At 34.6% G+C, this 72,089-nt stretch overlaps 4 protein-coding genes and 2 non-coding genes across 7 annotated transcripts in view; 2 read left to right on the top strand and 4 right to left on the bottom strand.

Moving 5' to 3' along the window:
- Positions 1–17,123: 17,123 nt before the first annotated feature.
- On the bottom strand, positions 17,124–17,204 carry TRNAL-CAG (transfer RNA leucine (anticodon CAG)). The gene has a single exon. It is a non-coding gene; the product is annotated as a tRNA-Leu (tRNA).
- Positions 17,205–17,240: 36 nt separating this feature from the next.
- Positions 17,241–17,313, bottom strand: TRNAA-UGC (transfer RNA alanine (anticodon UGC)). Its single transcript has one exon. It is a non-coding gene; the product is annotated as a tRNA-Ala (tRNA).
- Positions 17,314–33,662: 16,349 nt separating this feature from the next.
- LOC112295685 (protein transport protein SEC13 homolog B) lies at positions 33,663–35,885 on the bottom strand. The gene is made up of 3 exons (XM_024547535.3): positions 35,422–35,885; positions 34,374–34,808; positions 33,663–34,058 (listed from the first exon to the last, which is right to left on the bottom strand). Exons 1-3 carry the CDS (start codon positions 35,743–35,745, stop codon positions 33,885–33,887), a joined length of 933 nt encoding a protein of 310 aa, XP_024403303.1. The 5' UTR covers positions 35,746–35,885; the 3' UTR covers positions 33,663–33,884.
- A 13,392-nt stretch (positions 35,886–49,277) lies between these two features.
- LOC112272650 (leucine-rich repeat receptor protein kinase HPCA1) lies at positions 49,278–58,484 on the top strand. Of its 2 annotated transcripts, XM_024500622.3 has the most exons (20): positions 49,278–50,023; positions 50,704–50,830; positions 51,234–51,305; positions 51,577–51,651; positions 51,905–51,976; positions 52,377–52,544; positions 52,803–52,874; positions 53,138–53,209; positions 53,445–53,534; positions 53,842–53,910; positions 54,205–54,282; positions 54,462–54,533; positions 54,678–54,818; positions 54,980–55,518; positions 55,964–56,116; positions 56,230–56,363; positions 56,561–56,783; positions 57,188–57,426; positions 57,589–58,085; positions 58,250–58,484. In XM_024500622.3, exons 1-20 carry the CDS (start codon positions 49,924–49,926, stop codon positions 58,332–58,334), a joined length of 3,078 nt encoding a protein of 1,025 aa, XP_024356390.1. In that variant the 5' UTR covers positions 49,278–49,923; the 3' UTR covers positions 58,335–58,484. The 2 variants fall into 2 exon arrangements, with proteins under 2 accessions (XP_024356390.1, XP_024356391.1); XM_024500623.3 differs by lacking the exon at positions 53,842–53,910.
- A 1,635-nt stretch (positions 58,485–60,119) lies between these two features.
- On the bottom strand, positions 60,120–63,939 carry LOC112272651 (histidinol-phosphate aminotransferase 1, chloroplastic). Its single transcript, XM_024500624.3, has 10 exons — positions 63,770–63,939; positions 63,356–63,570; positions 62,895–62,978; positions 62,535–62,689; positions 62,154–62,251; positions 61,865–61,973; positions 61,382–61,539; positions 60,935–61,077; positions 60,613–60,753; positions 60,120–60,291 (listed from the first exon to the last, which is right to left on the bottom strand). Exons 1-10 carry the CDS (start codon positions 63,801–63,803, stop codon positions 60,157–60,159), a joined length of 1,272 nt encoding a protein of 423 aa, XP_024356392.1. The 5' UTR covers positions 63,804–63,939; the 3' UTR covers positions 60,120–60,156.
- Positions 63,940–69,848: 5,909 nt separating this feature from the next.
- LOC112272810 (phosphoribosylamine--glycine ligase) overlaps positions 69,849–72,089 on the top strand; it is a 2,390-nt gene continuing 149 nt past the window's right edge. Inside the window, exon 1 of the mRNA XM_024500937.3 lies at positions 69,849–72,089. This exon is cut by the window's right edge and continues 149 nt beyond it. Within this exon, the coding sequence (XP_024356705.1) occupies positions 70,268–71,917 (1,650 nt within the window). The 5' untranslated portion in view covers positions 69,849–70,267 and the 3' untranslated portion in view covers positions 71,918–72,089.

The raw sequence follows: 72,089 nt of genomic DNA, 5'->3' as shown, positions 1-72,089 counted from the left end.
GAACACCAAAATACTTGATAAGGTGTTATAAAAAACTTATATATCCTTATGAGGAATTTTTCCCGAAGTTCAACAGCTCATAACTTACGATCTAACCGTCTAAACAACTCCAAATTTTACATGGAGTACTGATATATCTTTAGAAACTACCACATCAAAATTCAACCGTAAATTCGTCTTGGATCTTGTGATATCTTGAAAACCCTAACTGTAGCTTCAAACCCTAGCTTTTTTACACCCGTGTACAACTTCCTTCATATCTAACAAAGTAATTATTCAAATACTATGAAACTTTGATCTAAAGCTTTTTAACCCAATTACACACACTTGTGGAAATTTTGAGCCAAAAATTCGTCTAGAAACTTAAGATATGGCTTCATCCATAACTAGCAACAAAACGATATACTTACTGCCTTCAAATTACAAGTGCTGTCTTCAACGCCTCATAACTCCTTCACCCAATCTTAGAATTCACTATACAGTAATTAGAATGTGTAGCCGAAAAAATGCTCCCTCCAAACCCAGTCGCCGATCTTCCGTTGCTCTCCGTATTCGTATGTGATGCCCAAAAGAAGTGACAGTAGGTACGAAATTGACATCTTATCTTTGAACATTCATATCTTTTCCATAAAAACTCGAAATCACACAAAATCTTCACCCAAATTATACCCAAAACCCTAAACCTTCTGACCTTAGCCTCAAAAGCTCGAATGGCCTCGAAAGAGGAACCCTAATTCCTAATATGGCCTCAGGCAGCCTCCTCAAAGCCCATTGGGCATGATATTCGACCAATAGGGATGAAGTTCTTCACCCCTTGCCTTCATCCAACCATGCCTTACTTTAATCCTTCCCAATAAGCCTCCTTCTAGTTATATTTTCATCTTTTAACTCCTCCCTTCCCTTAATCTTTATACTAACTATCTAAATCCTATATAATATAAACTCTATAATCAAACTAGATTAACTTTCAAATAATTTTTCTTATTTCAATTCATTTTAAATTAACATACTAACTATTTTAACTCACATTAAAACTTATAAACATATTACATGTTTTCACTAATTTTTACATACTGTAAGAAATTACAGTACGACATCCACCCCCTCCAAACGTGCACATCCTCCGGTATGTGCCACATACTACTCTTCTTCATCCTCCTGAGACTTCTTGGAATCACTCAAAGAGTCTTCTTCTTCATGTTCTTGGTCTAAATATTGAGGTAAGAATTCTTCAAGATCTTCTATTTGAAACCACCCATCTCTTCTTTTGAAAGCCTTCACCCTCTTCCCTGCTATTGGAATTCTAATGATAGCTCCATCTAACTAACGTAAAGTATATGTGGCATTATTATGGACTACAACCACCACATATGGTCCAAACCATTTTTTTGCAAATTTCTTTACAGTACTATGTTGATGTTCAAAGCTGCTATCATAAACTAGAACCCAATCTCCAATCTCTATAGGTTTAGGCCTTAACCTATGAATCTTATCAAACCTCTCTTTATTTTTCAATCTTGCTTCCTTTAACCTCTCAGCTGCAATTTATAGGTCCTCAGGTAATCTTCTTAACTGTTGGATTCGAAGCTCTAATAACCTTTCTCTATTAATGTTATCTTCCCAAGACAAAAACATCCATGTAGGATAGGTTGCTTCAGCAAGCATTATAGGTTTTTGTCCTAGCATTAATTCCATAGGCATATAACCAGGGACAGTACTATGAGTAGTTCTATCAGCCCATAAAGCAAATGGAAGCAGTTTAGGCCATTGAATTGATTTACCCTTACATGCCTTAACTAATGCATAAATGATTGGAGGATGACCTCTTTCACTCTTTCCATTGGCTTCAGGATTATAAGAAGTAGTCAACTTCAATTGAACTCCGTACCTTTTGAAAAAATCTCTTGCTTCTATGGCATCCAATTCTCCTCTATCAGCTCTCATCCTCCCAATATAGCCATATCTGCTGAAGATGTCTTCTAATATAAACCTGCATATTGCTTCCGTGGTCTTGGTTCTCAAAGCCCTTCCTTCAACATAGTTTGATAACTCTTCTCTTGCTAAAACCAAATATTTCATACCCCATAATCTTTCATAGAAATTTTGAACCTTGTCACCAAAATCCATTCCACTAGTAGCAAATGAACTTCCATAATTCTTCTCTTCTTCATCTTCACCTCTTTCATATGCCATCATCTCTTCTTCAAATGTATATCTAGCTCTGGACAACATATTTGCGACACATGTGCCCCACCACTAGAATCTCATCAACTCCAAAGCTTGATTTCTCCAAAGATAACGTGAGATTAACTGACTCCAATCTCTCCAATATCTGAGCCACATCTTCAATATGTTTCTTCACAAACTTTCTACAACCTTCAACCTCCATAGTCTCATCCTTGTCTTCTTCTTTATCTCTTTTTATAGGTATATCATCTAGAAATGGAATGGTTTTTTCAGGTACAAATTCTTTTAATATTTGATTCATAGCATTTTGCATATGAGCCACTGAGTTGGTTGCACCTTGAGGTAGCGTACACATCCTCATTAAACCCAAAGGAGTCTTCATGGTAGTTAAATCTCTACTTTCTTTAGCCAATTGAAATTGGTCATATCCAAAATATAAGTCTCCAATAGAATAAATGGCATGACCTGCAAATTGTTCAGCCACTTCATCTACTATGGGACCTGATCCCATATTTCGAATAGTCACCCTGTTTGCAGGTTGCATATCCTGAATAAACCTTAATGCCCCTGACTTCTCGGGTACTGTGAACCATCTATTAGAATAGGGAGCAATTGAAGGTTCTAAAATACCCATCTTCACCTTCTCTTTTAATAATTCTATCAATTTTGGAAGTAAAGCTCTAGGCACAGGTATAGGCTTTAAATCCCATGGAACATGTGGCACTGTAAAGACTACCATAGGTACTATAATATTAGGATCCACACATCCGATTTCATCAAGAGTTAAGGCAAATGCCTTACCATGTCTAATAAGCATTTCTTGAAACATATCTTCTTCCGTTGATGTTAAGAAGTCACCCCCTCCAATCTTCAACTTAGCTAATGATTCTTGTGTAAATTGATGTCCAATTCGACGCCTCTCTCTTAGACTTGGCTCCATAACTGCTTGTTTAATATGCTCCATATTATCAACTAATAATTGTGTAGCTACAGGCTTTACCTTTCTTGCCACAGTTTTATATTTAGTTTGTACTCTAGCCTCATGCTTCAACCCATAGTTTGTAGTAAGTCCACCATTTGCTACCATCTTTTCTAATCCTTCATAAGTCCTTCTTGAATATATTTCTACTATAGCATCTCCATCTATGTTTATAGCCAGATTCTCCAAAACCTTTACCAAATCATCTTCCAAACCTATTTCTTCTATTACTCCAACTATGGCTTCATCACTTGAAACTAAACCCACTCTTTTTAAGTTCTTCTCTTGTTTCTTTACCCTTTTTTTATTTATAGAATCTAAATCTTTAACCTTTTGAATACTCACAAATCCATTACTAGATAAGTTCAAAAATCCAAAACTCATACTATCTACATTGGGGTTTGTAGATGAATCATTTGTACCCATATGCCCCCATCTTACAAGGGTACTTTTTAGAAATCCACAAAGTTATTTCCTGGCTCCAAGGGCATCCCTCTTAATTGTTCTCTGTATCTCTCATGGATAGGTTTCACAGTAATAAATTGTACAGCTTTTTTCCCATCCCAACTCTGAATTCTGGCATAATGTGAACCATCATTCAAGACTCTAGTCTCCATTCTAGCAGCTGTAATATAAGGTTGACCAAGTATTATCGGATATGTAGCAGAGTTTTGTACAAAGAAATTTTGCTCCACTTCTACATCTCTAATTCTAGTCTTTATAGCTGGACAAGCTCCATGTAAATCACCTTGTTGATTGTTTGCAGCTCTGATTACCCAACCATGGTTGATATCAATTGGCCACTTATTCTTCTCATATATCTTCCTTGACATGATGTTGATTTCAGATCCATGATCAACCAGGGCCAAAATTGGATCTTTAAAGTCCCCCAATCTCACATATGTTTCTGTAGTAGCTCTAGTCCAATAAGAAACTGAATAACTACTACTCTCTATTCTCTCATTTTCACATTTGGAGCAAGTATTAACACTTACTTCTTGTGCATCCTTCCTTATCCCTGTAAATCCCAAAGGTGTGCATTCCACTTGATGCTCTCTTTTACCTTCAACATATTTAAATGAAACCTTGTTTTTCATATCAACCTTATTTCTAGTTTCAGGCATTGCAAATTGTGCAAATACCTGTCCTATCTCTTCTTCTTCATCCACAGTTACCCGAGTATCCAATGCCTCTACCATAATAGCTTCTGCTGTCATTTGCCTCTTCCTCTTTATCACATTGATGATTAATTCATGAAAATCCTTCTTGGCTATGCCTAGAGCCTCTCTTAGAGTGAATTCAATCTTTGCATCCAAGATCTTCTCCTCTAAAATACTCTTCATATCTGTAGATGATTCAATCTCAGATTGAAGTTTATAAGCAGGAGTTTTACCTTTAGGTTTGCTTTTATCTTCTTTCTTCTTTTCTTTGCCCTTCTCCTACCACTCTTTTGGTAATGGTGCACTACCAGGATGAGTAGAAGAAGATACCTTCTCAGTTTTTTGCTCCTTAGAAGCTTCTTTATTTCTTGGAGACCTCCTCTTGTTTTCAGGCTCAATAACATCCTCTTCATGAATAGTTCTACCTCTTTTTTCCTCAACCATAGCATCATGCATATCATCATCATGCTTGTCTCCACACAAATATGTTTTAATGCTAATAGCATCAACTGGATCATTCCACCCAGTTTTCTTTCTGATAGCTTCAGCTCCCCTCATCATGACTCCTTTAGTTGGCAAAGAAATAGCCTTAACTCCCTTTTGTTCAACTGTAATAGAATAAGACTCAGCTCCTTCCCCTTTTATGGCACTATTCTTTGATGTTTGCTCCTCTACTAATTTTTTCATGCCACCCTTTCCAAAATTAGTCTTTAGAGGCTCATCTGACCCTGTGAGTCTTATCCTGCCCTCTTTGAAATACACAATACCATCCTTGATTGCAGCCTTATAGCTATCACACTCACCACGCTTATGGTTTGGATTGTCACACCACATACATCTTTCTATAAATCCCTTTGAGCCTTCAATTTTCTTTGATGAGCTTGCCATCTGGGATTTCTTCAATTCAATCATTTCCACCTTCAAGTCCTGTATGCCTTTAATTAGTTCTTCAAGAGTACCATCCTTAACAGTCTTGATTCCGTTTTGAGGTGGCATTAGATTTTGAGATGCAGGCATTCGCTCCAACCTTGGTAATAATCCACGAGTCTTAATCTTTTGTTGCCTAGCCAAAAGCCCCACTGTCTCTTTTACTAGCTTCCAATCATTAGTAAAACCACTCTCAGATGTCTTGTCTGCTAGATAAAAGAGTAGCTTATCCTCCAAATGTTCATCAGCTGCTTGTAAAAACAATCCAGTCTTCCTTGTTTCCAAAAGCTGCCTCTCTTGTTGTGGTAACTATCCAAACTTAGCCTCAAATTCTCTGATTAATTCATTGGGAGCCATTTGATTCCCTGGCCTTTGTTCAATCCAATCCAAAAAAGTTTGTTTTGTCATTCTTTCTGAATCCTCCTTACAAAATTCATCTTTCAAGAGTTCTTCAAATTTCTTCCATGATATAATCTCAGTATGCAACTCTTGCACCCTCTCTCTGATTTTTGGTACCACTGCCAAATCAAAGGTAGAAATCATCTTTACTTCTGAAACCTGATGCACTTCCATTTCACATGTATAAACCTGAGGAACTTAGTAATGTTCCTCCCATCAAACCTCCCAACCTTATCCAACACTACTTGTAAAGCTTTGGTGGTATTCTTATCCTCCCCATGCACCTGTTGCCTTTCTTCCATAAATTGAGCAAATGCCCTGAATAAATCATGACCACCTACTCAACTTGGTAACCCAAACCCAGGAACTTGATCCCCCATTCTAACTTATTGAAAATTTTAGTGCCTTAAGGCTCTCTCAGTAGAAGCACCAAATATGTCGGGGTAGAGAGAGTTGCCTCAAGAAAGCGCTGGGCTTCTGGCTGTCACTAAATACTCAATCAAGTTTGAAATATAAGGGTAATTATTTTATATATATAAACTCCTCTCCTTTGGAGCAATTACATCAATATACAAGCCTTAAAATCCAAAGAACACCAAAATACTTGATAAGGTGTTATAAAAAACTTATATATCCTTATGAGGAATTTTTCCCGAAGTTCAACAGCTCATAACTTACGATCTAACCGTCTAAACAACTCCAAATTTTACATGGAGTACTGATATATCTTTAGAAACTACCACATCAAAATTCAACCGTAAATTCGTCTTGGATCTTGTGATATCTTGAAAACCCTAACTGTAGCTTCAAACCCTAGCTTTTTTACACCCGTGTACAACTTCCTTCATATCTAACAAAGTAATTATTCAAATACTATGAAACTTTGATCTAAAGCTTTTTAACCCAATTACACACACTTGTGGAAATTTTGAGCCAAAAATTCGTCTAGAAACTTAAGATATGGCTTCATCCATAACTAGCAACAAAACGATATACTTACTGCCTTCAAATTACAAGTGCTGTCTTCAACGCCTCATAACTCCTTCACCCAATCTTAGAATTCACTATACAGTAATTAGAATGTGTAGCCGAAAAAATGCTCCCTCCAAACCCAGTCGCCGATCTTCCGTTGCTCTCCGTATTCGTATGTGATGCCCAAAAGAAGTGACAGTAGGTACGAAATTGACATCTTATCTTTGAACATTCATATCTTTTCCATAAAAACTCGAAATCACACAAAATCTTCACCCAAATTATACCCAAAACCCTAAACCTTCTGACCTTAGCCTCAAAAGCTCGAATGGCCTCGAAAGAGGAACCCTAATTCCTAATATGGCCTCAGGCAGCCTCCTCAAAGCCCATTGGGCATGATATTCGACCAATAGGGATGAAGTTCTTCACCCCTTGCCTTCATCCAACCATGCCTTACTTTAATCCTTCCCAATAAGCCTCCTTCTAGTTATATTTTCATCTTTTAACTCCTCCCTTCCCTTAATCTTTATACTAACTATCTAAATCCTATATAATATAAACTCTATAATCAAACTAGATTAACTTTCAAATAATTTTTCTTATTTCAATTCATTTTAAATTAACATACTAACTATTTTAACTCACATTAAAACTTATAAACATATTACATGTTTTCACTAATTTTTACATACTGTAAGAAATTACAGTACGACAACGGACATATATATTTATTTCAATAATTACTTACATGATTAAGTAGAAATATATAAATTTAGATTAATTTCATAAAGTTTTTTAGTGAAGCTTCTTAAAAGCTTCATAAATGCGATTTTGACTTTAGATGTGTTTGTATGTCAAAAACTTGGCCAATAAGTTAACCACATGTTGGTAGCTTGTGGAACAAGTTAACTCCGCATAATAGCTTGTGGAACAAGCTAATTATGTGGCGCATATATAGATAACTTGCCTTATAAGTTAAGACATGTGGCTAGCAAAGTCAACATGTTTTGAAGGTCCTATAGGACATTGCCACGTAGCTCTTAGTTAAGATTATATATAAAGGTAAGAATGAAGCCTTCTTTACTCTTGTCAATGTCATTCTAGTCCTTAGTCTTGTTTCAAGATTTTCTAGTCTTCTTGTTTTTGACAATAGCCATTCTAGTTAATATTACATTACCTTTTGAGTGACTTTTTAGTTTTCTTCATTAACGCAAGAGTGTATCGAGGATTCTCTTTCTTTGAGATTTATGTCTCTAACAATTTGATAAGAGTACTAACATACTGTTTTTGTCTTGTTTTAAAAGTGAGTGGATTACCCCACTTCTATTGTTGTGTTTTGAAGGTTGCAGACTATCCACCTTTTAAATATTGATCTTTCATTAAAGAAAGTGGATTATCCCTCTTTGTAGAAATTTTTATTAAAGGTTGCAGATTACCCTCCTCTAACTTAATTTTTTGGATTTATTTGAGTTGCCTATGGAAGGAAAGATTATAGATGCTACATCTAGCGAAAGTGAATAGATTTGTAACTATTGCAGATCTTCATGAGCTTGTTAATACTCTTAGAGTGGAAATTTCACGTATTTCTAAGATGAATCATGGAGGTACTATGCCTACACCTATGGAAGAAGTTCAGAGTCAATGGCAAGAAGTTGTACAATTGAAGGATGCAAATAGATTTATTTCATAATCAAATCCAGGGAGTTTTATTTCTACAAGTATGACAAGAACAAGGATTAGTATGCCTAAGAAGTTTGAGGGAACAAGATCAAAATTTTAAGGATTTTTGTAATAAGTCAAGCTCTATCTAAGGTTGCACCCTTTTTAATATCCTGATAGATTTATTCAAGTTTGATTCATAGGCGCACTTCTATCAAGAAGTACTCTCTCTTGATTTTTACCTTTAATGGAAAAGATTCACGAATCTTTTATGATTTGAATTCATTTCTAGAAGTACTTATAGTGACATTCAAAGAAAGTGATAAAAAATGAGTAGCAAAGACCAAACTCTTATCTTTAAAATAAGAATCACGATTAGCCACCACATATACTATTGAATTCTAAAACTTTGCTTGTAATGTAGATTGGAATGACAAACCACTCATCAATCAATTTTGATATGGATTAAAGGATAGTGTCAAAGATTTATTATTAACAATATTGAAAACAAAATCTTTAGAACAATTTATTTCTCAAGCCATTGCATACAATAATTGATTATTTGAAAGGCATCAAGAACAAAGACTTGATTGGAGAGAAACAAGCCAAGTAATGGTGGTGGTTTCCAAGTCTTTTGAAACGTATTCATCAAGGCTAGATCCAATGCAAATTGATATGATATGTTTTAAAACTCTCATAGAGTAGGAAAAGACTTGACGTCACTAAGAAGGTTTATGTTTATACTATAGAAAAGCTAAGCATACTGCTCAACATTATCCAAAAAAGTAACACAATTACTAAATGAAGAGTATAATTACCAAAAAAGATAATGTGTCAAAAAACGAATTTCTTCAATTACAATAAGAATTGTGCGACTGGAATCATGTGTAACATCTAATAACGGTCTTATTCTCTCCTCAGATCCTTCACCTTGTTTTATAGTAGATATGCGTTTAGGACCTAATAATCACAAAGTCCTTGTCTTATTAGATTCAAGAGCCTCAACTTGTTTTATAGACAAAGATTTTGTCAAAAATCAAAAAATATCTTTAATCAAAAAAACTAAATCCGTACATGTAGAAGTCATAGATGGTTGTTCATTGTATTTTGCAAATGTTATCCATGAGATTATTCTTTTAGATGTAATAATTAAAGATCATAAAAGTGTAGTAGTATTTAATATAATAAGATCTCCCTCTAATCTGATTATTTTAGGATTATCGTGGCTAAAAAAATATAACCCTCAAATAGATTGGATTTCTTATAACTTTAACTTTTCTGGTAGTATAATCCTAGATTGAGTTAGCAAAGTAGAAGTATAAAAGTCTAGTACTTCCAAACCTTTACTGGTAGATGCAAGAGCTTTCATGCATGTTGCAAAAAAATGATCATCTTTTGCTATATATATTATGTCTATTTCTAATGGTAAAAAAATATCAAGTAGTATTCTTAGTCAATATGAAGAATTCTAAGATATTTTTAAAAAAAAGAATGCAATATTCTTCTAGAGCATCAATCTTATGATTATTCAACTGATTTATAAGAAGGAGCTCAATCACCATTCGGACCAATCTATAGCTTATCAAAAAATGAGTTGGCTGCATTAAAAGAATATATTGATGAAAACTTGGCAAAGAACTTCATACGCCATTCTAAATCTCCAACCAGAGCTTGTATCTTATTTGTGAAGAAGAAAGACAGATCTATGCGGATGTGTATGGATTATCAAAGACTCAATAAGATCACCATCAAGAATAGGTATCTTTTGCCTTTGATTTTAAGACTTCTTGATCAATTCAATCAAGAAAAGATCTATACCAAAATAGATCTACGAGGAGCATACAACTTAGTTTGTATCAAAGAAGGAGATAAATGGAAGACTGCTTTTTGAACTAAGTATGGACATTTTGAATATAATGTCATACCTTTTGGACTCACAAATATACTAGCCACTTTTCAACATCTTATGAATGATGTTTTTCATGAATTTCTAGATGATTTTGTCATTTGCTATTTAGATGACATTTTAATCTACTCTAAGAACAGAGAAGAATATGAACTTCATATTTGTCATGTATTATAGAAATTTAGAGATGCAAGATTATATGCCAAGTTGAAAAAGTGTGTATTCCACACTACTCAAGTTAACTTTTTAGAATACATCATTTTCAACGAAAGCCTTATGATGGATCTTAAGAAGGTCCAAATTATCATAGATTGGAAGATTCTAAGAATAATATGAGATGTACAATATTTTTTAGGCTTTGCTAATTACTACCAAATCTTCATCAAGAACTTTTTTTAAGTTACAACTCCACTTATATATTTGACTTGTAAAGATAAACTTGAGTGGAATAAAGAAGCAAAAGCATCATTTGATGTTATAAAAAAAGAACTTATTTCAGCACCAATCTTGTATTGAGTCAAATTTTCCAAGTTATTTTTTATAGAAATAGATGTATTAGACTTTATTATGAATGTTGTGTTGTTACAAATGGAAACAAATGATAAACTCCACCTAATAGCTTTTCATTCTAGAAAATTTTCAGTAGCTGAAATTAATTATGAAATCTATGACAAAGAACTCCTTACAATCATGGATTCATTTCAAGAATGGCATCATTATTTAGAAGGCACTTCAAGTCCAATTACCATATATATGGATCATAAGAACCTTGAGTACTTCATGTTAGTACGTATATTGAATCGTCATCAAGCTTGTTGGAGCATGTCTTTATCTAGATTCAATTTTAAGATCACTTATTGATCCAAAAAATAACAAGGTCTATCAGATGATCTTTTTAAATGTTCTTATCTTGCACCAAAAGAAGGAGATGCATCTTTTAATCAATAAAAAATGATTCTCTTGAAGCTTGAGCATTTTTATCTTCGAGCAATAAAATCAACATTGACTATTGATTCAATCTTTATCAAGCAAATCTAATTAAGTATGTCCTTTGATCTTCTTGTTCATAATATTAAGAATCTTTCTTCTAAGTCTCATGATATTTCAAAGTTTGAGTTCAAGAATAACCTTCTCTATTTGAAGGACGCCTATATGTTCTAGAAAGAGAAGCACATTTATGTGCTCTTCAAGCATGTCATGACTTTCTAGCAATAGGAAATTTTGGATACAATAAGACTTTAGAGCTTATATCTAGAGATTTTTAGTGGCTGAAAATGTAGAAGGCAATAAAAAACTTTGTACAATCATGAGATACTTGTTCAAGATCCAAAACTCTTCATCATAGACCTTATGGACTACTTCAATCATTACCTATTCTAGAACAACCATGGTCTTTTGTTTCTATGGATTTTATAATAGATCTTCCACTCTCAGATTTACATGATTCTATATTCATAATCGTAGATTGCTTCACTAAAATGGTACGTTTTATACCATGTAAAAAATCTATTTCAGGTAAAAAAATAGCTGAGCTTTTTATTGACAATATTTTTTCCTATCATGGATTGTCAAAAGGTATTATATCAAATAGGGGGACCCAATTTGTATCAAGATTTTGGAGAACCTTATTTAAGATTCTAAAGGTGGATATAAAGCATTCTTTGGCTTTTCATCTTCAAACTGATAGGCAAATGGAATGGGTGAATCAAATTTTGGAACAGTATTTGAGGTGTACTATCAACTATCATCAAGATGATTGGATAATTCTTTTGCCATCGATAGAGTTTACATACAATAACTCAGTATATTCTTCTACTCAACAAATACCTTTCTTTGCTAATTCTGGTTATCATCCATGACTTGATATTTTTGACTTTTCAAAAGTTGATAATCTTACAACGAAAGATTTAACAAAGCATTCATCAAAGCTACATGCAACAATGAAGATACAATTAAAAGAAGCTCAAGGATGGCAAAAAATCAATGCAGATGCCAATCACAAGGAGCAACCACAATTCAACATAGGTGACAAGATATGGTTACTTTGTCGCAATATTAAGACTACTCATTCTTATGATAAGTTGGACTGTTGTAGATTGGGACTTTTTTTTATTTGTAAATAAATCAATCCTCTTGCTTATCGATTACATTTACTAGAATCTATGAAGATCCAACTTATATTTCACGTATCTCTTCTAGAATCCTATAAAATAGTGAATATTTTGAGAAGAAGGCAAATGCCACCTCTTCCAATAGAAGTAGATAATAATCAAGAGTTTGAGGTGGAAGAAGTTTTAGATTCAAGGCCATGCCAAAATAGGTTGGAATATCTTATTCATTGGCACACATATGATATTAATGAATGTACATAGAAGCCATCAAAGAATCTTATAAATACAACAAAGAAAGTTAAAGCTTTTCATCAATGAAATCCATCAAAATCAAGATGAAGAATAACAAATCTTTGCTATAAAAGAAACAAGATCAAAGGAAGATAACATTCTACCTTCTATCTTTCTTTATAGCTTGTGTATATTTGCAACGCTAAAGAGGTAGAGAACCAACAACTACCAGATTCAATTCAAGAGCTTTTATTTGTGGATTTACCAAATGAGATATTCCAATTGTCATAACCTTCAAGACAACAGAATTGAGATAAAGATCCTCAAGAATGACATGTCCTTCCTAGAATAGATGGCAAGATACAACATTGTTGTATTGTGGTTTGGCTACTATGTGAAAATAATGTAAAAGCTTATAGTATGTAAAAATTAGTTGAAATATATTATATGCTAATAAGTCCTGATGTATGTTAAAATGGTTAATATATTAATTTAAAGAGAGTGGATTTAAGAAACTTTATTTTGAGTTTTATTTTTTTTTACTATAGTATTTCAAAAAATTATAGGACCTAAATGTTTAATATGAAGCCTTGAGAGGAGATTGGAGCCTAAAGAAGAAAATATTAACTAATAGGAGGCTTATTGAAAGAGATGAAAGCAAAGCATGGTTGGATGAAGGCAAGGAATGGAGATCTTCATTCCTATTGATCGAAGGCCATGCCCAATGGGCTTCAAGGAGGTTGCCTCAGGACTTATTAGGGATTAGGATTTCTCTTTCGAAGTCATTTGAACTTTGGAGGCTAAGATCATAAAATTTAGGTTTTTAAATACGGATTGGATGCAAATTTTGTGTGATTTGGAATTTTTATGAAGGAATTATTGGTGCTCAAAGTTAAGCTATCAATTTCATACCGACTGACACTCTTTGGGGCATAATATACATTTACAGAGAGTAATAAAGGATTGGCAACTAGGATTGGAGAAATCACTTCTTTGACCACACTTTTTATATACTATTTAATGAATTTAGAATTTTAATGAAGAAATTATAGTGGGTTGAAGTCAGTGCATCCAAATCAAAAGCAATAAGTAAGTGATTTTGTTCATAGTAATGATTGGAGCCATATCTTGAATTTTTAGAAGAATTTTTAGCTCAAACCTTTTGGAAAAGGTAGATAATTGTGTTAAGAAACTATATATACAAACTTCATGGCATTTAGATGTTTAATTTGTGAAATATGAAAAAATTACATGCATGTATATAAAAACTAAATTTTGAAGCTACTATTAGGGTTTTGGTGATATCTTAAGATCCACGACAAATTTGTAATTGAAATTTGTTTTAGAAGTTGATAAAAATACATCAGGACTTCATGTAAAATTTGAGTAAGTTTGGACGATCGGATCAAGAGATATGAGGTATTGAAGTTTGGAAAATTTCCACATAAGGATATACAAGGTTTTAGAAGATTTTATCATATTTTGGATATTTTTGGTTACTTGAGGCTTATGTATTTAGTGTAATTGATCCAAAAAGGAAAATTTTATATATAAACTTAGGACTTCCCTTATTTTGAAGCTTGATCGAGCAATCAGTAACAACTAAGAGCCCAATGCTTTCTTGAGGCAAATTCTTTCTACCATGATAATGGACATATACATTTATTTCAATAATTACTTATATGATTAGATAGAAATATATAAATTTAGATTAATTTCATTAAGTCTTTTAGTGAAGCTTCTTAGAAGCTTCATAGACTCAGTTTTGACTTTAGATGTATTTGTAGGTCAAAAACTTGGCCAATAAGTTAACCACATATTGGTAGCTTGTGGAACAAGTTAATTCTACATAATAGCTTGTGAAACAAGCTAACCATCTGGCATATACATAAATAACTTGCCTTGCAAGTTAAGACATGTGGCTAACAAAGTCAACATGTTTTAGAGGTCCTATAGGACATCGCTATGTAGCTCCTACTTAAGAGTATATATGGACGCAAGAATGAAGCCTTTTTCACTCTTGTCAATGTTGTTCTAGTCTTTAGTCTTGTTTCAAGTCTTTCTAGTCTTCTTATTTTTGGCAATAGCCATTCTAGTTAATATTACATTACCTTTTGAATGACTTTCTATTTCTCTTCAATGACTCAAGAGTGTATCAAAGATTTTCTTTCTTTGAGATTCATATCCTTAACAATTGGTCTAAAATTGACAAGCTCTAATTCTTTTGTTTTAGACACTATAAACTAGACTCCATAGAGCAATCTGCTTTTGATGCTCAAAATGTAATATACTTCAACTAAGGTCTTTGAGTGTCAAGATTCCATTTCTCAATTGAAACTTAGAGTTAGGCATCATTGAAATGCCAAGAAAAATATTTTAGTACTTTAGTTCATTGGATTTCTAAAATATTGTTATATTTTATCTTATAATATGTTAAATAAATAACATGTCTTTCTTTAAGTCTTCATCTGAATTCCAAAGAATCATAGAAGATTCAAATAAATCTTAAATGATTATACAGAATTTCCAAAAGATTTTTTTGCCTCCAAGCATCAAAAAAACTTTTGAAAGAGCTATTTTGAACATATATATATATATATATATATATATATATATATTAATTGAAGCTAAAAGAATCTCCAATCTTAACTATGAATCTTTTTGACTCAACTTAATCCTTTTGATCTTATTCTTTAATCTTGTCATAGCTTCTTGATTGTGATACAAAGTGAAATTCTTATCTTTTATTTCCTTCAATTCTTAGATTATTTTTTTATTATTTTATATTTGTACTTATGAAATTGAATAAGTTCATTTTATTGTAAATTAGAACTTATTTTTTTTTTATTATTTTCTTTTATTTTTTTCTTATAGAAATCTTATATTTCTTCTTAAATGAACAATATTAATAATAGTGATGTCATAGATTCTTCTTTATTTTGCTTTGTTTTCAATATCTTGAATTTATTTTTTTATGATAGTATATTTTAGCTAGTAGTTAAAAGTACTTTGAATTATAATCTAAAGAAGTCTAATTAGATTTATTTTTAAATGCTATTGAAGTATTATAAGATTAGAAAACCACTTTATTGACAAAGACATATAAAAAATGTGAAGGACCTCTTCTATATATGATTGATCCTTCATTATTAATAAATAAATAAGTTTGGATCTTTAAAAACTTAAAATCTATGGTTTAATAAATTTATGAATTTTAAGTTTTTATATTAAGTTATAATTTTATTAAGGTCATTTCTAAAGTATAAAGAAGTATCATCAGCAAATATAGAGTTGATGTGTTGCACTTAGTTTGATAGGAGGATCCTTTAAATGTCATGGTGGATGTCGTCTAGCATATATCCTAGAGCATTTGATGTAAAGAAAAATAAATATGGTACAAGAAGGCATCTTTGTTTAACTGATCTCTCTAATTTGAATGGATGCTTGTATTTTTCATTTATTATAATGGATGCTGCAGCTTCCATGTTCAATACCATGATCCATTTCAACTAAGTGGAAGAGAAGCCAAGTTGTTTCATTATGTCTTGTAAGAAGGTCCAGCTTATTCAATCGTATATTTTTTCAAAGTCTAATAGTATAAAGACTAAATCTTGCTTGCTCTCTTCTATTCAAGTTAATATTTTCATTGCTAAGAACATATTGTTAAAGATGCATCTTCCTTTGACAAAGCTTATTTGAGCTTTTTATCCATCTAGGGAGGTTTGGAACTAATCTATTAACTAAAACTTTGGCTATGAACTTATATATAAAGCTTAAGAAAGAAATAGGTTAGTAGTTAGTGATTATTGATAAATCCCTTGTTTTTGGAATCAATATAATATTGCTAGTGTTGAGTTTGGTGGATAATTTATCTTGTGTGAAGACTTCATTGATTAGAGCCACTATATCCAATCCGATATTTTCTTAGCATGTTTGGAAGAATTTCATGAGTACTATGTCTATTCCTAAAACCTTCCCTCTCAAAATGCTATTCATTGCAACTTTCACTTCATGTTTAGTAATGTCATGTTTAAGTTCTATGTTTTGAGTGGATGTCACAACTTTCGGAGTATTGGAAAGGTAGTGTAACTTGGTTGTGTTGTTATTTTTTATATTGGGATCTCTGGTATATAGCTTTTTATAGTATTGTTGTACGTAGGATGCCATGTCTTCTTGTTTATTCAGAATACAGCCTCTAGAGTTAAATCCATGGATTTTGACTTTCTTGTCTCATGCTTCATAGTGTTGGAAGAATTCTGAGTTCAACCTATTGCCCATCTATGTCCACTTTGCCAAGGTTGCAATAAATTGTTTCTCTAATCTATTATGGCAAATTCTTTGGAGATGTAGTTGATTGCATTGTAGATATATATATATATATATATATATATATAATAGAATGTATTGTGAAGAAGTTGTATTTCTATTTAAAGATATATTTTGGACTTGTGAGAATAATGTGCTAAAGTGAATTTCAAAGAGAGTGACCTGAGATTGTTTGACGGACGATTTATAACATTTAAACGATTTGAGAGCATTGAAAAGAAGGCTGATTTAAATGCAGAAAAAGCTGACAATAAGATTCAAAAGGATGTCGACAGTGGGATTCGAACCCACGCCCTTTCGGACCAGTACCTGAAACTGGCGCCTTAGACCAACTCGGCCATATCGACAGGGTAACCCTCACTCTCGCGAGGGGCGCGCGAGATTGGAGACGCCGGGTATCGATCCCGGTACCTCTCGCATGCAAAGCGAGCGCTCTTCCATTTGAGCTACACCCCCTCAAGTTGTACAGGTGGAGCAGCATCAATTACATATTGCTAATTAGGTACTGCATTCATCAGTCAACTTTCAAACGTGCCAGTTTGGCCGGCTTCAGTAAAGTCAATTTCACCCGGACAAGGACTTCAACTCGCCTCTGAGATGATATTAACCTCCAGAGTTTCATGGTTCAGCAAAACATGAATCCGGCTGCCCCTCTTCCTACCAACACTGGCGAAATATTTTTGTTGCGCTCCACTGCGCGCTAAATCAACCTTACAAAACCATCGGACGCTCCACCCTCCTAGCCGCGTGCTCCGGTCTCGCCATTCTGAGTCGACATGATTCAAAGCACACCATTTCCTCACAACTACATCGGCATGCCACACCGTGAAATCCCCACCGGGGTTAAAAACGAGCACCGAAGTGCATTACAAAAGTGCCTTGGCACGTGTAGTCCTACCATTGGTCGTTACGGGCATGTGCCATTCCTGGGATTTAGATCCGTTACATGCCTACCCTTATATCTTCTAGTCACAATTAATAAACTTGAATGCGGACTCACCTTAGATTTCATTATTACCCTTACGCTATATCTATCTGTGTTGTCATCTCGGGTGTCTTGGTCCTAGGTCGAAATACTGGCGCCCGTCTGCCATCCATCTTTGAAAGTTGTCACCATGTAAGTGCTGACCTGTGGCTGCATAAATCTCTGGGGCAGTGATGCTGCCTCGGAACGACGGGTTGCGCCGGGCTGAGTCTACTAGGTGGATGAGATCTTCTGGTCTATATGGCACTGCATCAAACCATCTCTGTCTATCTTCGTTAGTTCTTTGTTGGCGTTGAGTCGTTCGGGGTGAGTCTGGAGGTTGGTCCAGTCGTTCGTATTCCATATTAGTTAGGATCTCTTCGACCTTATCGGCATGCCACACGACTGTTGCTTGTACGTCGTCCACTTTCTGATCCCGAAGCAAAAGTGTTTCCCGCATGCGCTCTATTCATTGGCCATGGAACGGTCTCCCGCTCTTTCGTGCTCACGCAACATCCCTGACATCACATCACACGTTCCCTAAAAACCTCCCTGCTCGTTTTCGCTGACCGGTCGGTTTCCACTTGCACTACGGCAATCTAGTAAGCTACAAGAGACGCATCATTTGCACCACCCCGCGGTGTAGCAACGTGCTCATACGCTAGAAAAATGTTCCTATCTTGGCACAAACCACTCTACTTATATTCATGTATTGGCTGCCTTGTAGTGTCGTGAAGGTGGACGCGCACCACCCGAGAATAAGTGATGCGCCGTACATCTTCCAGATAATATCCTCAACATGCGAGAATTGTCGGTCACACTCGGCTTGCGCACATCGTCTTCGCAAAGCGATGAGACAGAAATCCATGCACCGTACAAAACTCAACGCACTCTGCTGTTAGATAGAGTTCACTCAGATGAGGAAAACGATTCCCTACTGTTTCCGCCTTCACGAGGCAGCCCCCTCACAACAACCTTTGGATCTGCGTAGAGCTCTTGACTGCTACAGCAATCTTGCGCAACCTGTGTGGTAGCATGTGGAAGCCTGTGCACGCAGCCAAGCAATCAAACAAGAGAAATGTCTGCAGCGCCGGGTGACTGCGGGGCTGAGACATTGACCATGACGGCAGCAGTGAATCTGCATTGCACAGCAGAAATGCGAGTTGCAGCCATCGAGCTCGTCTCATCCCAGATCCTACAGATCCATCGTAGGCGATTGCCTTCGGATCGGGCTTGCAGTGCGGGAAGAGACTAGTTGTCAGGCCCTCCAGCACGACCTGCCAACGTAGCCATAGCGCGTCAACACGGCCATGCTCGTGAGGAATACCCACATGTAGCATCAGTGACATCCGTCCTGCCCCACCCACCCCTGGACTCTCCCGCGCAGCAACGCCGGCGGAGTGTCGTTTGTCTTTCAACGCACTAACAGATACAGCCAAGGTTATGTGTGCATTCACCGACAACTGAACAAAGCAGCTCCGCTCCTTGCTACAACCTGTAATGCGGCTCGCAACAAGACAAGTGGGAATTGGAACGGATGGAACTGATGGTTTGCGAGGAGAGACAGCGGCAGAGCATAGTCGTGCTGTACCTGGTGGCTTGTTTCATTGCATGCCGAGGTTTGCGTCTCGCGAACCAGCAATCTATGCCGTTTCCAACAACAGGTGCATGTGGCATTAAGTTTCATCCCTCGGGTCCCAACACTTCAGTGCACCTTCGCGAGGATGCAACTTGCGGCCATGCACGAGAGGTGGTGGGTCAGATTTGAACTGATTCTATGGTGTGACAAGGTATACCTTCTTGTTTTGCATGGAATATATTGTTGATGTAATGCTTACAATCCTGTGAGCGATACAGTGATTGTTTTAGTTTGAACTATTCATTTATTTAGTGATGTGTGACAAACTAGGACGCATCATGTTTTGGACGTAGGTGTTATTTGATGTGCGGGAGGGCAAGGATTGAAACCCTATGAAAATAACGCTTTGCAGAGTTGAAGTTGTAATCCAAGTACGCTATTACGAAATGACGTGTACAGAAGTGAAGACAGAAGATGAGGGATCATGAATGAGACTTGATATGCTGGCAGAACTACATTTGAATAGAATGTACCATAGATTTTTATGATTTATTTTCACATCTTCATGATCTGGTGTTTTTGCCATTGTCTAGTAAGTGGTGTGTAGCTTTGTTTAAGGAAAGGTTGTTAAATAAATTTCAACCTGGTTTAGTTTCATGTCAATATTATGGCTTTTTGTATAGAGTATTTTGTAGCTAAATTAAATGTTGAAGAAGTTTATTTTAAAAAATTATATTGTGATTCATCTTCATAGGTTCATTTTTTTATTAAATAATTATGAAATTTCAATTGTAGGTTCATTCTTTGGGGTATTTTAGCTTTTGCAACATGAAGTTGATTTACTTTAAGTTGGTTGAAATTTCTTCATGTTTTTTGTTTTTATTGTTGAATCTAATTAATGATAGAGTAGCTTTGATACTTTGATTTTCTTAAGCTTGTTATTCTTGTTTCTATTTTAATTGTTATAAATATACAATCAAATGTATAATATTCTTATTTTAGCATACATAAATACTATATATATAGTATTTCTATATAAATATGTTTAAATATGTATATTTTTATTATAAAGTGTCCATATAATTATAGTCTTATTTTATTTTTTTCACACATTTAAGTAAATGTTGTGCAATATTTTACAATATTTTGTTATTATTTATCAATAGCTGGGAATTTTTTCTATTTTTGTTGTAGCTTTTAAAAAAGTTGCACTATATTTATTCAATGCTATTTGAAAAATATTTTATATTTATTATTTATAAGATTCTTTTATATTTATTCAAGCAATTGACTTTGCTGTAAGATGTGATAATGGACTTTTTGAATATCAATCTAAGAGTCATATAAGTGCACTTCAATGCTACTATAATTCAATGACAATGTCAATAACTTCTCAACACATACATTCAGAAGTAAAAGATATACAAATTAATGTGATACATTTCAAACTTCTTACTGAGCAAAAAAAATCTCGTTGTCATCAAGAAAGATTTTGGTTGTGTTGTAGAGAATCTAAGCACACTCCTCAACATTATTTAAAGTAGTAATGCAATCACATAATGAAGAGTACAGCTATTAAAGAAGATAGTATGTCAAAAAATGAGTTTGTTTAGCTACAATAGCAAACGTGTAATTGGAACCTTGTACATCACCTAGAGAAGTTCCTATTTTCTTTTCAAAAACTTTTCTTTGCTTTACAATAAATATTATTTTAGAACCTAAACATCACAAAGCCTCTATCTTGTTAGATTCAAGAGCCTCAGTATATTTCTTACATGAAGAATTTATTAAAAGACATAACCTACTTTTAGTATAGAAAATTAAACATGTTCACATAGAAGTCATAGATGGTCATCCATTGTCTTCAAGAAATGTTTCTCATGAAACCTTTCCTATAGAAGTAACAATTAATGGTCATAGTAGCTTTGTAATATTTAATATCATTAACTTTTCTTCTAATCCAATCATTTTAGATCTATCATGGTTAAAAAAATATGATCCAAAAATAGATTGGATTTCTTGTAGTCTTCATCTTTTAAAAAATATAACTAAGAGTATAATTGATCAAGTAAAAAGTCATAAGTCTAGTGCAATTAAACATATACTTGTAAGTGCAAGAACTTTCTTGCATGCTACAAAAGAATGATTACCTTGTGTCATTTATGCTGCATCTATTTCTAATGGTGGAAAGACTTCAAGTGGTATTTCAAGTCAATATGAAGATTTTTAAGTAATATTTGAAAATAAGAATGCAGATACTCTACTAGAACATCATTCCCATGACTATTCAATTGATCTTTTAGAAGGACCTCAACCTCCATTTGGACTAATTTACAATTTATCACAAAATGAGTTGGTTCAACTCAAGGAGTATATTGGAGAAAATCTAGCCAAGAACTTCATATGTAATTACAAATTTCCAGCATGAGCTCCAATTTTATTTGTAAAGAAAAAAAATTGATCATTGTAGATGTGTGTTGATTATCAAGAATTCAACAAAATTACCATAAAAAATAGATATCTGCTACCTTTGATATCTGAACTTTTTATTCAATTGAATTAAGCTAAGATCTATACAAAAATAGATGTACAATGAATATACAATCTTGTGTGCATCAAAAAAAGAGATAAATGGAAGAATGTATTTTGAATAAGGTATGGATATTTTGAATACAATGTCATACTTTTTGGACTTACAAATGCACCAATAGCTTTTCAACATTTAATGAATAATGTTTTTCAAGAGTTTTTAAATGATTATATTGTCAGTTACCTAAATGACATCTTAATCTATTCTAAGAACATAGAAGAACATAAACTTCATATTTGTCATAAGTTACCAAAACTAAGAGATGTAAGACTCTATGCCATGATAGAAAAGTGTATATTCCACACTACTTAGATTGACTTCTTAAGATATATCATTTGAAATGATAGACTTATAATAGATCTTAAGAAAATTTAAACTATTATAGATTGAATGATCTCAAAAACAATAAGAGATGTTTAATATTTTTTTGAGATTTGCTAACTACTACCATATCTTAATTAAAAACTTCTCTGAGATTGCAGCTCTACTTACACATTTGACTGGTAAAGAAAAACTTTAATGGAATCAAGAAATAAAAGTAGCATTTGAAGCTTTAAAGATAATTTTTTTCTGCACCAATTTTGTATCGTATCGACTTTTCTAAGCCATTTTTTTATAGAAACAAATGTATCAAACTTTGCTTTGGGTATTGTATCATCACAAATGAGAACAAATGATAAACTTCATATAATAGCTTTTCATTCAAAAAAAATTTTAAGAGCAAAAATCAACTACAAGATTCATAACAAAGAACTTCTTACAATTATTGACTTGTTTCAAGAATAGCACTATTATCTAGAAGGCGCTTGTAATCCAATCATTTTTTATACCGACCATAAGAATCTTAAATATTTTATGTCAATACATATTTTGAATCATTGCCAAATCCATTGGAGCATGTTTTTGTCAAGATTTGATTTTAAAATAACTTATTGACTTAAAAAATAACAAGATTTATCAAATGCTTATTCTAAATATTCTTATCTTACACCAAAAGAAAAAAATATATATCTTTTGATTAATAAAGAATAATTCTCTTGAAGCTAGAGCACTTTCATCTTTGAGCAATAAAATCAATGTTAACTATTGATTCAAATCTTATCAAGCAAATTAAATCAAGTATGTCCTCTAATCTTCTTATTCATGATATTAAAAATCTTTCTTTTAAGTCTTATGATGCTTCTAAGTTCAAGTTCAAAAACAACCTACTTTATTTTGAAAGATGCCTATACATTTTTTTTTAAAAAAATATGTTTACTTATTCTTCAAGCACGTCATAATTTTTCAGCGGTTGGATATTTTGAATACAACAAGAATTTAGAAATTATATCCAAAGATATTTGGTGGCCACAAATGTGAAAAGCAATAAAAGACTTTGTCAAGTCATATAACATTTTTTCAAGATTAAAAACTCTTCATTATCAATCCTATGGACTTTTTCAATTCTTATCCATTCCAAAACAACCATAGTCTTCTATTCCTATGGATTTTATTATGGATCTTCTAATCTCAGATTCTTATAAATTTATATTTTTAATAGTATATTTTTTTACTAAAATGGCATATTTTATACCATATAAAAAAACTATTACAAGTAAAGAAACAATAAAGCGTTTCCCTGACAATATCTATTACTATTATGGATTTTTTAAAGATATTATATTTGATGGAGGAACTTAGTTTGTATCAAGATTTTAAAGAATGCTTTTCAAGATTCTAAAGGTGGACATTAAATTATCTTTAGCTTTCTATCCTCAAATTGATAGACAAATAGAGCATGTAAATCAAATTTTGGAGCAATATTTGAGGTCTATCATTAATTGTCAACAAGATGATTAGACAATTCTTTTGCCATTGATAGAGTTTGCTTATAATAATATGATATATTCTTCTACATAATAAATATATTTTTTTGTTAATTATGGTAATCATTCTCGACTTGATATTTTTTACTTTTTAAAAGTTGATAATCTTGTAGTGAAAGATTTGATAAATCATGTATCTAAGCTACATAAAAAAATGAAGGCGTGACTCAAAGTGGCTTAAAAACAACAAAAGAGTAATGCAGATGCTTATTGTAAAGAACAACTTCATTTCTTCATTGGTGATAAGATATGGCCACTTTGTCATAATATTAAAATTATTTGTCGTAAAGATAAGTTGGACTATTGTAGATTTTAATCATTTTCTATTTATGAACAAATCAATCCAGTTGCTTATTGAATACATCTATTGGAGTCAATGAAAATCCATCCCATATTCTATGTATCTCTTTTAGAATCATATGAAATATTGAATATCCTAGGAAGAAGACATATACCACTGCCTCCTTTTTAGTGGATAATAATTAAAAATTTGAAGTAGAAGAAATCTTAAATTCAAGGTAGCGCCAATATAGGGTTGAATATCTTATTCATTGGTAGAGATACAATAATAGTGAATGTACATGAGAGCTAGCAAAATATCTTACAAATGTAGTAGAGAAGGTCAATACTTTTCATCAATGACATCCAACAAAAGTAAGATGAAGAATAGCAATCCTTTGCCATAAAAGAAATATAATTTAGGAAAAATTTCATTCTATTTTTTATCTTTATTTGTAGTTTTTATATAATTATTGAATCTTGGAGATGGAAAATAAATACGCAACAAATTTAAGTGAAGAGCTTATCAAACATAAAATTATTAAAAAATAAATTATGACTATTATAACCTTGAGGACAACGTAATAGAGATAAAATCCTTCAAAAAAAATATGTTCTTCTTCAAATAAATGGTAAAATACAATGCATTTGATATTGCAACTTTAAAAGAAACTCTCAAAGTTTGGTGATTTTATTGGAGGTAGGCACGATTCTTGATGGTATTACAAATATTTTATTTGAAAGAAGTTATCAAGATTTTAACAATTATCAAATTATAGGGTGGTCTCTTTGCCTTGAAACGGGACATTATTGATGGCTGAGAGGGCCTATCAACCATCTTTGAAGGAAATAAAGATCAGATTATGTGGCAAATATAATTTATTGTATCTTAGACTCTTTTAACATGTGATCATTATTCCTCATAGTCCTCATCTTTAGAAGGGGGAATAATGTCACGGATATATATCTACTATAATTATTACTTAAATAATATAAATAAGTAGAAGTAAGTAGAAGTAGATTAATTTCATAATATCTTTTAGACAAGCTTCTTAGAAGCTTTTTAGATGTTGTTTTGACTTTATATATATTTATAGTTGATTGATAGGTTAGAAACTTGGTTACAAGCTAATCACATGCCACATGGATTGGAAGCTTGCATAACAAGCTAATTATGTAGTACTCATTTAGATAACTTGCTTTACAAGTTCAGATACATGTTCTATAAAATCAACACATTTTTGGAAGTTCTATAGAATGTCGCCACATAGATCCTATGTTAATAGTATATATAGATGCAAGAATGAAGTCTTTTTCACTCCTATCAATTCTTGTCTTTTTTCTCGTTTAGTTTCAAGAGTCTCTAGTTTTTTTATCTTTTGACAATAGCCATTCTAGTTTTTCTTTTAATATACATACTTCTTTATTTCTATTTCTTTGAAAGAATCTCACTTGTTTATTTGCTTTCATTAAGATTGTATCTTTGTTACTTCCTTCAAATTAAATATTTAGAATATCATTAGGAGTCATTCCTACTTGTAATAAAATCACCAAATATAAAGAGTCTCTTTCAAGGTTGTGATACCAAATATATTATATCTTGCTAGTTGTTCAAGAAAAGACATGTTGTTTTTGAGGATCTTTATCTTGATTATCATCTTCAAAATTATAAAAAATATAATATCTTATCTAATAAGTTAATAAATAATAATTTTTGAATTGAATCTACTAGTTATTGATTCTCCATGTCTTTACTATGATAAATACACAAAAGTTACAAACAAGAGTAGAAAGTAGAATGCTATCTTCTCTAGATCTTGTTTCTTTTATAGCAAAGATTTACTATTTTTTATCTTGGTTTTGATAGATGTTGTCAATAAAAAAGTCTCGCCTTCTTTATTGCATTTGCAAGATTCTTTAATGGCTCATATAAGCATTCAGTAATATCATATGTGCACAAATGAATAAAATATTCTAATCTATTTTTGCCTTGAATCTAAGACTTCTTCCAACTCAAATTTTTAATTATTATTTACTTCTAAAAAAAGAAATAGTATTTTTTTTTCTTTCCAAGGTATTTATTGTCTTATATGACTCAAGAAGAGACATGTGAAGTACAAGATGGATTTTTATAGACTCATGTAGATATAATTCATAAGAAATATGATTGACTTATTCATTGAAAAGAAAAGGTCGAAGCCTATAATAGTCCAACTTGCCACAAAGGCAAGTAGTCTTGATATTACTCCAAGTAGTCATATCTTATCATTCATATTAAATCATACTTTTTCTTTGCAATAGGCATCCATATTGATCTTTTGTCATTTTTGAGCTTTCTTTAATTATACCTTCATAGTTACATATAGCTTTAATATACAATTTGTCAAATCTTGTGCCACATAATTATCAACTTTTGAAAAGTCAAAAATATTAAATCATGGATGATAATCACAATTGATAAAGAAAGATATTTATTAAATAAAAGAATGTATGAAATTATTATAGATAAACTCTGATAATTGCAAAAGAATTATCTAATCAATTTGATGATAATTGATGGTATACCTCAAATACTACTCTAGAACTTAATTCACCTATTTTATTTGCCTATCAATTCAAGATAAAAAGCCAAAGAGACCTTTATATCCACCTTTAAAATCTTGAAGTAGGTTCTTTAAAATCTTGATATAAATTAAGTCCTTCTATCTAATATAATATTCTTAGATAATCTATGATAGTCATAGATATTGTTAAAAAAAGCTCAGTCATTTCTTTACTTATGATAGATTTTATACATAATATTAAATGTACTATCTTGATAAAATAAAATATTATTATAAATATAGAATCATATAAACCTAGATTAAAAGATCTCTCATAAAATCCATAGAAACAAAAGACCATAGTTGTTTTGAAATAAGTAATGGCTGAAGAAGTCTATAAGCTTAATGATGAAGAATTTTGGATCTTGAAAAAATATCACATGATTGTATAAAGACTTTGAGTGCCTTTCATATTTTAAGCCACCAAAAATCTATAGATATCAATTAAAATTTTTTATTACATCCAAAATATCTAACTATTAGAAAGTCATGACAAACTTCAAGAAAGCTATGAGATAGAGCTTATCATCTACTCTTATTTGTGATAAAACAATACCCACTATAAATTCTGATGCATATAATTCCGTAAAGAATGCCTTAAAAAAAATTGTTGCAATAGAAAATTGATGCAAAAATAAATGTTATTTTTTAGGCTTCAATAGATGTTTTAGCTTCTTAGGTCCACTTAAGTTTGTCTTTACATATCATACGTGTAAGAAGAGCGACAACTTGGAAAAAGTTCTTGATGAAGATTCAATAATAATTGGTAAATTTCAAAAAATATTACACATCTTTGATTATTTTTGGAACCTTCCAATTTTTAATACTTTAGATCTTTTTAGAATCTATCATTAATCTCTTATTGGAAATGATGTATCTTAAAAAGTCAACTTGAATAATATAGAATATATACTTTTTTATCTTAGCATATAATCTTACATCTCTAAGTTTTTGTAATATAAGATAAATATAAAGTTTATGTTCTTCTATTTTTTAAGAGTAGATTAGAATGTTGTCTAAATAAAAAAAAACAACAAAATTATCAAGAAATTCACAAAAGACATCATTTATAAGATGTTGAAAAGTAATTGGTCCATTAGTGAGTCCGAAAGGCATGATATTATATTCAAAATGTCCATACTTAATTTGAAAAGTAATCTTTTATTTATTTTTTTGTTTAATATAGATCAAATTATATGTTCCTTATAGATCTATTTTTATGTAGATCTTTGCTTAATTAAGTTGGTCAAGAAGTCTTAAAATTAAAAGTAGGAGATACCTATTTTTGATGGTGATTTTAATAAGTCTTCAATAGTCTATATACATTCGCAGAGATCCATCTTTATTCTTTACAAATAAGATAGGATTTTTTGTTGGAGATTTCAAATGGTGTATAAAGTTCTTAGCTATGATCTTGTTAATATATTCTTTTAGTATAATCAACTCATTTTGCAATAAGTTATAGATAGACCCAAATAGTGGTTGAGCTCTTTCTTATACATCAATTGTACAATCATAGGATCAATACTCTAAAAAACTATTTACATTCTTCATTTCAAAAATATCCTAAAAATCTTAATATTAGCTAGGAATACTATTTAATGTCTTTTTACTATCAAAAATGGATGTAGCATATATAACAAAAGATAGCCCTTCTTTTATTATATATTATGACTCAAAAAATTCTTTCAATGTTGACATATTTTACTAATATAATTTTACTCAATTACAGCATTCTATCATCATCAAATTTATTATGATGATATTATTACTAATATAATGAAATTATTAATGCTTATTAATAGTTATAAAAGCACCATTCTTAATCACAATTCTTAGCATGGATATATTCGAAATTATCACATTTTAGGACCTTCTAGAATCTTCTATAAATTTTTAGAACCTTCTAGATACTTGTAGAAGCTTCCATAATCTTTTAGAAAGTTCTATAGGCTTTTAGAAGCCTCTTTAGACTTCTAAAAACTTCCATAGAAAGTACCATAGACTTTTGTAACCTTCATTATAGTATAAATAGGAATCTTTGGAACCACTTTTGCTATCAATTTCATTCTTTGTCTTTAATCTTGACATATTTCTTTGTCAAATTCTTGTGTCATTGATAATTCCTTGAACAACTATGAGACTCATTTCCCCCTCTCTCTAAGACAACATCACCTCTAGTCTTCTTCATTTTCAAAAATCTTATGGTTAAATTTCTTTTGAACTTGGGTATAATAAAGCTACTATCTCTAGACTAGCAAAAAAGATCACTTTTAATAAGGAGTACCTTAAATTAGGCAAACCAAAGAACCTCATTGTAGTAAATGAAAGGGCAATTATTTGCCAAATCAACATTAAAAAGGCTTGAAATGCTATTGATGTTGCTAAAAATCTTAATAATATTATCAGTAACTATCAATCCAAACTATTTTAAATGTTCTTAAGGAATGGAATATGAAAGCCTCGGTGAAGAAAAAAAAAGCCACTACTATCTACTTGCCATTGAAAATAATGCTTGGATTTTGTTCTAAAGTACAAGGAATGAACTATAAAAGATAAGAAGAGGATTATTTGGTCAGATGAGACAAAAATCAACAAATTTGGATTAGATGGCAGAAAGTGGGTATAGAAATAAAAGAATTAGACTTTACTTGACAAGAAGATCCAAAAAAATAATTAAACATGAGAGTAAAAATATATTTGTATGAGATTATATGGGATGGAATGGAATAAGGAGGATGATAAGGATTGAAGAAAGAATGGATGCTAAGCAATTTGTAGAAATTTTTGAAAAAAAATTACTAGCTAGCATTAAAGAATTTGGTATTTTTGAAGAAGAGGTGATTTTTCAACAAGATAAAAATTCCAAGCATAATTCAAAACTAGCATGGAAGTAATTTGATCATCATGGCATTAAAATAATAGATTGGCCTACTTAGTCTTCTAATCTTAATTCCATTGAATATCTTTGGGAGCATCTCAAATGCCAACTCAACACTTGGAAGATAAAACCAAAAAGAGTTTGGAAATTATAGAAAAGAATAGCTATGGAATGAAATAATATTGAAGTAGTTTTGTGCCAAAAGTTAATAGAAAGTATGTCTAGGAGGTTGGAAGCAGTTATCAAGGCCAAAAGAGGTCCTACAAAGTATTGATATGTAATTGGATACCACATTCAAAAAAAATATTTCAATACTACTTCAAATTAGATTAGACATAGTTCTGCAATTATCTAATAGATCCTTTTCAATTTGGATTCATTTAATAGCTGTAAAAAAATGATTTATTTGCTTTATAAACCATGTATCATTATTCACTACAATTCATGTATAATACGCCATTCTTTCTAAAATATGTCAATATTGAAATAATTTTTTGAGTCACTATATATAAAAGCTCTTGCACCTACTAGTATGAATTTAGATATATTAGGCTTATCTATTTCTACTTCATTATTGAGATTTTAGATTAAACTAAAAAAAACATTAAGATCACAAGAAATCTAATCTATTTGAAGGTTATATTTTTCTAACCACGATAATCCTAAAATAATTGGTTTAGAAAGAAATCTTATTACATTAAATACTAATATACTATAATGATCTTTAATTGCTACATCTAAAGAAATAATCTCATGAGTAACATCTCCAGAAGACAATAAATAATTATATATGACTTCTACATATATGGATTTAATTTTCTTGATTAAAGATATTTCTTGTTTCTTGACAAAATCTTTATCAATAAAACGGGCTGAGGCTCTTGAATCTAATAATGCAAAGACTTTGTGATTTTTAGGTCTTAAACATACATCTATTGTACAATAAGGTGAGGGATCTGAGAAGAAAATATGTCCTTTACTAGGTGTTACATATGATTCTAGTGGCATGGTCCCTATTGTAGCTAGAGAAACTCATTTTTGACACATTGTCTTTTTTGGCAATTGTAGTCTTCATTTTGTGATTGTATTGTTTCTTTGGATAATGTTGAAAAAAGTACTTAGCTTCTCCATATTATAAGTATAAATCTTTTTGATGATGTCGAGTCTTTTTTTGATGAATGAGGGATTTAAAATGTATTATATCAATTTGCATTGATTTTAATCTTCATAAATAAGTTTCTCAAAACGTGAAAGCTATCATCATTACTTGGCTTGTTTTTTTCCAAGCAAGTCTTTATTCTTGACGCCTTTCAAATAATCAATTATTGCATGTAATGGCTTAAGCAATAATTTACTCCAAAGATTCTACTTTCAACATTGTCAATAACAAATCTTTGATATTATTCTTCAATCCATATTAAAATTGATTGATGAAGGCTTTGTCATTCTAATCCACATCACAAGCAAGGTTTTGGAATTCAACAACATATATGATAGTTGATCATAATCCTTGTCATAAAGATAAGAGCTTAATCTCTACTATTCTTTCTCAATCACTTTCTTTGAATATGGCCGTAAACACTTCTAAGAATGAATTCAAATTATAAAAGAGTCATGAATCATTTTCCATCAAAGGTACAATTTAAGACAAAACACTTTTAAATAGAAGTGCCTTTATGAACCCAACTTGAATAAATCCATCAAGATATTGAAAGAAATGCAATCTTAAATAGAGCTTGACTTGTTGCCAAAATCTTCAAAATTTTGATCTTGTTTCATCAAACTTCTTGGATGTACTAATCATTTTCTTTATTGTACTTGCAAAAGCAAAACTTTATGGATTTAGTTGTGAGGTCAATTTATTTGCTTCCTTCAACTGCATAACTTCTGGACATAGATTCATAACTTCTTTGATATGCATAGGATTAATAATTCCATAGTTGGTACTTGTGATGCGTGAAATTTCTATCCTAAGAGTATTGACAAGTTCTTGAAGATCACTAATAGTTGCAAATCTATTCTCACTTCTGCAAAGTGTAGCATTCATAATTTTTCCTTCTATTTCAAATAACTAAACAAATCCACAAGTCAAATTAGAAGAAGATGATCCTCAACCTCTAATATGAAATGAAGATTTTTACAAAGAGGGATAATGCGCTTTCTTTAAGGAAGATATCAATGTTAGAAAACAAAATAGTTTGTTTAAAGGTGGATAACCTGCAAGCTTTAATACAACAATAGAAATGGAATAAGCCACTCATTTCTAAAACAAGACAAGAACAATGAATTAAGACTCTTGTTAAATTATCAAGGATATGAATCTCAAAGAACTAAAATGTCAATACACTCTTGTGTCACTTAAAAAGGCTAGAAAATCACTCAAAGATGATATAGTATTAAACTAGAATGACTATTGTCAAAGATAATAAGACTAGAAAGTCTTGAAACAAGACTAAAGACTAGGAAGGTATTGACAAAAGTGAAGAAGGATTCACTCTTGCCTCTATATATACTCTTAACAAGGAACTATGTCATGATGTTTCATAGGACCTCTAAAACGTGTTGACTTTACAAGTCATGTATTTTAGCTTGCAAGGCAAGTTTTCTATATGTGCACACATACTTAGCTTGTTTTGTAAGTTACTAATATGTGATTAACTTGTTGATTAAGTTTTTAACCTATTAATCAACTATAAGTACATGTAAAGTCAAAGCAATGACTATGAAGCTTCTAGGAAGCTTTTCTAGAAAATATTATGAAATAAATCTACTTTTACATATTTCTATTTAATCATATAGATAAATATTAGAATAAATCTATATGTCCATGATAATGCATTGAATTCAATGACTTGGATAACATAGTTCTTGAGAATCATCACATTGCATAAGAATTTAATAAATGCAATATTTATAAATTACTTTGATTTTATGTGTCAAGTTCTTACAAAATTTAGCAAACAGCTCGTAAATGTTCAAAATTTAAAAATGTTACTAACCTACAAAATTCTTACTATCTTAAAACTTAAGGTTTTTGTATATATGGCAGTTATAGGCCTCCTTATTTGTAGATGGAGCATTAGCATTGACCAATGTTTTATTAAATCCTAAAATTCAACACTCCTATCTTGACTAATTCTTGAAATGCTCATTGTATTCTCAATTTCGGTTATACAAGGTTCATTTCAATTTCATTGAATTCAAATCTTCAGATTTATCCACTTACAGCTTGAAGAAAGAAATAAAGAGTTGCATCAAAAAAAAGCAAAAAATGATCATAAGGCCAATATGAAATTGAATATTCACAATTGATTGAGAATTAGATAACAACCGATTTGAATAAGTGTTGAAGTAAATGTAATCACATTTTGTTTTGACAAAGTTCTTTCAATTAATGAGATCTGACTTTGGTAGTTCCCACCACCCTACATGGTTCTAATATGGAAATCTTGAGTTTATACATATTAGCAAGCAAAATCTTCATAGTAATCTAAACAAGGCCACTATTACAAACAAACTTATTTTAAGTCTAAACCAACTTTTGCACTCTCATGAACTCTCGACAAGCCCACTAGGATCATCAAAGATTTTCCTATTGCTTCTGTCCACAACATAATCCAACGCCTAAAATGATAAAAGTACAGAAGTTAACAATACTTCGTTAAGAACTGCAAAAAGAAGCCCAATTATATAGAATCCACCAATAAGCCCAAGCTCTGATCGAACTGACAATTGAATGGATAACAGTGCACTTCTACTGGGGCACTGCAACTATACAATCGATAGCAACCGCACACCCTCAGCACCGTCTTTGTCTCCAAATCTGCTGGACGAGCACTCCTACTCCAGGCTACGACTCTGTCTGACCCTCTAACAGATAAGAGGTAATTCATAAAAGGAACAAAACGTTCAACTTCAAGCAACTAAAACAGACCCAAGAAGCTCCTCTCACCATAAGTACACCCTTTAAAAAACTACGAGAAATAAAGCACTGAAAAACAGAAACAAAACAAACAAAAAACAAGACTCATCCTCATCAAGAGGTTAAAAAGATAAATAGAATGGATTCACTGTGTGGTGTAGCAACGTGTCCAGAAAAGTCCACCATTCAAATATGCAGACAACTTCTCTGCAGCTTTCTAGAGCTTCCACAGGCTTCATCATAAATGATTGCTTATATTCTATCTACACGAAATTTGCTTTACACCATTCACGCTACAACAGGAAATTTTAATGACCGAAGCTGAATTAAAAAGTTCAAAACTATTACACACTCGTAACTTGTGCCCACTCACCATCAACTTCTTCTTTCCATAACGTCACCTTGTTGCATGAGTCTGACACAGCTAATATATTTCCTGTAAGAGACCAGCTTACCCGCCACACTGGAGTCTTGAAATCATTCAAAGTCAGAGGCTGCCATTGGTCCCCATCTTTAGCCTGGGTATCACAACCAAGTCAGGAAGAGAAGTTAATACACAAGTTGCAGACAATACAAGTGCAGGAGTAGAAATCGAACACATATTAATAAAATTGAGGATAATAATGACTGGCTACATACAAATAGCATAGAAAACTTTAATGTGATCAGGAACAATCCACCTTCCACATAAACCAAATAAACAACTAAAGCCAGAACCTTCGTTAGCGGTACAGAAAACTTGATGAGCCATGAGCAACAATGTCAGTTAAAACATATGGATCACGGTAACTAAGAAACCTTCCCATGTCGCCGTAGTAGAGAAATGCCCATACCTGGGTCCAAATGACAACTGTGCCATCTTGGGATGCACTAGCGATAGTGGAACGCACGAGACCAAGATTAGGAGCCCATGCAACATCTCGTACCCAGTCGACATGCTTAGAAAGAGGAGGAAAGCAATCTAGCTTCCAGTTATTATTCACAAATTTCCAGACCTTCACGGTGTTGTCACAACCACCAGACGCAAGTTTCTGAACAGGCCCTGGGTCAGGTCCAATAAGAGACCCCGGAGCACTTGCAGGCGCCCACGACACAGAAGTCACCCCCACGGGATGAGCCTGCTCTATCTTGACTTTTTCCCATGAACCATCCGGCTTGTGTGTAAGAACAGAAATAGTCCCATCTGATGACCCACAAGCTAGACACAGCCCGAACTCACTGGGTGCCCAGCAAATACTGTTCACTGATGACTCATGCTCCTGGAATACCTGCGGACACATCAAGGAGAACTATGTAAGCGTCAACACTATTCCAGTCTTTTGATTCTAGCAATGCCAGCTATTGGAATTTAAGTCACAATTTTATTTATTTATTTATTTATTTACTTATTTTTGAGAATCGGACTCTATTATCTCCAACTGATTGATGTGCTTCTTTTCGCCACGAAATTCTCAAATGCATTGCCACCTCCAAATCCCAAATTACAGTTTCAAGAACCCCGTCGCTACGGAAGTAACTTTAGAAACAAACGACTTAAAAAATAGCCCAATGATAAGCCATATGCAAAAGGTATTGACACAGCTATGGTAAGAGAAGAAAACAAAAGAACCCGTGCAGGCTATTTTACCCAGAAGTAACCTCAAAATGTTCCTGGAATAACTATCAATCTCCTCCCCTACATTTTACAGAATTACTGGCCTCGACATACATCTCATTGCCGACTTCTGAAATACGTTCCACGAAGTACAAACATCAAAATAAAGCTGAAGCTTCGGCGCCATAGATCAAGTTTGATGGATCCATCGAAGCTAACATCTTGACAGGAAACTACTGTGCCAGAAAACATAAAAATCGAAAAAAGTGGCAGGAAGGATCCACTACCTGATCTTTCTGCCATTCGTTCTCGGCACCTTCTCTCCACACAATAACCTTCCGATCATAAGAACACGAAGCCAAAATGCTCCCGAACTTGGGATGCGCCCATGCCACCTGCCACACAGGACCTTCATGCCCGGACAAGCTTGCGAGAGGCATTGTAGGCACATCTCCAGAGCCGACGGCGAACACCTTTATCAACCGATCTGAGGAACACGACGCCATTCGCTTACCATAGTAATCCACGGCCACATCGTGCACCACATCCTGGTGCCCTGACTCTACCACCTGCTCACTACCTGCGTCCTTCACTCCCCCTGTGGCCCCCATAGCTCCACCCCTAAACTCAAAACCCCCGGCACACACAATGCGCAACTGGCTTCCAAGCGATCGAAGTAACTGCGTAGACGCGACTAGCTCAGAGCTTCACAAAACGCCGGATCCTCCGACTGAGCTCGCGGGCTCTTCAAACAAGAAACCCTAACACCGATGTCAACTAGTTTGAATTATGCAGACCAGCGATCCGGAGAGGCCATGCTTAGCCTTAGCTTTTTGGACGATGCGCTTTTACTTTAAAGTTCATGATCTCACAATGGCTTTAAACAAGCTGATGAGAAAAAAGGATCCACCGTGTTGACGACTCTCATCCAACAACGTTGGTGGGCACAAGGGAGTTTCCATAGATTTGTATGTCTCTTTCATCCATCTCATCCCTTACTCTTCTGGGATCAGTCTAGTAACGTAGAAATTGAAAATGGATGCTGAAACGAAATAATGCTCCATGTCACCTCTGAAATAGTATGAGATATAAATTAGTCTTGTTCACTTCTTTAATTCTTAGCTTCTATAGGGTGGGTTATTTTGGTTGTGTTTTAAAAAGCATTTGTTGTTCTTCATTTACAATTAGATTTGGTCTACATCTTATGTTTTGAACGGAATCTTTTATTTAAAAAAATAATAATTTAAGAATAATAAAGAGAAACCTCTGCATAAAATTGATATTTATTTCATCATTTAATCAAAATGCTTTAACGGATTTTATTGATTTGATTACGATGAATTATAGAAATAAAACAGACATCAGTGTTTCACATATGGATAATGATAAACCATTTAAATGATGAATATGATATTCCAATATTATTCAATGAAAAAAGGCTAAAATTAAAACTTATTGTGATATTTTTGTTGACATATGTACACAAAAAACTATTTTCATAATTAATATATGTACTTCCATTTTGTAAACTGCTGAAAAAAATAGTTTAATTTATCAAAAATTGTAATAATATGCTGTAATGTATTCGATATATAGATCAAAACAAATAAATATTTATCTGCAAAAACTTGATGATATACAATCTTCTAAAAACACTATATGATTTTTTTGATGAATTATAAGGGGCTAATTTTCTTTGAAGATATCCACATTTAGTGTTTTAAATTGTGTATTGAAGCTAAAATAATTATGTAATGAATTATAATAATAAATTTTTATATGATAAATTATTATAGAAAAATATATATAGTATTAATTAAAGGCTGCAAAATCCAACATCCTATTTTATTTGAACTCAAAATTAAAACTCAATTATCCATTCTTTCTAAATTATACATTAATTAAAAAAATAAAAAATACCACTCAATGTTCTAAATAAAATTTTACATTATGCTTGTAAACACTATATGTAATGAAAATCAAATTATTTAATAAATTTACATATAGTACTATAATTTAAACATATATATGTACTTTTTGAAAATATATGAATTTTTATTTTGGTTTTAATCAAATAAGTAACATTTATAAGTTTGTTCTTAGATTATTTTTTAAAAATAATTTTAATTCAATTTATTAAATATGTAGTATGTGATGCATCTTTTTCTTTATCAATATGATGCATCTTATTTAGATGCATTGATTTTAAATTTACTAATTGTATTAGATTTAATTTAATTAAAAATATTAATACTATAAATATATATATATATATATATATACACATATATGTACACATACACAGAGGTACATTGCCGAATTAATATTTCTTAACTATCAATTCTTGCTTAGTTGATAATATTTGCTAGAACTAAGATTGTTTCTAGTTTGTAAATTAATAACCTCATTTTTTGCATAGTAATAAAAAAAAAAAGATAAAATAAATCAAGATTTTGATTTGCCAAATTACAAGACTGGTTTACAAGTTGAGCTATACAAAAAAAAATAAAAACAGGGAAATAAATTATTTAGTTCCAAAGAGTATATAAGAGCTACAAAGAAGTGGATGATTGCCATGTCAATCAAATAAAATTCATTCAGTTATTTCAATTCAAAAAAAAATATGCTTCAACTCTTTATTCAAGACTTTGCTAAAAAATCTAACTACCATTGAAGCATATATCCTATAATCATTTGCCCAAGTTCTTTTCTTTTAAAGATTGTGCTTTTACATGTTATGTGTATGTGCAAAGCTTGGTATTTAGTCTTAAGTGAAGATGTTTGCCATTGTACCTATATCACTAAAACTTCAACTTGTTGAGAGATAGGACAAACCTTCAACTTTGGCGTATTAAAATCTAAGATTTTTGTTTATAGTTTTTTTTGGGTATTACAAAAATAAACACTAGATGTGTTTGATTTAAGTGACTTTGTCGATTTTAAAACCAACTGATATATATATATATATATATATATATATATATTGCAATTGTAGTCTTATAATGTAAAGTCTGTTCATTAGAGGTCTTTGTACATTGTTTGGATTGAAAATAATTTTGCTAAGCACCAAAAAATTACACTATAAGTTATAGATAATAGAAAAATATTGTTACAATATTAAAATTTGTGAAATGAAATTAAGCCAATCCTAAAAAAATACTAAGAGATATAATTACTAGAGCTTTTTCATAAATAAATTCAACATTATTTAACCTCTCTTATTCTAGTAGTAATAGAATTCAAGTTTTTTGCTACTTTTTTCTTAGAAAGTTCATGACTTTTAGGCCCTATCAACAATAAATGGCTAAAGCTTCTCAATTTCTAAATATTTTTTTTATAAATATAATAAAAAAACATATTTTTTTCATTTGATTTATATCTTTGAGATGTTGGATGGCAATTTTATTCTTTGATGACATGATTTTGAATAAATTATATTTGTATATGTTGAAAATATCCTCTTGATTATGTTGTATATTTAACTCTTTTAATTTAAGCCACTCAATTGTTGTTACTATTGCATAAATACTTCTACTCTCTCTATACAAGCAAAAGTGTCAAAATCTATTTTCTTCTTGAACCATCTAATTTTAATATTTAAAAACTTTAGTTTTTTTTATTTATTTAATTTTAAATAAATCACATAGTTTCTAATTTTTTCATAGTTGGAAACCAAGTTAATATTGATGAGGCCATTTCTACAATGACAAATTCAATTTTATAAGGCATAGATTTGTAACAACTTATTCATTCTCTCTTATTTATTTATTTTTATTTTTAATAATATAAAAAATATATTCAAATTATTTCTATTTAAAAGAGCTTTTATAAGGCCAAATTGTGAAGGACATGAATAAGAAGAAGATGCATAAATCTAAAAAACTTGAGTGAAAAGATAAGTGACAAAATAACAATAAAGTAGTATGTATATTAAAAAAAAATTAAAATGGCTATTGCCAAAAGATAAAGAAACTAAAGACTCTTGAGTCCAGACTAGAAGTAAGAAAAGAATTGACAAGAGTGAAGAGTGTTTCACTCTTGCTTCTATATATACTATTTAACTAGGAGCTACATGTCAATGTTCTATAAGACATCTATTATGTGTTGACTTTGCAAGACACATGCCTTAGCTTACAAGGCAATTTTTCTATGTGTAGGCCACACAGTTAGCTTTTTCTTCAAGCTACCAATATGTGTGGTACATGGCCAACTTCTTGACTATGTTTCTAACCTAAAAAATCAATTATAGATACCTATAAAGTCAAAGTAGCATCTATGAAGCTTTTAGGAAGCTTCTATAGAAGATATTATAGAATTAATCTACTTTTATCTATTTTTATTTAATCATATAGATAATTATTAGTTTACATGTGTATGTCCGTGATATTATCCCTCCTTTTAAAGACAAGTTCTACTAGCAGCAGTTATTATATATTGCAAAAATTCAAGATGCGGCAAATCGTATTTGCCACATACTTTGATCTTTGTTTTCTTCGAAGATGGTTGATAGGGTCTCTCAACCATCAATAGTGTCTCATATTAAGGCAAAAAGACCACCTAATTCTTTGATCATTGTTGAGGCCTTCATAACTTCTTTCAAATAAAAAATTTGAAATACCATCAAGAATTGTTCTTACCTCTAATAAAATCACCAAACATCGATAGTTCCTTCTAAGATCGTGATACCATATGTATTGTATCTTGCTATTTATTTGAGGAAATGCAAGTCATTCTTGAGGATCTTCATCTTGATTGTGTTGTCTTGAAGGTTGTGACAATCGCAATGTCTTATTTGACAAGTTAAAAAACAAATGCTTTTGAGTTGAATCTACTAGTTGATGGTTCTCCATTTTTTAGTGTCACAAATACATAGAAACCACAAATAAGGATTGAAAGTAGAATGCAATCTTTCCTATACCTTGTTACTTTTATAACAAAGATTTACTATTTTTTATTTTAATTTTAATAGATGTTGTTCATGAAAAGCCTCCACTATCTTTGCTACATTTACAAGATTCTTTAGTGGCTCCCATGTGCATTCACTAATATCATATCTGCGCCAATGGATAAGATATTCTAATTTATTATGGCGCAGCCTTGAGTCTAGAACTTCTTCCACTTTGAATTCTTGATTTTGCTCACTTCTATAGAAAGAAGAGAGACTTATCTTCTTTTGGATATATTCATAGTCTTGTATGGTTCAAAAAGAGATATGTGAAAGACATGATAGGTCTTCATTAACTCTGATAGATGTAATCAATAAGCAATTAGATTGATTTATCTATAATTAAGAAAAAATTCAAGACTGTGATAATCCAACTTATCACAAAGACAAGTAGTCTTGATATTACAACAAAGTAATTATACCTTGTCACCTACATTAAATTGTGGTTGTTCTTTTTGATAGGCATCTACATTGATCTTTTGTCATTCTTAAGCTTTCTTTAATTGTACCTTCAGTCTCGCATGTAGCTCAAATAAATAATTTGCCAAACCTTCAATCATAAGATTATCAACTTTTAAAAAGTCAAAAATATTAATTTGTCGATGGTAATCATAATTGGCAAAGAAAGGTGTTTGTTGCATAGAAAAATGCATCATATTATTACAAGCAACCTTTGCTAATGGCAAGAGAGTTCTCGAATCATTTTGTTGATAATTCATACTATACCTTAAGAATTGTTCCAAATCTTTATTTATACACTTTGTTTGTCCATCAATTTGAGGATGAAAGGTCAAAGATAAGTTTATATCCACCTTTAGAATCTTAAAAAGAGTTTTCCAAAATCTTGATACAAATTGAGTCCCCTTATCCAATATAATATCTTTCGGCAATCCATGATATTGATAAAGATTGTCAAGGAAAAGCTTGGTAGTTTCTTCACCTATAATAGATTTTGTACATGGTACAAAATGTGCCATTTTGGTAAAACAATATACTATTACGAAAATAGAATCACAAAAAATTGAGACTAAAAGATCTATAATAAAATTCATAGAAATAAAAAATTAAAAAAAAAAAAAAAAAAAAAAAAAATGATTGTTTTGGAATAGGTAATCGCTGAAGAAGTCCATAAGATCGATGACGAGGAGTTTTTGACCTTGAATAAATGTCATATGATTGAATAAAGTCTTTTATAGCCTTTCATATTTGCATCTACTAAAAATCTTTGGATATTAACTCTAAAGTCTTATTGTATCGAAAATGTCCTACTGCTGAAAAAGCATGACAAGCTTGAAGAATACGTAAATGAACTTCTTCTTATAGCACATATAGATATGCTTGAAAATAAAATAGGTTGTTTTTGAATTCAAACTTAGAAGTATCATGAGACTTAGACGAAGTATTCTTGATATCATGAACAAGTAGATCAGAGGACATACTTGATTGAATTTGTTTGAAAAAAGTTGAATCAATAGTCAATGTTGATTTCATTGCTCAAAGATGAAATTTTTTTGGCTTCAATAAAATTACCCTTTGTTGATCAAAAACTGCATCTCTTTCTTTAGGTATAAGATAAGAATATCAAAAAATGGCATCAAATAAATCTTATTATTTTTTGAGTTGATAAGTAATATTGAACTCAAATCTTAATAAGAACATATGCCAACTAGCCTGGCAATAGTTCAAAACAAAAGCTAACATGAAATTCTTGAGGTTCTTGTGATCTCTATACATAATGAGTGAATTGCAAGCATCTTCTAGATGATGATGCTTTTCTTGAAAAGAATCCTCAATTGCAAGAAGCTCTTTATCATAGATCTCATAGTTAATCTTGATTGCTGAAAATTTCATGGAATGAAAAGCTACTAGGTGAAGTTTATCATCTATTCCCATTTGTGATAATACGACACCTAAAGCAAGGTCCAATGCATCTATTTCTACAATAAATGCCTTAAAGAAGTCAATGCAATATAAGTTTGGTGCAGAAACAAAGGTTGTTTTTAAAGCTTCAAATACTACTTCCACTTCTTCATTTTATTGAAGTTTGTCTTTATAAGTCAAATGTGTAAATGGAGCTTCAATTCAAGAGAATTTCTTAATGAAGATCCAATAGTAGTTAGCAAATCTCAAAAAACATTGGACATCTCGAACCATTTTTGAGATCTTCTAATCCATAATAGTTTGAACTTTCTTAAAATCTATCATAAATCCATCATTTGAAATGATGTAACCTAAGAAGTCAACTTGAGTAGTGTGAAATACACACTTTTCTATCTTGTCATAGACTCTCACATCTCTTAATTTTTGTAACACATGACAAATATGAAGTTCATATTCTTTTATATTCTTAGAATAGATCAAGAAATCGTCTAGGTAATAAACAATAAATTTATCCAAAAACTCTAGAAAAACATCATTTATAAGATGTTGAAAAGTTTTTGGTGCATTTGTAAGTTCAAAAGGCATCACATCATATTTAAAATGTCCATACCTTATTTAAAATACAGACTTTTATTCATCTCTTTTTTTAATGCATATGAGATTATATGCTCTTAATAGATCTATTTTTGTATAGATCTTAATTTAATTCAATTGATTAAGAAGTCTAGATATTAAAAGTAGTAGGTTCCTGTTTTTTATGGTGATCTTATTGAATCCTCAATAATCAATACACATGCGCAGTGATCTATCTTTTTTCTTCACAAATAGAATTGAAACTCGTGCTAGAGATTTGGAATGGCATATGAAGTTCTTGGCTAGATTTTTTTCAATATATTCTTTGAGTTCAACTAAGTCATTTTGTAATAAATTATAGATTGGTCCAAATAAAAGTTGTGCTCTTTCTTGAAAGTCAATTGAATAATCATAGGAATAATGTTCTGAAAGAATATTTATATTTTTTCTTTCTCAAATACTTCTTAAAATTCTTGATATTGGCTTAGAATGCCACTTAAAGTCTTTGCACTATTAGAAATGGGTGTGGCATAAATGACATAAAGTGATCCTTCTTTTGCAGCACGTAAGAAAGCTCTTATACCTTTAAATACATCTTTAATTGTATTAGACTTATGTTTTTTTAATTGATTAACTATATTCTTAATTTAAAAAAAATCAAGAATACAAGAAATCCAATCTATTCAAGGATTGTATTTTTTTTAACCACAATAAATCTAAAATGATTGGATTAGAAGGAAATCTAATAATATTAAACACCACAAAGCTATTATGACCATTGGTTATTACTTCTATAGAAAGGATTTTGTGAGTGACATATCTACAAGACTACAAATGATCATCTATGATTTTTACATGAATAGGTTTAGTTTTCCTTACTAAAGATATGTTAAGTCTTTTAACAAAATTTTCATTTAAAAAACACGTTAAGGCTCTTGAATCTAATAAGACAAAGGCTTTGGAATGTTTAGATCCTAAAATGATATTTAATATAAAAGAAAAAAAGGATTCTAAGGAGAGAAAAGGACTTTCATTAGATATTGTACAAGGTTCCAACTACATGGTCCCTATTGTAGCTAAACAAACTTTTTTTTCTAATATATTGTCTTCTTTGACATTCATACTCCTCATTTTATAATTATATTAGTTCTTTGGATAATATTGAGCAGTGTGCTTAGGTTCTCTATAATATAAGCACGAACCTTTCTAACAACAATAAGACTTTTTTTGCTCAATAAGAAGTTTAAAACATATTGCATCAATTTATATATCCTCTATTTTTGAATGTATGTGTTAAAGAGGCATTGGTGTTGCCATTGAATTATAATAACATTGACGTCCACTTGTTTGACTCTCATATTGAAATTCAAAAAGTTAATTGTCACACTTCACATCAAAGTCAATTGTTTGATTCAATGTTTGAAGATCATTGTGCCATCAAACTCCTCAAGTAGATCAACTCTTGACTCTCTAGTATCGGAAGGATGTTCCACTATAGGAGAAGGGACATGATTGGGTGCAAATATTAAAGGAGCTCCAATCATATTTATATCTTCACTTCTTATCATTCTTGTTGCTCTTTGTGGTGGTAAATTGAGTTGATATATCATAAGCATTAACTTCTTTAATTTTTCTTACATTTGTGTCATTGCACTCTTCATTTCAATAAGCTTTGCCATAATATTACTTAAAAAATATTTAATATTGCTCAAGACAAGCAAAAGACGGAACTTAAGAACAAAGAAGATACTAAGAACAATATTAGTTTAGAAGAGGATAATCCACAACTTCTAATATGCTTATGTCTTATTAAGAGAAAGAGATAATCCACTCTTAATCAAGACACGACAAAGCTCTAATATTGTAAGTGTACTCTTATCAATCTATCAAGGATATGAACTTTAAGAAGATATATAAATCTAGAAAATCTGTATCAAAAGAAAAGTGACAAAATAGCAATAAAGTAGTATGTATATTAAAAAAAAATTAGAATGGCTATTGCCAAAAGATATAAGTAGTAAAGAGGTGGAAAGAAGATGATAATTTAGTCAAAAGAAGAAATTATTTTGGCAAGAAGAAGAGGATGAGAAAGTGTAAAATTACATGATTTTATATAAGTTATAAAAACTATATAAGTAATAAAATTTCCATCTACTAAGGTTATTAATTAATTAAGGTACTATTGTGTATATATATATATATATATATATACTTACTGCTCTTCTAATAAATAATCTTTAAATTTTAAATTTTTTTAATAATTAATTAAAATTTTAGAAATTAATTTTGATTTATGGTATATAATTAATTATCTTTGATTTTTAATTATTAATTTATTTATTAATATTTATTAATTAATAGAAATAACTTCTTATACATAATTAGATGAGACAAGGCCATGCAACTAACAAATCCATATAGCTACCAAAGAAAAAACAAACAATTTAAATTACATGGCCCTAGTAAGATTGATTTCTATTTTGCCTTAAACAAATCAACTCTAAAGATCAATAACCATTAATACTTTTTCTTGCAACAAATAATATCAATTAATAGAAGAGCACTTGTATGTATGCATATATATGCATATATAATTTTATTTTTTATATTTTAAAATATTAATAATTTTTTTAATATTCACAAAAGGACTCAAATGATTCATTTCGACCTTAGAGTCATAAATTGTATAGCTCGTCTAAGGGAACGTGAAGTGTTTCTCTTCTATGGGAACAATGAAGTTGTTAATTTATAGGAGGATACTATTTGGAGGGTATGGATGAGGCACCTGGCCTTGTAGTTGCTGCAGTTTTCAATGACTCTATTGGCTTGAATTATTCTCTGCTCTTCGTGCGTCAGGTTTCTCTCTTTCCCAAGGATAATTGAACCAGTAATGAATCGACCACTAATGCATGGATCTATCACAAAGTTGCAAGAATACACACACGGCGTTTTTTGAGCGCATGAGTTTTCTGGGGTTAGGCACTGCAAGCAAGGCTGCAGTACTTAATATGTGATGACCCACTCCATTATACGCCATGCAATATCAGCATCCAAGCCAAAACTAACGAAATCATCGAGAATGCTTTCTTCAATTGTGAGTTTGGTAGTTTGTCATGCTGTGCACATCGAACAACATGATTGTTAGTTTCCAGACACATCTTTGATCATCCGACTATCAGTAGGAGCTGAATCCCACTAACTAGACAACATCTTGATAGGATTTATTGCTTCAACATATTCAATTGATGTTGTGAGAAGTACTGTTATACCGCATAGTTGCACTTTGATCCATACGCCATCAATTTACTCGTAATAGGCTTTGTGAGTCACTTGAAACGAAAGGTAACCCATTCAGTTTTTATGTGAACTGTGCATAGTGTATATACCAGTGCTTTCATGACACCACATGATTGCATATCTGCTTTGATACGACTCGCATCTTCAGCAACTCTTGAATCACAGATTTAACCAGATTGGAATACTGCTTGATTGAGGGCTTCACATCAAACCCTTCTGCTCTGTGTTGCTGGCTTGTCCAGTGGTAAGCGGGGCAAGCTTCTCTTCTGAGACCTGGGTCATGCTCTTTCAGATACCTTCAGCCCGTTGTAAGAGTGCACCAACACACGTTACAACCGCAACTCTATTCTTTTGTTAGCCAATGAGTGCAGCAGCGAACGGCTGCGACCCGAGGACACTAGGAGGGTAACGATTGTGCCTGGGGCTCTTTCGAAGACCGAGATGGAAACAAGGTTGAGTAGCAGTGTGAGTCAAAGAGGAAGTAACACTAATTTCCCACAAGAGAAAATAACATATGACAAGCACAGGGGTGCACTTCTTTCATCGCTATCGCCGAGCCGGGTTTGTACTAAACAAGAAAGGAGGGCTCGTAAGTGGGTGGGCACGTTGTACAGAGCGAGGACGTGAGAAAAGCGACACAACCCCCACATAGACTTGCTTGTCAGCACCAATGCGGGATCAATTATGGTCACAGCGTGTGAGTCCCATTTCCTGTGACACCGTCCACTTCATCTACTCGCGCTTTCGGACAAGCTCCCCACGGCCCACACCATGAAAATAACAAGGGTGCCTCCGAAATTCCACCCAGAGACAAAGACAAACTCCCCGTCCTGGCCTGGCTTGGGGTGGAGCCGGCCACAGACAATCAACCTCTAGAGAGGGACTAGTGGAAAGATGAATATTTGATATCAGTTTTTAATTGGACCTCACCCAAATGATGTTTTGGTTGAGTAATAAAGTTTTGAGTGTACAAAAGAGGGTGTAGAGAATGCCAGAGGGAGCTCCCGTAGGATGACGGCTGAATAAACCCACATCTTGGCAAAGTTTCCTAAAGTTCTCCCAAAACCAAAAATTGTAGCGAAGTCCACCGTCAATGTCTAATGTGGGATCCAAGACCGCCCATGTCACAAGTTTCTTTCTTGCCACTCCGACCAAAGTTTTGTGCTGCTTGACTTAAGATGAATTGTCTTAATATTTACAAAAGTAATAGATTGCTGTAACAAGCAAGTAGTGGGTAGGTCAGGGGCTGGAGGTAATTGTCTTGACCTAGTGGATGAAATACTACGAGACCATGTTCATTCCTACAACCCAATTGGGAGGTTGTTCCTCTAAACGCAAGTGAGTCTCTACTCTAGCTTTAATAACCATGGTTGTGTTAGCGACTATCACAAGCTACAACATCAGCAGTTCTCTTTGGTGTTCTTTATTCTGCCACAACATTTCAAAAGAGGCTTTATATACACTTTATCTTCATCACTTCTTTCATATGATTTTATAGATTCTTCTATTCTGATGCACCAATTTATTTTGTTAACTAGTAGTTTGTGTTTTTTTTAAAAGAAATTTATAGATTTTAGAATCTTTTGAAAGAAACTACCGAGATGTATTTTTCTTAATGTAATAGTTCTTGGAATGAGTAAAGCTTCTATAAAAGTTCATATGTTATACCAACTACTTGTAACAAGCTAATTTTGTTTTTAAGAGAGTTGTAATTATAGAAAAATGTAATAATTTTGGAAGTTTTTTCTAATCTAAATAGTATATATGATAGTATTATTAAGTAACATATATATATATATATATATATATGTAATAACATAATCATGTTTCACATGAAGAAATCATATTTAAGGTTTCATAATTTACTAGTAGATAATCATTATATATATATTTTTAATAATGGTTTAGTAAATTTTTAATATTAATTTTTTTAATTATAAAAATAATATTTTTCTTTAAAATTAAAAAGATGTATGCTACTCATTTTTTAGTTTTTATTGTATGAATATTTTTAAAATTTTACATATTATTTTTTAGATTTCTTTTGATAATTTTAGTGCTATTAAAACCACTATTATAAAGATAATACAATATAAACACCTTAAGTAGTATTACAATTTTTTAGCTTACCATTAATGACATCTATGTGCCTTACTTTGGTTATGTTATAATTGTTTTTATAATAGTAGGTCTAAAATAGTCGAATCTACTTACCAGATTTATTTTACATGTATTAAAAGACCTAAGATTTTTAAAAGTTTAGAACAATTCATTTATTAATTATTATATATATATATATATATATATATATATATTTAAATTGAACATTTTTGCAGTGTGTTATAGTAATAAAGAAAGAAATCAATATTTTGTACATTTACTTTTATAGTATTTAAGAAATTTTTCTTTATGTTATGCTGATAGACTAAGAGAATTTTAAAACACAATTATGAATAAATAAATGTATGTGTACACATAATAAAATTAATTTCATTTTATTACAACCTTTCTAAGATTTTAAAAATAGTAAATTTATTATAGAAAATTGGTATCTTTGAATAAAAAGTTAATAATTTTTTAGGTACTAATTTCCATTAATCTTCTCCATATTTGTTGAGATTTGCAAGAGGACTGCCATAAAATTGGTGTCAGAAAACTCATTAAGCTAGTACAAAAATTAGATTTATTTCATGTTGAAGCCCTAGTCTGTCAAAATTCCCAAAGCATGAATCACCAAAGCTTCCATTCCACTTCCAATGTGTTTATCCACATCAAAATGCATTAAAATTCACTGACACAGGAACATAACAGCATAATGGTCAGCACAGGTCTATTGCTCATATCTTACCTTAAATAATGTGTACTCTGCCCTTTCAAATTTAAGTCTAACTAAGACATGTGGATGTCTATGTCACCAAGATGGCAACCAACCTTAATGCATGCTTCTATTGGTCAAAGATTGTTCCAGATTTAACTTCTTTGCACATTGAATATGATTATTTTTTATTATATATTTAAAAAAAAATTTAGGACTTTCCCCAGTGAAGGCATGTTCACATCTACTTTTTTTTGTCATTCTTAGAAATTTGACACTATGCCTCACTCTTGTAAGCCTCACAGAGAGAAGCCAATGTTTTGTTTAGATTTCTGAATATATTTCTTTTCTCAAAAAAATATTATACCTTAGTAATCATAACTCCTGTGAGGGAGTGTGGGTACAACCAACATTCAAGTCAACCAAAGCATGTGCTCAGCTTGGCTGCTTGCATGGCCTCCCGCATGTACCCTTGTTCTCCATTGTCCACAGATAATGAAAGGAAGAAAACTAGCATATTCCAGATCCCAAAACGGGGTCCCGAAAACATGGCCACGTCTCCAGTACAAGGGACGCCGGTGAAGGCTCGTCGCAGAGCGGGGGCGTGGCTGGGGCACCAAAAGGGAATTAAGGAGGCAACCTGCTCCATGACTCGAGCTCCTGCTTCTGGCTCGGCTGGAGTTTCGATTCCTCCAGGGTCCACACCATCGTTGCTTCCACTGCAGCTGGAGACTTCGCTGGAATAGTATGCAATCTTCTGTTACCCATGTCCGATGTGCAGCTGCACTGATTGCGGTTGCTCCTCGTGCTTCGACAAGGACTTAAGCTGGCGGAGTTTCTGAGCGGGGGGAACACAGATAGCATTAAATGGGGCCATAATTCCATCCTAATCTGAAGCTTGCAATAGAGAGTACAGCACTGTTGTAGGGAGCAGATGATGGCCGTAGTCTCCACTTCGTTTGAGCAGCGCTGAAGGAGTGGCAGTTTGGCACTGGGGCGCACAGTTTCCAAGCGTTGTGTTTGTTGATGAGCGTCCATCTGGAAACGGTTTCGTGGGCGAGGAGACCCTGTTGCTGTTGCTGGGACGCAGCTGAGGAGTATCCTGGGTTGCGCTGAGGAGTCATGTGTTGGCCACATTGGACTCTGGTCGTTGCTACTGATGCGCCCATTTGGAAATGTAACAGCTCAGATGGTGGGTTGGGACGCTGCGGTGGTGAGATTAGAGCTGGGAGATCCTTTTGACGGGTTCTAGTTTGCAAAGGCAGAGGAGGAACTGGAATGTACGGCGGGGGTTCAATGAGGGCATGGCTCAGCGTCGCGCTTGTAGTTGCGTGTTTGGGTTGGACACTGTCTGCTGCAGTCACCGATCCTGGCGATGGTAATGTTTTGCTGCGGAGAAAGCATGTGTTGAAGCTCGATTGAGAAAGAGTTGAGGTGTACTTCACATGATTTATATTTCCTCACTAATTCTAGCGACCCCAAATTGAAGTTTTGGCTCAACCAAATCGTGAACTGACGTTTTAAATTTTGTGTTGGAGAAGTACCCCTTGTCTTAATTTCTTCATTTGAACGAGCCTTATATTATGTATTTCAAATAGTTATGGGAAGAGATGATCGAGACACTCCAAGTCGGCTCACTTCTCCTTCACTGGCCCTCACATTCGTCACCGCAGTAGTAGGAAAAGAGTGATCCGGTCTGTTCTTGGTTTTCAAATTCTCTTTTCAAGATCACTTGAATTAAGCTTTGAGAAGCGACCTCAGCAGCCAGCTGCTCACACTTGATGACCCTGGGTGAAGAAAGAAGCGTCCATTAGAAATGTGAAGAGAGTTCTTACTAGACTCGACCTGCATTTCATGTTGAAATTTGCTTCGAATATGATTTTAGATTCGGGAAAGGTCCTGCTTCAAATGTAGTGGAGAAGATTAATTTCCAATTCTGCTACGCAAATCCTCTGAGGAGAGCAGAAAATACACGTTTACATTATTCCTTTTTCATCAAGTAAGTTGGAATTGAGCCTAGTAGCTTGATTCTCTTGGATTATTCTTGTTTGTGAACAGTAAAAGTTCTGCTCAAGTTGAAGAAAGCATGGGGTGGCGGCCTGTCGCTCTGGAGCGGTTTAGATCCTTGCTACGACGGATGGTTGGGTGTCTTCTGCGACGACAAGAATACCAGAGTAACATCCTTGTAAGCACATTACACTGACCACGGGTATGCGCCAACGAACGTACAAGTTTTCTAGCAGCCATATTTTACTAGATGTGCACCTCTGGCAAAGATAACAGTGCAAAATATTCAACAAATGTGGTTGCATGGTGTCGTGGTTGACGCACTAATAGTGGATGGATACTTGGGTTAAATATGTGTTTCAAACTCGGCTGTTTGTTGTGAAGACCTTTTCTCGCTCTTTCATCGTCAGCAACACATTTGATGGTTCAAATTCATCAATATCATCTGCAGAACATCTGTAGCCATCTGTAGATATCTGCTAGCAGGTCTGTCGTAGTTTAGTTTGGAGTTCTTGCTTTCAGCCTTTACAAACTTTACTTTTCAACACCTGTGACCGTTTCTTTCTACATCGTATGTATAGGTACTTGATAAGCGCAGACCTTGCGGGAACCATTCCTCCAGAAATAGGATCACTTTCGGCTCTTGTTAATCTGTAAGTTCCCCCATTTATGATTAGTGATATTCTGAGTATCTTCTACATTTGGAAACGGATTTTTAAACAGGCAATGAATGCAGGGATATAATACATGCAGGATACGATTTTCTCTGCTTTTGGATTATTCATATTCTCGTTACCTCCGCTATGATCAGTTAGAACCAAGAGTTATCCTTTCCCTTTACTCACTGAGCATGTTTCTGAAGTTCATGTTTAAGATGTTCTTAAGCAATGTGATAAAATCTTGATGAGTGGCTGTTCAATGCAGGGATCTTTCGTTCAACACGAATTTAAAAGGACAGTTACCTTCTGAGCTGGGTTCCTTGACTAATTTACTCTATCTGTAAGTCCTGGATTCCTAGTAGCGTGTTAAATGCAATATTCAAGTTCCAGTGATGAATCTGTTCAGCTGGCTCTTTTGCGGAATTCTTTCGAAACGAAAAGACTGCCTGTCTCCTAAAACTATCATGTTCAAAAATATATTATGTTCATTACATCAAATCGTGTGTATTATGAGGGAAGGATATGCTCCGCCTATCAACTATGCTGGGCTTAATGCGGAGATCGGTACTGACTATCATGTCCTACGCTTACAGGAGTTTGCAAAAGTGCAGTTTCTCAGGGCGTATCCCTGAATCTCTGGGGAAGTTGGAAAAATTGACTTTCTTGTAAGTTGCAGATGGATCCTCCGAAACGTCCAAATCAGAAGTTGATACTTTTCTTCTATTATAGTGGGAGGATGCCTTTCTATCGTTTGGTGTTCTTAATCAATTGTGCATTTCAGTCTTTTGATTTGTGGTTTATTGTCCAGGTCAAATTTAGCAACATCGGGATCCTAGTTATGATTGTCAGATATTCACTTGCACACTATATCTTAATGTGGAGACTAAGGTGCTATCAGTAAAGTTACGACATTAGAAGTTTATAAAGAACTCATCCAAGTAGTTAGGAGTTAACCAGTGCTGACCTGTGCGCATGCAGCACCAAACAAACCATGAACTGTACTTCCGCAAAGCTGTGTTTGCTCTGGGCATTGTGCACTGAATCTCTGTGGGTTGTCTTCTGCAGAGCTTTGAACAACAATGGATTCAGTGGAGAACTTCCTTCAGCTCTTGGTGCACTATCCAAGCTGAAGTGGTTCGACGTTGCCTACAATAAGTTGGAGGGGTCTTTACCTGTCTCAACAAGCAGTAAAGACTCTCTAGGTCTTGATACCTGGCCAGATATTGAACACTAGTAACTCACTGCCACCTTGATTCTCTAATTTTACCAGACTACGACAAGAGCTGAAGATTGTTTCACGTAATTGTACTTAGTTATACTTTTTGGAGCTCATGCCTGAACTGTTTCCCTTGTTGAATCTTGGATCATTTTGAAACGAATAAAGTTTCATGTGTAGGCTGCCCTACGATAGCCACGAAAAGTAGCACCTAGGCTATTTATTGATTTTATTTGATGAAATTTTCATTTTATTGGGTGTTATTAAATTTGCAGTCATTTGAATGACAACCAATTTTCCGGCATCATTCCACCTGAACTTGGGAACGCCGCGAAGTGCTTGCACATGTAAGTTATTCTGACATGGCTGCTGATTGTCCCATCCTCTCCAAGCATCTACCTACGAGATATTTTTGATACACCGTATGCTTCACATTTCTGTCGCTGGTTTCGGACAACCTGTTATCTTCTACCAAGAGGAGCTAGTCTTATGATGTGCTGCATACTGCCATGAGTGAAGACGATCTTCGTTGCTTAGCGCACGAACTGGTTAGTCTCAAGCTAAGAAGCACCAGAAGATTTGAATTCTTATACCGTGAGATATAATTCAGGCTACTGGAGGCGAATTCATTCACTGGACCCATACCCGAATCCTTTGGAAATCTCTCCAGTCTTCAGATCCTGTAAGCGGCCTGCCTTAATGTGTACAAGTAAAATTTACACTTTGATACCTGCAATTGGTCAATTAGTGAAGCGCTTTGTTGCTGCTGTTGATGATTTGCCGACGTTAGTCCATAATGAATACAAATTTTGCCAATCAGCTATTTAGTTAGTGCTCCACCTTCAAAGCTCTAAAATTTGCTTACATTGAAAGAGCTTCATTTCTTCAGAGTTTAATGTGATCTCTCTGTGTAACAGAAGTCTTCATTACAATCAACTAGCTGGTCCAATTCCCTCTACGCTAAGTAAAATCATTAAATTTGGGAAATATGCTGGGCTACATCAAATGTACGTCTACTTCGTTACCAATTTTCTTGACCAGATGTGTTGACTATTTTTATCCACATTTCAGACAAATCATGCAAAAAGGAATACTTAATAATGATTATGTGATCGTTGCTCTTTTACAAGCTCAAGAATTTTCACTTAAGTTGGCAGTTATAAGTCCTGGAGACTAGAAAGGTCATTTTGTTAATAGATGCTAACGTACCTTGAAGTTAACTTTGGTAGATATAAATGTTTTTTTGAGACCCTGGTAGATTTTTAATTCGGTTATGGTTTTAGACAATTGAATTCATTTTGTATTGGTATTCAGTCGTGTTTCCAACAATCAGCTGTCAGGAACTCTGCCAAATTTGAATGCTCTCAACCAACTTGAATACGTGTAAGAAAGCTTAACATATGCATGAGAAGGACTGTAAAAAGGTTTTATCTCGTTCTTAGCAGTACAACCAATTTCTCAAGTTAATGGAATTTTATTTGCCGATTATTGTTAGTGTTGCATTACAGTCAGATTGTGAGATGCTGCATAGCTCTGGGAACAAATCAAGATTCTAATTTGCTACCCTGAAACAGATTTGCATTTCAATCTCATTCCTCCACTTCTTGATTACACTTCTACTCAGTGATGGTATTGTTGAGATTTTTGGCTTGACATTTAAAAATTCATGTGCGGCAGTGATTTCAGCAACAATCTTTTTGATCCACAACCTTTTCCCAAATGGTTGAATGAGTCTTCCGAAGAACTTCAAACTATGTAACACACCATTACCTTAACTATCATTCTATTATATGATTTGAGCCCTAATTATTAGTTTTCGTATGCCAAGGTGATTCATGTGTAGGTTCCTGAAAGTTCTGCAACTTTTGGCTGATTGGGAACTAAGTGGTGGATCAAGCCTCTATCTTGACTTGGGCACATTTCATCGATCACAGAAAATGCGAGAATTGCAGCTGGGTTGGGCCTCTTCCTGCTGATATTTTGGCATACCCCTCACTTCAAGGCCTGTGAGTTAATACTTTCATTTTTGTGCGGTTTGTCGTCATCCCTATACAGTTAATTTCTGTCTTGTTGAATTTCAAATGAACTCCAGGAAGTGCAGAGCCAATTTCATTAGCCATGATCCAATAATTTACTTTCGTGCTTAATAGGTACCTTCAACATAATCGACTGAACGGGTCCCTCACGATCCCAGTGAACTTGGGAAAGAAGTTGCAATACGTCTCTCTCCAAAACAACGGAATTTCAGTTGTCAACCCACAAAATCCGAACGCTGAGTTACCACAAATTCAGTGAGTTTATCCTTTATCAATGTAAAAATGGTCAGTGTTTTCCCAGAAACAATGCATCTTGTGCAGCGTATGGATCTGTTCATTCAGGCAGTGCGCTGCTTATCCTGGTTACGAGTAGTCATCAAAAGGTCCTCGTATTAAATGAGTGCGACATTCTACAGGTTGGAGGATAATCCGATATGCTCTGGTGAAGGACTCTTGCGAGCAGGCCCCACTTTATGTTCAACTGAGGCGAACTCAAATGGGGCAAATGAGATTCTAACATGGATCTCGTCTCTTACAACTAACAATAGTTGCCCCTCCTTGTGTCGAAACGCCAATCACGTCTTAAATCCGTACACTTGCCATTGTGGCTACCCCCTTGTTGTAACACTTGAGATCCGAGCGCCAATCTCCTCAATTGTTAATGATACGAGTTTGTGGGACTTGCTGAAGGCTCAAACATATGATTCACTAAGGAACCTCACATCTCAGATTAAACCACCATTGGAATTGGACAGTGAGCAGCTATGGGTATATCAAGCCCAACATGCAAATCACTCTAAAGTCCATGTCAGACTATATATTTTCGCACCGGTTGGAGCCGAAGTTATGGACCGGCGAACCGATAATTTAATCAAGGGTTGGTTCACGACTCAAAAAGTTGAGTATACTAGCCCTTTCAAGCCGGAGTTTGTCATCGATATTGAACCTTCTCAAGGTACCTTCTGATATTCTAGTCAATATGTAGTATGGACAATGTATAACTCAACTGCCTATTTTAGGCTTGTAAGTAATGTCTAGAACGTGCGCTTTGATAAACATATATGTATCCTTAACCAATTGGTAGAAACTGTCGGTGACCGTCTCACTATCCAAGTATGCCGCGTATTCAGTTATCAAATCGTTACCCCTCTCTAACTAAGTACTATGGGTTTCTGCACACAGTGTTGAGGTCAAAGAGGTTTATTACAGCCATATCGAAAAAATCATTCCGCTCTTGATTTTGAACTTTCCAAATTTCATTCAATTATCTACTCTAGTAAAATTATTATCCATGAGCTTAACAAAGAATTGCCTTCGATCGCGTCACTCTAACATGTGTAACTTTTGTGACTTGTCACTGTGAATGCCTTAATGATGTCGAGTGACATGGTGTGACACAGAAGCGGGATCTGTGACGTTTGGTGTCTCAAAGTTGGCCATAATCGGCATTGCTACTGGAGCTGGAGCGCTGTTGGCACTTCTCGGATTCCTTGTTTCGGTAGCATTAAGGCAAAAACGCAGATTTGAGGAAGAACGAAAGAACAATCCTTTCGGTAAAGAAAAATTCATGGAGTTTCCTAGCAAGAGCATGTGTAATCCTTTTTCAGTACGGATGCTACGCACGGCGGTGAACGGTGATTTGAATGGCGGGCTTGCCGGTGTGCAGGTGCATGGGCAAAAGCTGAAGATGGCAATGCACCTCAACTGAAAGGAGCTCGCTGGTTCACTTTCAATGATATGAGGAGAATGACAAATGATTTTGACGATGACAATATGCTCGGGGCTGGAGGGTATGGCAAGGTGAACCATTATTTTTATCCGGAAAATGTATAATCGTATCATTTTGTATTAGACCTGGTCAAATTTGGTCTAATGCTGTAAGTGACCTGGTAAAGTTTTAACTGTGCGCGCTAGCGCATGTTCCAGGTCTTACTGGAACATGGGAGTTATTTTAACAACAATAGTGGTAACTGATGGTGGTGCCTATGGTTGAGCAGGTATATAAGGGTGTTATGGCGGAAACAGGTGTAATACTCGCAGTGAAAAGGGCACAAGAAGGTTCCAAACAAGGTGCCGACGAATTCAAAAATGAGATAGAGCTCTTATCCCGGGTTCACCACAACAATCTAGTTGGACTTGTGGGGTTCTGCTACGATAAGGCTGAGCAGATGCTTGTGTATGAGTTCGTGCCTAATGGTTCTCTGACAGATTGGCTTCGTGGTGAGTGAGAACCTTGCAAGATGGGGCTTTACAACTCAGAACCGTGTGTTTCTTGGCGTGATTCATTCAGTAACTTTATAAGCCGTAGACGCTACTTGAGATTTTGGTAGTAGTCCACTGAAACAATTGGAGAGAATCTCTGTATCACAAGGAAAACCGTGGTCAACAGCCTAAAGAAATTCTGAGGTTGTGCTCAAAAATTATGGGTAACAGAAGTTGTTCTGACCAAGTTATGTTTCCATGATTTTTGCTACGTAGCCCGAGGTTTTGAACGTAATCTTTTTATGGATATGCCTGAGCATTTTGTTATACATATTTTTTTTTATAATGGTGGCTTTCAGAAGCATCTCAGTATTTTCCTTCTCAAAATTATGTAGTTCACTGATTCCCAAAAGAAATTGCAGGATTGAAATCAAACCAACCTCTTGATTGGGACAGGCGGCTCTTGATAGCACTGGGTGCAGCCAGAGGCTTAACGTACTTGCATGAGAATGCAGAACCACCAATAATTCACAGGGATGTCAAATCGTGCAACATTCTGCTGGACATGAGCATGAATGCTAAGGTCGCTGATTTTGGTCTTTCGGTGATGGTTTCCAGTGTGAACGACAACAAACGTGATGAAACGATCAGGGGCACGATGGTAAATTCATCACCTTCTACTGTTTCATTGGAAAACTATCTTTAGCAATGAAACTTAAAAACTGTTCCAGACACATGGTTGTTGATTATCTTTGCAATAGATATGTGCATTGTTGTTGTCTTCCTACTTATTGGTTTCACACGGTTGATCAACCGATGTCAGGGTTACCTCGATCCGGAGTATTACGCCACAAATATTATGTCCTCAAAGAGCGATGTTTATAGCTTTGGAGTGGTTCTACTTGAGATTTTTACGGGCAGACCTCCAGTCAGTCGAGAAGGCCACATCGTCACAGAATTCAGGAAGATAATAGCCAAATCAGGGGTAACCGGTGTCTTCGAGCTGCTTGACCTTGTGCTTGTTGGCACTCCCGTGCACGACCTGGACACGTTTCTGAAGATAGCTCTAGAATGTGTGGAAGATACTCCAACTGAGAGACCCAGCATGTACGAAGTGGTGAAGCAACTGGAGGCTCTTATAGGACCTAAATCCCTCTTGTCATCTGGTGGTGAGGACCCCTTTATTGCACAGATGGCGAAGGCGAAGAAACCTAGAGTACCATTGCAAATCTTCAGTTCCGCATTGGAAGATTTCAGGCCTACTTCTGAACGACGTTTACAGCCATCAGCATCCTCACATCGATCCTCGTCCTCGTTCAAGTACAGTGGTCGCTTCAATCCTAGCCCTAGATAATTGTTCATTATTTGAAGGCTTATTACTATGCAAGCTTGAGACACTTGAGGCTGATTTAGAAGTGCAACAAAATCAGTTGTGATGCCTTTCCGAGAGCACTGCTTAATTCCTGTCCGTTTCCGGGTTGCAGGCAGGCTACAAACTTGCGTGGTGTCAGCAGTTTTACTATCTTTCTACTCTTTGATTTTGTAAACTCTTTAAAATATTCTCAGTAGTACTAGAAGGCCATATTTGGGCTAAGATTTTCAGGAGCTAATGATTGCCCACCGATACCTGCCACTAAAGACTATGATTCTGCCTGCATATGTGACTCGATAATTCTCATAAACGCCAAAACCCAATCCAATTCTTCGCAAATTCTGGCACTAGAGTATCTTAATAGCTTCTCTTAATTGAGATGAGACTTGTTTGCAGCTGTGGAAAGTCCTGTTTCTGCCGAGTTTTATGATAATCCGTGCGGCACCCATGTCAGGGTAGTTTGTGCCGTTTATGCTATGACTAGTGTGGCTGAGGACCAAAAGGATTCCATACTCGCAGTATGACTTCTTTTAGTTTCTCCTGAAAGCGTGACCACCACCCCTACAATGTATCTAGGTGGTTGTCAAATTTGAACTCAACTTGAAAACTGTCCAGGAAGCTACAGACTGATATGGCTATACGTGAGCCTCCACATTCTTGTGTAAAGGAGTCCTGAAGCTGATGAGTAAATATGAGATTATAAAGTTCTCGATCCTCTCCATCGAACACCAAACTGAAGGGGATTTCCCTCGAGAAATCCGTATGATTAGCTTTTGGGTGCCTGGAGTTCCTAGCGCACTTTCTTACTTCAATGGCGACTTACAGTGCAAGAAGAAAAATGGAACGCTGAGCTGTTCTACCCTGTGGAGGTGCTTGTGAATTGCTGGCGATCTTTGACTGAATTGGTCCCTCAGCTAATCACTGGCAGACATATAGTGCTGTAACTATTTGCCTTACACAAGGGATTCAATCTTACAGCAACTGTTACTGCAATTGGCGCTGAGGTAACTTGGAAATATACTTGGAAATACACAAGTCAAGTGAGGAAAGCATCAGCTTCTGGGGAGCTCATATCTTGGGAGTCCCACATCGGAATCCGAGGTTGAAGGCCATCTTCACGGTGCTTCCCATTCCACGTTCTAAGCCCTATGTTCAACTCCCTCTCTCTATCTCTTAACAGATAAAACGAGCACAAGATCCAGCCTAAGTATCTCAACAATCCACTGCAACTCGAAAACGATGATTCCTGAAGCACCGTTGATCTCGTTGCCATACTAGATGCAATCACCAGAAAGACTGCTAATGGAAGACGAGACACAAATTTTCTCTTCTAAAAAGAGACTCTTATGGCATAAGGAGCACCTCTGCTCCAGTCCTGTGCCACTTCGAGATGAACAGTCGATGAGCAGCATTACTCGCAGCAGAACCAAGGCTCTCTCACAACGCAACTTCCGTGACGTACCCTGTATATTTTTCCGAGGGATGTTCACTGTTCCATGGGCCTCAGGCGGATTCGGTTTCAACCGATGTGGATTGGAAACAGATTTTGTCATACACAGTTCTTGTGGTTACGTTCAATGCCCTACGCCTTGCCGCAGTTCAAGACCTTGTAAACTGTAACGCAAATGCAGTGTGCAATCAGTAAAAATTTGCACTTAAAAACTGGGCAGATCATTACGGACATGGAGCCATTTCTGACGTATCGAGTCTCGATGTACAAGTCTTTCCTCCACATGAACGGAACATTAGTAATCGTGTGATTAGCGGGCGTAATATTCCCAATTGTTATTCATAGTACACTAATCCAACATCATTTTGCAGATTTTTCCTTGACACTTCTCAGGACTCACGATAAAAGAGCAGATTACAGCAAATCACAAGTGTGCACAAGTCCGCCTTACTAAATATCTCATACTTCAACCCGACACAAATGATGAATTGAATGTTCAAGAGTCGTACATACCAAGTCTAACAATGCAACAGAACCAACGAACATGAGAACTTTATATAAATAGTTTGTTAACATTGCAATTTAGCCAGGGCGGCAAGCACAGCGTCAGTCTGTTCTGGCTTCCCAACAGAAATGCGAATATAGTTTTGTAGTTCGGCCTTCTCGTAGTGGCGAACCATTACTCCGTCCTTAGCAAGTGCAGCCTGTACATGATTAAAGAAAAACATGAATCAAGGCACACATAGAAAACCTCGTCAACCAAAACGAAGGTTCAAAGGTTAGGCCACTATTACAATGTCTTACGTGCTTTACACTCACTTCCAGCTGAGGTAGCAAGCATTACTTCCAAGTTCAAAATCTAAATTAACATTCACATCAATAACTTAATCACAACAAATATTACGAGAACAGATACAGCCATAAGGAGATTCTAATCACAAATTTAGTACGACAGAGGATACATGTGCAAAAGACAGGAAAAGAAAGACAACTAACTAATTAAGATGAGCTTAAAAAGGTTTTACCTTCAGTTCCCTGGCAGTTTTGTTGCCCGTTACGGAACACAGAATGAAGTTGGCATGACTGGGATATGGCTCCAGAAAGGAAAACTCTTTCAGCTTCACAAACATGCGCTCCCTTTCTTCCACCAGTGCGTTCTTCACATCCTGTTATACAAGCATGAGCTATTGAGGACAAGAGAAAATGCAACCGGTATTAATTTTAGGTACATCTCTAAATAGGTGGTAAACTGTACAAAACTTATTGCCGATAGCAGCAGACTTAGACACTATCAGAATAAACTGCTAGATTTGAATATTATGAGGTTTAACTTTAAGTCGCCATTACCTCCAAGTATTTTGGATTAGTAAGAGCTGCACATGCAGCCACTTCAGCAGCAACAGAGACATTGTAGGGCTGCTTGGCTCGCCACAAGTACTCAATCAGAGATAACGGAAATGCACCGTAGCCAACCCGCAGACCTGCTAACCCTGCTCAATCCCGCCAAGTTATTGATTTATAAGGAGAATGAGCAAATCAATTCTTAAATCATCCAACATGGAACGAGAAGCGAATCCCATAATAAATAGCAACAATTTTTATACGCACTTAAAAACCGGTTGTTAACTAGAACATGATGCTTGAACAGTACAGTTCCTCAAAAGAGTACCCAACAAAAATGTGATGCATCTACGCTACCATTAAGAATATTTAGCAACCAATTCTCAAAATTCAATTTCCAGGTTTCACTGATGATAAAGTACACACGGGGATAAGATGTGCAATGTTTCTTACCAGCACGTTTACTGAAAGTGCGCAAAACAATCAGGTTCTCATAATTCGTCACCCAGTTAATGCGAGAGGGTTCTCGAGCAAACTCCACATAAGCCTCATCCAGAACTACTAAGACGGGTAGATCCAATATAGTCTTCAACTCATCGTCCGACACCAAACTACACAAACGATTACACTGATTACGTTTAGATCGATCGACATGAGAAACATAAGCACATCTAATATTAATGTCACACTGAGATAAGGGAATGTTTCAACACACTAAATTTTATGGTGGATTTGACGTCACATAGATGCTAGTGCTCAGAAGGATGTGACACTAAAAATGATTGACCATATTTCCACAAAGTGCTGGCTGCAAAGTTCAATGAGTGTAAGTTAAAATTACAAATACTCCGCATTGCCCCGCAACAAATACATTCAAAATAGCAATGACATTCCCTTGACACCTTTTGTCTATCAGAACATATCCAAGAAAATTACCATCCATCAGGGTTGTTGGGCGAAGTCAAAAAGACTATCTTAGGATTCTGTTGTCGCACGGTGTCAACAATGGAAGGTACATCCAACGCAAACCCTGGCAACCTAGGAACTGCGAAATCCTCAAGACAAGAGATGGCATCAGTCATAGAGGAAAGGACGGCGACATCCTGGTAAGAGAAAGGAAACAAAAAAATCGAAGGATTAACTTTGAACATAAGTATAATAGCAGTGAACCAAAATTCATGAGAATGTAACAAAATATACAGAATAATTTTTGGAAAAAAGCCACCTTTGATGACAGAAGCTCCGTTCACTGCAGCGTCAAATGCATACATAGTGAATGTGGGTGGACAGTCCAATATCTTGTCACCAGGATCTAATGTACACCTGTTTGAGACCGAATCACATGCCAAGGACACTTCAATTCAGAAAGACAACTAAAGATCTCAGAAACACCAAGAACCGTCATGAAAGCTGATACCACGGAGAATTTACTTGCCAGAAACTACAGCAACCTTTTAAATGAAATTCAGTTTAAAAGTGGTACCTCTAAGCAAATATATAATAGATAGATAGCAATGTCCGTGTGAAATGTAGTACACTGCTGTCCAACTAGATTCCTCAAAACCAGGCTGTACATTACATGAACCTGATCCAATTAGAACATTACCGCATAATAAGGTCAATGAGCTCATCAGCACCACAACCGACCAGAATGTGTTCAGCTCCTATTCCTGTATCCTCAGCTAGTGCAGCCCTCAACCTGCGACTTTCTGGGTCAGGATAAATGTTTGGAAACTCCATGCTGCCCAGCGCTTCCAAGACCTGCCAAAGCCCACGTATTGAGGACATCGTCATTCATGAATAATAAGAAAATATGGTGGCAATTTAGACATCACTGAACACAGCTCAATTGTTAACATGAGTAGCGAAAGATATGTTATACAGTTCTCAAAAACATGCTAAAACAGTATTCTACTCTCCTTAGTGTTGAAGCACCCGTTGAGGCTTTTTTAAATAAGAAAACTACCTCAGGGGGCGGTCCATATGGATTCTCATTGGCATCCAACTTAACAATGTCCTTCGGGTGCCTGCCTAGTCTCGCAGACAATATCTGCACATAACTGAAGAAAATAACTCCAAAGCTAGAATACAATCTAAAGATTTCTCACATGTTCTCAAATGTAAAGGCTCCAACTATGATACATTACTGTAGAATCGAGGCTGGCCATAATCTACTCTCTCAAGTCATATTGCTCTTGGAGAAAGTAAAATGTACAATCACCACAGGGTAATTTTGAAAAGCATCCTAAATTCAATGTGCAGTCGAACATAAAAATTAAATGAACCAACGTGGTGAGCGTAGCTTACGATGAAAGCATACTACAAAAGTGGCATTTGCCAAGTAAGATTAGGGTAGAGAAGGGGAGATACAGCAACAGTCACAAGAGCAGACTTCACACTGCGGCAGTCGTTTCAAGAGGAACATACCTCAAAAGGCTCAATGGGAGTATAGGGTGCAAGAGTCTGCAAGTGCTTGCGGATAAAGGAGGCTCCCTTGGTAGCCAGCGGTACTGTTGTGAGTGCATCCGCGGACGCAGACACCCTACTCATCGAAGGCGACCGAAAAGACAGTGGTGTTCCTGACAAGGAATTTGCCCCTGCGGCTATCAAGTTCGCAGCCCGCAGCGACATCTGAGCCACTTCTGCAAGAAATTCACCCAATATTTTGAAACCTAAATAAGTAGTAGAGACCTTACTTCAATTGGGAATGAATCTCTTGGGCACAAGGCAAAACTCACAAATCCAACCACGAAACACAGATCTACACTCGAGAATACAGTCGTCAGTCAGCTAGCAACTCGACTTGCAATGGAAAACCCGGTGCGTGATCGCGGAACCCACCGAAATGGAACTTGAAAGGTGATGGACAAATCATAGAATGCGAGATGAGAAACCGAATCGAGGTGATTGCGTTGGAGCTCGACGAATGCCTGGGCGGATGGCCGAGGCCGAGGCCGAGGCCGCTCCTCGAGTCGGGTTTAGGGTTTTGCAGCACGTTTTGTCTTGGCTTAGTTTGTCTTTGGTATCTTGCAGAGGGAAGTGGACTTGTCCATAAGATGCACGGTGTCCAAGAGTATGGCTTAGTGAGTGCACTAAATTTTAATTTTTAGTAGTTTGGTTTGATAAAATTGATACCACAATAGGTCTTTAGTAAATCTATAGTACACAAGTAATATACAAATATCAGTAATTGAGTTTTTTGATGAAGTAATAGTTCAATTTTTGTTTAATTATTATTTGGAGAAATTTTCAAGGCATCTAAAGTTGATGTTTTGGTGACTCTAAATGTTGGTTAATTAGTTTAACATTAAAAGTTAAATTTCAACCAAAGTTATGAAGCTATCCAATTTTATTGTATTCTTTTCATTGATTTGAAAATAAATAAATAAATAAATAAAACTAAAACTAAAACTAAAACTAAAAACTAAACTAAAAATGAAAATTAGAACAAATATTTGGTTTACGTAAAACTGTAGAAGATATCAAGATGACAATGAATTAGAGAATCTTTGATATATTGTAAATGGTATTAGATATTATTAAAAAAATCAAATGAATAATACTTATTTTAAATTTAGCATATAAATGTTGTTGAGTTTCTATCACATTTAAATACGTATGGTATTATTAAAATTATTTTTTTATAATACTTTTTTAAAAATAAAAACTTGTAGTTCAAAAATTTACATGATCAATTGATATCTCAATTGAAATTTATTTTGGCTTTATAAATTCATGTTTCTTACAATATATATGTAGTTTTAAGTTTTTACTCTGAAAACTAACCTCAATTTAAAACTTAAAAATTGAACGTTGATATAAAGTAAAAAAAACTACATCCGTTGATTTCTTAATCCTAATTGATTGAATATAGGCTAAATGTTCAAAACCTACCTATGTAGAAACATTACGTTAAAGATACTCAACACAAGATTGGTTGAATTGACACTTTCAACCAATTGAGAAAATGCTACCATCTGTTAGATGCATAATCTGAAGACCAATGCAGAAAGTTGTTTTTCCTAGCATTTTCATCTCAAATTCATGTATAAGTAGGTTAGTAGTTGTAACACATGCAGATGTAGTGCCTACTAGGTTAAGATCATCAACATATACAACAATGATTACAAAACTAGTTTTATTTCGTTTGATAAACAAACAAGAGATTAGTGGATTACTTATAAAATTATTTGTAATTAAATAATCTCAAAGACGTTCATACCACATGCGTACGGATTGTTTTAAATCATACAAGGCCTTATATAATTTAATACCACGATATTATCCTAGAGCGGGTTGATTTAGAGTTCATGTTTCTAAGCTAGGTGGAACTTTCATATAAATATTTGCATCAAGAGAACCATATAGATATGCAGTTACTACATCCATCAGATGCATCTCAAGGGTGGCATGCATTGTCATTCCAATAATATTTCAAAATGTAATTGAATCCATGATTGGAGAATATGTAGATTCATAATCAATGCCAAATCATTGAGTTAATCCTTGAGCAATAAGATGAGCTTTATAACGGGTTATTTGGCCTTGAGCATCTTGCTTGCATATTAATACCATTTTATATCCCACATGGCGAGATATAAGAGTATCTACAATTGGACCAAAGACTTTCTTCTTACGCAAAGAGACATACTCCTCCTCAATAGCAATTTTCCATTTTCACCAATCAGAACGACGCATCGCCTCTTCAATGGTTTGAGGTTCAAGATCGTCTTCCTTGAAAGAAAGGGCTTCTATAATCATATATTAAATGATACATCTACCGTAATAGATGGTCTGTCCCAAATATCATCTATAACACAATACAGAATAGATAATTCTTTATACAACTTGTTCTTATTCCTTCCAATTCCAAGCTTGTTTTTCATAGGAACTGAAGGTACATTATGCATGGATGTATCATCATGAATTGGTAGTCCCGCAAGATGAGTCGCAATTTCTTGAGAAATAATACCAGGACTAGTCAATTTTATAGTTTTCTTCTTATGTGGGTGCTTATTTGGTCCACGAGTTCTTTTAGTTGTTGTTGTTATAACTTGAGGTATTGTAGTCAATGGCACTGCAATCTGAGCAGGTGCATTCTGAGCCTCATTAATAAGAACTCTTGTAATTTTAGGTACAACATTGAAGCCATCAGGTGTTTCATCTAAGATCCGTTTTAGATGCAAAATCTTAGCAACTTCAGTTTCTACCAAAGATGTCCTAGGATCACAATTCATTGTAAACGTTTTTGGTGCTTCAAATATGAGTACTTTATTTCTTTGTTGATTGGATACTCCTCCTTGAAGAGATGGAAATACATTTTCTTCAAAACGACAATTTTGCAAACATGCACGTAATAATATGCCAGTTAATGGATCAACAATACGAATAATGCTTCGAGAATCAAAACCAACATATATGCCTTCTTGTCCATGAGCTTCAATGGTACGTTGTTGAGGTTTTGGTATTGGAATGCAAGTGCGGTAACCAAATACTTGTAAGTGAGATACATTTGGAACACGATCCGAGATGAGTTCATGTGGTGAAACAATTTCAAGAGAAGAAGGGCGGAGGTGTATTAATGTTGCAACATGTAAAACTGCATGAACCCACATAGATGTAGGTAAATTTGCGTGAAGGAGGAGTGGCCGGGTTATGAGTTGTATATGCTTTATAAATGACTCAGCAAGTCTATTTTGAATATGTTCATATCGAACACAATATATCAACTCAATTCATGTTGCAGTACAATAGTCTTCAAAAGACTTTGATGCAAATTCTTTTGCATTATCCATACACAATGTTTTTATAAGATAATCAAGAAAATTTGCTCGAAAATAAATAAGCATAGATACAAGATTGGCAAACACCATGTTTCGAGTTGATAATAATGAAACATATGATTGTTTACCTGATGCATCAACAAGGACCAAAAAATAACGAAATGGTCCTGATATTGGATTGATAGAACTACAAATATCACCATGCAATCTTTCAAGCATTGGTGGTAATTCTTGTGAAAGTTTCCAAATTGAAGGCCAAGTAACCATTTAACCTTGCACGCATGCACAACATAATTCCATAGAGTCTACATCTGTAGGCTTTAAATTGTGCCCAATTATACATGGAATAATCTTTCTAAATAGTGTGGATCTTGGATGTCCCAATCATCCATGCCAGAGAGAAACATGACTCTCTGTGATAGATGATGCAAAATTAAATATAATGGGAGGCCAAATCACAATTCGATATAAACTATTTTCTGTAGCAAAAGTTTTTTCAACAACTTTATGGTTCTTCGCAAGAATCAAAACCTCTTTTCTATTTAAAGTGGCGGTCGAGAGGTAATAACCATTAATACGCACATCTCGGTAGCTGATCAGACTCCGAGATGCTAAGGGTGGAAAAATTGCATGTTTACATTTTATGATGGAATCCGCAAGTAATTTTACCATTGCTATGCCCTCTTGGAAAAAAAACGCATTTGCTCTAGCCATGGTCATCACATTTTTAGTTTGCTAAGTTGAAGTTTTTTCAATAAAAAATCATCTATCTTGCAAGATAGTATGTGTTGTTGCAGAATCAATGAGTGCATCATTTGATTCATTATTAGAGGTTTCATCATTCATATAAGCCTCTAAGTCATCAACACTAATTGAATCCATGGACGCATCCATGATATAAACTTCATGAGCCTTAGCTCGTAGTTTCTTATTTTCTTGAAACATTTTAATAAAATATTTTGAAGTATTGCACACATGTGCTAAATGTCCAATCATTCCACACTTATGGCAAGAACGCATATTTGATTTTTGTTTTCTACTATAATTAATAGTAGAACATTTATTCTTTCCATATGGGTAGAAATAGTCATGACTATGAGTACCCTGATACTTATGAGCACGTTTTCCATGTTTATATAATTTCTTCTTAGACTTTGAAATATTAAATACATGAGATTTTGGAACTGTAGTTCCAATAGGACGAGCTTTTGCATTACGCAAGAGTAGCTCATTTTACTTCTTTGCAAGAAATAAATAGGACATGAGATCAGAATGACTCTGAAATTTTACGTTCCTGTATTGTTGTGCAAGCACAACAGATACAGGAAAAAATGTAGAGAGAGTTTTCTCAATCATTTCTTCTTTAGAAATGCTTTATCCACATAATCGTAATTGTGAGACAATACTATACATTTTACTATTGAAAGCATTTAAATTTGGAAAATCTAAGACACGTAAATGTGTCCAATTATAACGTACACATGGAAGGAAAATGGTCTTTTGATGTTCAATCCTAGATTTTAGATTCTTCCAAAGTTCTACAGGATCTTCCATTTCCAAGTATTGATGTTGTAATGTAGGTACAAGATGACGACGAAGGAGAAGAAGTGTTTTCCAACGAATAGCAAGAGGTATAGAAATACTTATTATAGGAGATTCTTCAAACATAATGGCATTCGAGAGTTGTTCTATAAATAAATTTACTTTTGCCATTTTTGCTTGTAATAGATTATTGTTTCCATCCACAATCAATGGTAGAAATAAAAGAGCTTGAAAATGTTGGGATGCACTGGTAATAGTTGAAACCATAGTAGAAGCACTTGAAGATGTTGAAGCACTCATTATAAATAAATCTAAAAAGAAAATACAAGTTGAAGAGAAAAGTTGAGTAAAAACATATCTTGAAATATAAAGTCAAATAAAATGATAAACTTGAACTTGAAAAACAAAAATATTATATATATATATATATATATATATATATATATATATATATTTTAACAAGGTTGTGGATTAAGGCAGCAAAACATCAATAAGATGGCGGCAGCAGGCAGCGGTAGGGCGGCAGTAGTAGGGCGGCAGGGTGGCAGTAGTAGGGCAGCAAGGTGGCAGTAGTGGACAACAGCGGCAGTGGCAGGCAATAGTGGACGACAACAGTAGCTGTGGTAGGGCGGCAACAGCGGGCAATAGTTCGGTGGAAGTTTGGCGGCAGCTTGGCAGTTGTTCGGGGCGTAGCAGGGAACAAGCTGGAGTGGAGCTTGGCTGAATCAAGTATTCTAAAGAAGTATTCTAAGCAAGCAGGGCAAAGAGTGGAACATGTGCTCTAAGCAAGCAGCTAATGTGTAAGGGGCCATCAAGAAGAGCAACAAGATCATGAGGCAAACACTAAGCAAGAATAGCAAGAGGTTTGAAGAGTTAAGACTAGAGCAAAAAAAATTGTGATGGTGTATAGAAGAGAGTCATGCTGATAATGTGTTCAAAATGTTTAGAAAAATACAAGAATAATATTAAGTCATATACACACACTAGAATAGTGGTAAGTCATACACACAAGAGGGTTTCTAAGGAGAGAGAGCTTCACACATAAAATCTATTGATCTGATTGTGTCTCGTATACATGAAGAGAAAAGGGGAGAGGATAAATAGTACTTCTCCACTAGTCTCTAAATATTGTAGCTGCAGTATTTATTGTAGTCTACAGTAAATATTATGTAGAGCACCGGCTACATTTAATGATTTCAACACTAATAGGACACAAAAGCCACAAAAGTCACAAAACATATGTAAATATAAAAAAATCATGGTGAGTTGAAAAAGTAACAATAACTAAAACAGCAACTATTTAGACAAGCCCCAAGAAAGAGATAAGGTGAAGAATGAAGATCCATTCCATTCCAAGATTCAACTTAATCCGAAAGGTAGAAGACAAAGACCTTTCCTCAATTGTGTAGCAACGGAGCCAATCGAACTGAATACCATCCAACGAACTGAACATATATCATCCAATTAAATATCACGAATACCATCCAACAAATTACAGAAAGTATCATCCAACAAATTCCACATGTATACACAGTGAGGGCATTCCGAGGTTGACGCGAAGGGAGGGTGGCCGGAATCCAAGGGGGGGAGGGAGTCCATAAGCCTGATCTGGTGCGGGGGATGCGCTATCGTTTAGCTGGAGGAATGGAATGGAATGGAATAGGAGCATAATGAAATTCGGCACTATCTCAAATCCCCTCCTGCAAATTCCCTGACCCAGTCCCCAAGGCTTATCGTCACCACCAACCTCAATTTAGGGTTTGCCCTCCGAATGGTTTTCACCGCATCGTCGGAGCATTGTCTCTCGATGCGCCATGGCTGGGGCAGTTCTCGCCAGATCTCAACTACGACGCGACACTGTTCAAGCCCACTGATTGATTTGATTGAATAAGCTTTGGTCGACTTGGGTTTTCATGATTGGGATTTTCGGGGGTTATTATTTATTTATTTATTGATTTAGCCCCTTCTTAAAGTTCTGAAGGATTGAGGGTTTAGGGTTTTAGATCGTTCAAGCATGGCAGCGATGGCCGGGTGTTGCAAATTGGAGGTAGTTGGTCGTGTACATTCGCTGCGATCAGAGAGTAGAGGGATCGGTTCACCTCTGTCTGACGTCGTGAAGCTCTGGTGCGGTAGTAAGACTAGCTTTAGCTCGGTGCGAGCAGTGGGAAACAATGCTGGGTTTTCGGGTTTACGTGGGTGTATCGAGACGGGGAAGTTGGAGAATTGGAGTAAGGTGGGAGGATTTGCCAGGAATGGACGCAAAGGGGCTGCTGCGACAGCAGCGATGCAGGGAGAAGGTAGTGTCGGAGTGAGGAATGATGTAGAAAGTGGAGAGTTACACAGTAATCCTATCCCGGTGCTGGTAATTGGAGGGGGTGGAAGAGAGCATGCCCTTTGCTATGCATTGCAGAGGTCGCCTACTTGTAGTGAGGTCTTCTGTGCTCCGGGTAATGCTGGGATTAATACTTCCGGAGACGCCATTTGTGTCGGGGAATTGGACATTACGTACAGTTCTGCGGTGATTGAATTCTGCCAGAAGTCGGGTGTGGGGCTTGTGGTTGTCGGCCCGGAGGCTCCTCTCGTGGCTGGTTTGGTGGACGATCTGGTCGAAGCGGGAATCCCTGCTTTTGGTCCGTCTGCGAGCGCAGCTGCTCTCGAGGGCTCTAAGGATTTCATGAAACGGTTGTGTGACAAGTATGAGATTCCAACCGCGAAGTATCAGTCGTTCACGGACGCAGAGAAGGCGAAGACATATATTAAAGAACAAGGTGCGCCAATTGTGGTAAAAGCGGACGGCTTGGCAGCCGGGAAAGGTGTAGTAGTAGCGATGACGTTGGAGGAAGCATATGCAGCGGTGGATTCCATGCTGGTGAGCAGCGAATTCGGTTCAGCGGGGGGGCTAGTGCTCGTGGAGGAGTTTCTTGACGGTGAGGAAGTGTCGTTTTTCGCAATCGTGGACGGAGAGAATGCGGTACCAATGGCATCGGCTCAAGATCACAAGCGAGTTGGAGATGGAGATACAGGGCCGAATACGGGAGGTATGGGGGCCTACTCCCCCGCCCCAGCCCTCAGCCCTGAGCTAGAGCGAAAAGTCATGGAAACCATCATCTATCCTACTGTGAAGGGCATGCGAGCCGAAGGTTGCAAGTACGTGGGGGTTCTCTACGCAGGTGTGATAATTGAGAAGAAGAACGGCTCTCCGAAGCTTTTGGAGTACAATGTTCGGTTCGGTGACCCTGAGTGCCAGGTGCTCATGATTCGATTGCAGTCAGATTTGGTGCAGGTGTTGTTGTCTGCATGCAAAGGAAACTTGAATGGAGTCCAACTGGAATGGGCCGAGGATCCCGCCCTTGTGGTTGTGATGGCCAGCAACGGTTACCCAGGAAAGTACGTCACCGGAACAAGAATCAAGAATTTGGATGTAGCGGAAGTCGTTGCTCCTGGGGTGAAAGTTTTTCACGCTGGCACAACTATGAACTCCGAAAATGAAATTGTTGCAGCGGGAGGGCGTGTTCTTGGCGTTACTGCAGTTGGAAAAGATATTGCGGAGGCGCAAAGCAAGGCCTACAGTGCCGTGGATCAGATAGACTGGCCAGAAGGTTTTTGCCGTAGGGATATCGGATGGAGAGCTGTCTCTCGATTGCAGAGTGTGAATCTTTCGTAGTGTACTTCGCAGGGGATGAAAGTATTCTTTTGTCTGGTATGAATCACGCTTGGCCATGGTCATTTTGGTCTGTTTATTTGATCGACATGAGACTGGCATTAAAGCAGTCACTGTATACACCTTTCCGTCTAGTGCGCGAGAGTAGAAGCTGCAGGTTCAGAGTCAAAGCGAG

The sequence above is a fragment of the Physcomitrium patens genome, chromosome 19 (genome assembly GCF_059467195.1).
Source record: "Physcomitrium patens ecotype Gransden chromosome 19, ASM5946719v1, whole genome shotgun sequence".
NCBI classification, from domain to species: domain Eukaryota; kingdom Viridiplantae; phylum Streptophyta; class Bryopsida; order Funariales; family Funariaceae; genus Physcomitrium; species Physcomitrium patens.
Note: the sequence above shows the minus strand (reverse complement) of the source record. Positions and strands in the feature narration are given on the sequence as shown.

Excerpts from the sequence above, each read along its gene's own strand:
- LOC112272650 (XM_024500622.3), top strand. The coding sequence starts at position 49,924 with ATGTACGGCGGGGGTTCAATGAGGGCATGGCTCAGCGTCGCGCTTGTA. Across the intron at positions 50,831-51,233 it reads AATACCAGAGTAACATCCTT|GTACTTGATAAGCGCAGACC; the intron begins GTAAGCACATTA and ends TCGTATGTATAG. Across the intron at positions 53,911-54,204 it reads CTCAACCAACTTGAATACGT|TGATTTCAGCAACAATCTTT; the intron begins GTAAGAAAGCTT and ends CATGTGCGGCAG.
- LOC112295685 (XM_024547535.3), bottom strand. The coding sequence starts at position 35,745 with ATGGGGGCCACAGGGGGAGTGAAGGACGCAGGTAGTGAGCAGGTGGTA. Across the intron at positions 34,809-35,421 it reads ACGAATGGCAGAAAGATCAG|GTATTCCAGGAGCATGAGTC; the intron begins GTAGTGGATCCT and ends ATGTGTCCGCAG. Across the intron at positions 34,059-34,373 it reads CAGTTGTCATTTGGACCCAG|GCTAAAGATGGGGACCAATG; the intron begins GTATGGGCATTT and ends TGTGATACCCAG.
- LOC112272651 (XM_024500624.3), bottom strand. The coding sequence starts at position 63,803 with ATGATTTGTCCATCACCTTTCAAGTTCCATTTCG. Across the intron at positions 62,252-62,534 it reads CTCATTGACCTTATTATGCG|GTGTACATTAGATCCTGGTG; the intron begins GTAATGTTCTAA and ends GGTCTCAAACAG. Across the intron at positions 61,974-62,153 it reads CGGAGCTTCTGTCATCAAAG|TTCCTAGGTTGCCAGGGTTT; the intron begins GTGGCTTTTTTC and ends AGGATTTCGCAG.